General features: G+C 52.7%; 1 protein-coding gene across 5 annotated transcripts; it reads right to left on the bottom strand.

Annotated features, from left to right (window-relative positions):
- Positions 1-10,504: 10,504 nt before the first annotated feature.
- GPRC5C (G protein-coupled receptor class C group 5 member C) lies at positions 10,505-33,086 on the bottom strand. Of its 5 annotated transcripts, none has more exons than XM_081218807.1 (6): positions 26,002-26,739; positions 20,875-20,965; positions 18,710-19,795; positions 15,836-15,930; positions 13,691-13,840; positions 10,505-12,058 (listed from the first exon to the last, which is right to left on the bottom strand). In XM_081218807.1, exons 3-6 carry the CDS (start codon positions 19,761-19,763, stop codon positions 12,026-12,028), a joined length of 1,332 nt encoding a protein of 443 aa, XP_081074933.1. In that variant the 5' UTR covers positions 19,764-19,795; positions 20,875-20,965; positions 26,002-26,739; the 3' UTR covers positions 10,505-12,025. The 5 variants fall into 5 exon arrangements, with proteins under 5 accessions (XP_081074933.1, XP_081074934.1, XP_081074936.1 ...); XM_081218808.1 differs by lacking the exon at positions 26,002-26,739 and adding an exon at positions 25,615-25,953; XM_081218810.1 differs by lacking the exons at positions 20,875-20,965; positions 26,002-26,739 and adding an exon at positions 33,051-33,086.
- Positions 33,087-66,287: the final 33,201 nt, after the last annotated feature.

Raw genomic sequence — 66,287 nt, 5'->3', positions numbered from 1 at the left:
GTAACTTTGTTCCTGTCTCTGCAAGTCAGGAAGTAGAGAGGCTTCTTTCCCGGTATCCAGGTGTGTGGCACTGATCCTTCCAGATCCCCCAGCCAGTAGATCAGGAACAAGAGGAAGGCTCCAAGCCCTTAGAAAGAGGATGTAGGGCCTTCAGAGAGGCAGGCTGGTCCTCCGTGGTGGAGAAGGAGGGGATGAAAGCAGAAGGGGTGGAAGGGATGGAGAAGGAAACGGGGTGGTGCCCGGTTCGCAGACCAGGAGGGATGGCAGATGCCAGAGCTCAGGCTCTGGGGTCTCTCGGGCTCCTGGTTCGCAGCCAGTGAGACCAGGAGGGGCTCAGATGCCCAACTAGACCACCAGCTCTCAGGCCAGCCTGGGACGGTCCAGCTGCCCCATTAGTGTGGGCATGCTGTTGCTCCAATTCCTGCCTCCTTTGGACTGTTCTAGAAGAGGGGTGGAGCTGAGGCTTCAGGTGTTGGGGAGGAGCAGCCTCACCTCCGGTTGGGAAGCAGAGACAGGGAAGTAGGTTTCACACACCCCTGCGCTCCCCTGCTGGTAATGTCCTCCACTGTAAGGGTCTGGGTTCAAGGCTGCACCACCCCAAGGCTCCCTGCTGACAGGAAGCCCTTTCTGAGTATGTATTTTGGCCACAGGGACCCAAGGATGAAACCTTAAACGCTGCTGAGGTTTCCAGGTCTAGAGAACAGGAGGCTCAGCTCTTGTCATGGGCAGAGTGCATGTTTGTATGTACGTGGGGGAGAGGGTAAGAGAAACAGCACAGCACTGTGGGGGCCCCATGGGGTGAAGCAGAAGGAGGCATAATCCTGGTACGGCTTCCCAATCCCACTCACCACATTTGTTTACTCAGAAGCTGGCAGGGGTCTTAACCCTGGATGCATATTAGAATCTCTAGGGGAGCTTTATTTTTTATTTTTTTTATTTTTATTTTTTTTGAAGATGTTGGGGGTAGGAGTTTATTAATTAATTTATTTATTTTTGCTGTGTTGGGTCTTCGTTTCTGTGCGAGGGCTTTCTCTAGTTGGGGCAAGCGGGGGCCACTCTTCATCGCGGTGCGCGGGCCTCTCACTATCGCGACCTCTCCTATTGCGGAGCACAGGCTCCAGACGCGCAGGCTCAGCAGTTGTGGCTCACGGGCCCAGTTGCTCCGCGGCATGCGGAATCCTCCCAGAGCAGGGCTCGAACCTGTGTCCCCTGCATTAGCAGGCAGACTCCCAACCACTGCGCCACCAGGGAAGCCCTATTTTTTATTTTTAATAATGTTCTATGTCAATTATACCTCAAGCTTTTAAAAAAATTAACCAATTTATTTATTTTTGGCTGCGTTGGGTCTTCGTTGCTGTGCGCGGCGTGGGCTTTCTCTAGGTGTGGCGAGCGGGGGCTACTCTTCGTTGCAGTGTGTGGGTTTCTCATCGCGGTGGCTTCTCGTTGCGGAGCACGGGCTCTAGGTGCACGGGCTTCGGTAGTTGTGTCATGAGAGCTCAGTAGTTGTGACGCATGGGCTTACTTGCTCCACAGCATGTGGGATCTTCCCAGACCAGGGCTCAAACCCACGTCCCCTGCATTGGCAGGCGGATTGTTAACCACTGCGCCACCAGGGAAGTCCCTTGGGGAGCTTTCTTAAAACATCCTTGCCTAAGCACTTCCTCCATCTCCCTCCCCCTTTTCCCTACCCAACTGCACCTCGAGATTCACACTCAGCTGGTCTGGGTGGAGCCCTGGCGTGGCATCATGCTCTGAGGAAGAGGGAGGAGAGAGGATGCTGCAGGGGGAGAAAAGAGGTTTCAGACAGACCCTGGACACATCCAGGAGCAGGTGGAGGAAGCACAGAAGTCTGCCGGGGAACTCAATTCAGGGAGCCACTCTCTAACCCCTAGACCACCAAAACTCTCCCGAGAAGGAGAGGGCTCAAACAGGGGGACTTGACGTGACTGGGGGATTTGGTGTCCCATCCCCAGTCCTTCCACAGGGTTAGATCCATAAAGGTGGCTCTGAAAATGAATGGATGGATGGATGGATGGATGCTGAGAGTGATTAAGAGTGTAGACTCTGGGGCTTCCCTGGTGGCGCGGTGGTTGAGAGCCCGCCTGCCGATGCAGGGGATACGGGTTCGTGCCCCGGTCCGGGAAGATCCCACATGCCGTGGAGCGGCTGGACCCCTGAGCCATGGCCGCTGAGCCTGCGCGTCCAGAGCCTGTGCTCCGCAACGGGAGAGGCCACAACAGCGCGAGGCCCACATACCGCAAAAAAAAAAAGAGTGTAGACTCTGGGTCTCACTGTCTGGCCAGCCCTGCCTATCCTAGGAGAGCCACATCTTTCAAAGGCCCAGCCCACCCCTTCCCCTCAGCCTTTGTCCATGGACCCCTACCCCTACCCCAGCCCCACGTGACGTCACACTTGGACGGGCTGCCCTGAACCCGAGGGCCAGGACATGTTCCTCCAGGTTGACTGTCCCAGCCAAGATCCAAGATCCTGCCATACTCTCTGGCTCCACAAGGGGGCACTCTATGCCCAGGCACCATTTATTCATTTATTTGACAAATATTTAATGGAGATCTGGGTTGTACCAAGAACTGGGCCCAAAGATGGGAACGTGAAGATAAAAATACAACAATTCTCCTTTCCAGGAGTTTGTGGTTCAGGAGGAAACACGGAAACAAAGACAGGGAAACAAAAGATTACCCTTAAAAGGTAGAAGTGCTACTCAGGTCAAGGCAGAAATCCAAGTGGCCTGCGTGAGGAGGGGCCACAGAAGATCAGACACAGGGATCGGCACAGACAGGCGGCCCAGGGCCCTGCACCCTCCTTCTCAGTCCCACTTGATCTCTGCCCTCCTGGAGATATTCTGGGAGGTGGATGGACAGAGCCCTTGAAAATTCCAGAAGGATGTTTGTCCTGTTCCCAGATGGTTGTGAACAGAGATCCCAGGCCTGCCTCAGACCTCCCGCATCAGGATTCTCCAGGGCTGGGGACTGGGAATCTGTCTTTTTTATTTTGGGCGTGTTTTTTTGGCCTCACCACAGCTTGTGGTATCTTAGTTCCCCAACCAGGGATTGAACCCCGGCCACAGCAGTGAAAACGCCAAGTCCTAACCACTGCACCTCCAGGGAATTCCTGAATCTTTTTTTTTTTTTTTTTTTGTGGTACGCGGGCCTGTCACTGTTGTGGCCTCTCCCGTTGCGGAGCACAGGCTCCGGACGCGCAGGCTCAGCGGCCATGGCTCACGGGCCCAGCCGCTCTGCGGCATGTGGGATCTTCCTGGACCAGGGCACGAACCCGTGTCCCCTGCATCGGCAGGCGGACTCTCAACGACTGCGCCACCAGGGAAGCCCCCTCGGACCACCTTTTGGTCACTGGTGAGGTTGTGCCCAGCAGCATCCTCATTTACAGACTGTACTGCCGGGATGAGCTCGCCCAGGAGCGCTTGGAAGACTGGGTCCTGGTGGATTTGGAGGAAGGAGGGGGCTGGGAGATGGGAGACCCCAGTGAGGGGAAGTAAGTCCAAGGAAAGGGTGGGAGGGAAGGTGGAGGGTAAAGAGGTTATGGCAGTGGAAAGGATTTCAGAATTTGAAACTTGGAAGAGGAAAGAGTTTGTAAAGAACGATCCTTAGAAAGATAAAACCCGGAACTTCCAAGGTCAGCATCAAACTAAACAAGATTCCTCCAGGAGGTCCTGACTCTGTCCCTGGAGTCCCCCTTCCCTGCTGCCCCGTCTAAGGATGGCCAGAAAACTTTCCCCTGGTCACCACTAGGACAGCAGGGGCAGGATGGCCATCTGAAAAGACCCTTCCTCAGCGCCTTGCACCCCGGGAATGCCAGGGTAGGGGCTTTCCCTCCTACCGGGCAAGGCTGAACTTCCTTTGTAATCTCAGTGAGTCCGAAACTGGCCAAGAGGACTGTGGTCCTTTGTGCCCTCCAGTTGGACTACAACACTGTGTTCGGGTGTTACCTGCAGCTTCTGTTCCTTGGAAGATGGATTCTTTAACCACCTGCCCAGGTGGCCTTGGGGGTCAGAGCTGGTGGGCGGTGCTCACTCCTGGGGTGGCCAACACTGACGGTGGTGCTCTGGACCCAAGATGGGGAGACGCCCATGGCTTTTATGGCTTTCCTCCGGGGCAACTGTGGGCCCACTGTGATAGCCAATCACAGCTCTCTCACCTCACTTGGGATGCTGGGGCAGGGGGCAGCTCCTTCCCTATTCTTTTGTTGACACATGAAAGACAAGGAGGCACGCTTTCTAAACAGAGGGACTTTACATGTGGGGTTGCTCAGTGCCGGCCCTCCCTTGACCCAGATCTGCAGCCCTTATCTGGGGAGGGGCACAAGGAGCTCAACATTCTTGGCTTATGGACAAAGGAGATAATTGTCTCCGTTTATTTATTAATGCCACCTGCTTTCCTGGAGGAGAAAAAAAAAAATCTCAACCTGGTGGTGCCAGGAAGTCTGAGCCCCCATGCAGGGGTATCCCATCCCAGAGAGAATCAAACGAGGTCTGCACGGGGGCGCCTGAAACATAACAACAGCCATGCCTGCAAGACTGCACTTCTCAAGGCGGTCCTTTCCTGGGGTCCCTTTCCTCAAGCCACCCCAGGGTACTGCCCACTCACCTCAACCTTGCCCAAGACTAGCCCAGGGGTTATGGGAGAGTTTCATCCCCCCTACCCAGATTCATATGGTGAAGTCCTAGTACCTCAGAATGAGAATGATTTGGAGAGAGGGTCTTTATAGGAGTAATCAAGTTAAAATGAGGTCATGAGGGTGATCCCCAATCCAGTATGACAGGAGTTCTTATGAAAAGGGGAAATTTGGACTCATAGACATGCACAGAGGAAATGATGTGAAGGGACACAGGGAGAAGATGGCCATCCGCCCACTAAGGAGAGAGCCTGGAACAGACCCTTCCCTCACAGATTCAGAAGGAACCAACCCTGCCGACACCTTGAGTTTGGACTTCCAGCCTCCAGAAACGTGAGATGATGCACTTCTGTTGTTTAAGTTTCCCAGTCTGTGGTACCTTGGCAGATGGCAAAGTAGCAAACGAATATACCAGATTCTCTACTCATTGGTCCCCATGGAGAATGGACCTTCTGATGACTCACAAACTCCCCTGTTGGCCTTCGTGATTCTGACCAAGGGAGAGACTCCCTTCCCCCTGCCCAGGGGTCATGGGCTCCACTTTCTAATCTGACAACCTCTCCCAGGTCAGCCCTCACCCCCAACACAGGTACTCAGACACACGCACACTGATGGGTGACTCTGTCCTTGCAGCCCAAGAGTATGGCAGCACCTCCTCGATACGGTAAGGTAGCTGTAGAAATCACACAGACGGTGGGTGGTAACTCCCAGAGACATCTGACATGTGGCTGAAGTGACACGCACAGATGGAGGTCACAGATTTGAGGCGTAAGGAAAATTGTGTGCCCGACAGAGTTCAGTGTGGAAACTGATGTCAGTGAGCAGGATGGTGGGAACAGCCTTTAATAAATATTGATGAAGGGCTTCCCTGGTGGTGCAGTGGTTGAGAGTCCGCCTGCCGATGCAGGGGACGCGGGTTCGTGCCCCGGTCCGGGAAGATCCCACATGCCGCAGAGCGGCTGGGCCCGTGAGCCATGGCCGCTGAGCCTGCGCGTCCAGAGCCTGTGCTCCGCAACGGGAGAGGCCACGACAGTGAGAGGCCTGCGTACCGAAAAAAAAAAAAAATAAATAAAATAAATAAATATTGATGAAGAAGTAAAGAATGAATGAAATGAACGAGCCAAACGTTATTCCCAGGTCTGAACTGTCTGCCCTGCGGGAGACGGCATGCTTTATAAGGATGAGCTACATGCAGAAAAACTGAAAACTGCAGGGGCACACCAATCTGCGGCCTGAATATCTCATTCAGAGTCCTCAGAATTGCAGTTATTTAGCAAGGTAGGGGTGGGGTGGGTGTGGGATGCCCACGCCCCCACATGCAATGAACACACTCTGCTTTCTCCAGGCCCGCATCCCCAGCCTCCTCAAAAACCTCCCCAGGGGAGAAGGCACTGGACAAACTTGGCGGGGTGAGAGCTGCCTATCTTTCTCAGGGGATGAGGAGTGAGAGGTGTGGCCGAGGATCGCTGGGTCTGGCCTCTGCAAAGGGCAAGGCAGTGACCACACAGGCCCGTGGGAAGGGGGCTGCTACAGGGTGAGTTCACTTTGGGGGCACCTTTTCTTTCTTTCAGATCAGTTGTTTTTAAATACGTAATTTTTTTTTTTTAAGCTGAGCTGCAAGGCATGTGGGATCTTAATTCCCTGACCAGGGGTTGGACCCACGTCCCCTACACTGGAAGGGTGGAGCCTTAGCAACTGGACCGCCAGGGAGGTCCCAAAGATATGTAATTTGTTTTTATGGAGAAGGAAGGAATGAGAGGAAGGAAGCAAGGAGGGAAAGGTGGGGGTGGGAGACAGTGAAAAATCTTCTTGTCCCTTATCTGCCTGATCCTGGGGGCCGTCCCCTCCTCTTTAACCTATTACAATGTCTTTTGTCTCTTTATGCAGATACTGGAAAATATGAATATGGGGAAAGAAGGGACTAGTAAAACCTCCTCACTTCCAGCTGGGATTGGATCCTTTTGAAAATTCTGCTTTGCATGGGGGGGGCGGTACCCCACCCTCTCTCTACCCCCGACCTGCCTGTGAGGGCCAGCCCCAAGCGGGCCTGGTTAAGGGGCCGAACTGAATCTTCCCCAGCCGGGACCTATAGTTTTTTGTGCTCCGAAAACCCCATTCCCCTACCCTCTACCTCCAGGTGTGTACGTGTGTGTATGTGTGATGTGTATGCGTATGTGTGTGTGTGCACGCTCGTGTGTAAGAGGCTGCCCTATTTTTTGCCTCCCCTATGGAAAGAGAACAGAGGCTGAGCCCTGCCACGTCCGGTTGGCCCCAAGGACTGGGGTCCACAGCTAAGCCCCCGCTGATGGGGATGCTCCCTTGACCCTCCATCCTGACAGCCCCCGGGCTGAGGGGGTGGCCTCAGCCCACCAAGGCCCCTCCCCCGGCTCCTCTCTGTGAACCGGAGGCTGCCCTTCTGGTGCCCCAACTACACTGACTGTTAGTGACAGAGAAACATCTGAGTCTCCCTATCCCCGGCCCCAGGGCCCTGCTCAGTACCCACCTGGGGGAGGAGCTGAGAAGGGGTTTGCACAGTGAGGGGAGCTGGCTGGTCACATGCTGCCTGAATGTCGTCAGGCTGAGGGGTCAGAGTCCCCAGGCTGGCCTGAGGCTTCTGCAAACCAGCTCGGGGAGGGGAAGCCCATCAGAGTCAGAGTCCTGGACTTGGAGCGGAGTGGGGAGGTGGGGAGCTGGGGGTGTGCCTCCAGCTCCAGACCCAGCGCCCTGTGTGCCCTGCCGGCCGCCCGCCCCTGCAATACCTCCGAGGAGTGGTTCTCAACCCAGGAGTTTGCCCCCAGGGGACACCGGGCAATGTTCGGAGACATTTTTGGTTGCGCAGCTAGGGGGATGGTGGCGGCGCTACTGGCATCTAGAAGGTGGAGGCCAGAGACGCTGCTCAGTGCCCTACACTGCATAGGACGGCCCACACCACGGAGAATGATCTGGGTCCAAACGTCTGAGAAATCCCGCCCTAGAGGCAAGGCAGGCAGGAGGCAGTAGGGCTCCCCGGGCCCCATCACACCCACCCATCCAAAGCTTTATGAGCTCAGCGAGCCTCCCAGAGGGGATTTCTTCTCAAGGGAACAGGGACCCGCTTCCCTGGCTGGGCCCAGAGATACAAGGATGAACGCTGCAGGTATCGGCCCGGGTCCGGAGCTCGCAGCCTGGGACGGGGCGGAAAAAAGGTCCCCAGAGGGGAAGCTGAGTGTAAGGACCGGGTCTTGGACGGGCCGGGCCCTGAAGGCGGAGAAGGGCCACGACTCGGCGGTCCCCGGCAGGCCGCAGCCCAGACGGCTACACAAGCGGAGACAACTGGTCCGGGCCGGCTGCCCCGGAGGCGGGGATCAGGTTGCAGCGGTGTCGGGGGCGGGGCCGGGGGTGGGGAGCAGCAGGCGGACCCAGGTTGGCTGGGGGCTGGGGGCGGGTCCTCGCTGGAGAGTGACGTCCGGGCGCCCGGGGCTCGGTCCTCAGCCCCACCTCTTGCCACCCCAGGTGCGTGGGAGACAGTGGGGCGTCCGCGGCGTTCGGGGGCCCGCTGCCCCCCGCCCCCCTCCTCAGGGCAGGGCCGGAGAGGCGGGGCAAGGAGCAAAGAGCTGGCTGGGATTCGCCACTCCCCGCCCCCGCCCCTCGGCCCCCCGCCCCCAGTGCCTCTGCTCCAGGCACCGCCAGGGGGCGGTGGCCCCGCGTCCGCCCAGCTCTCCTCCAAACCCGGAGTCGAGGCCCCTGGGGTCACCCTCAGCACACCCCTATGGTTTCGGGGCCCCTCTCAATCAACTGCTGGGGGCCCCAGATCCAGGGCTTGGGCAGAGCTGGAGGCTGGGGTCTATTTTACAAATGAGGAAACCCGGGCAGGGTGAGGGAAGCTGCCCAAATTCCGGGAGTTAGTAAGAACCGGGTCGCACCCAAGGAGCCCTGCTGACAGCAGAGGTGCCACTCAGAGGGACAGGGGGCGGGAGGGGCCCGGTGGAAGTGTGATCCGCCTGCTTAATGCCAGCATGGATCCGGGATGGAACCCACCATCACCACGTCCACTTCAGCCCCTGGGTCTGACCTGGTGAAGGAGGAGTTAGGCTGTGAGCCCCCAGCGGGCAGGGATCAGCTCTTGCTAGGTCCCCAGAGTAGGGACTTAATAAGCATTTGCTTACGGACTGAAAGCAGTTCAATCTTAGCTCTTTAACCTGCCTTCTTGACTTCTTGTGCCCAGGTGACCCTCTTAACACCTTGGTTGCCGACCCCTGCCAGTCAGGGCTCTGCCAAGGGTCTGTCCCTCTCCTTGGTGTCTCCCTCCAATCCCAGCAACCTGCTGTCCCGCCCACTGGGCACCCGTGAGGGACAGCAGAGGAAACGGAAGATGTGGCACTTCCAGAGGGCAGAAGGTGGTGAAACCTGGCCTGGAGGGCAGCCTGCCTGGGCAGGAAACACGAGGCAGCTAGCTCCTGGATGCTTATCCATGGCCGTGTCTTCCACGAAGTGACCTTGAGAAGCTCAGCACTAAATATGAACTCAGAGTGTTAGCACTTCCATTTTACAGATGAGGAAACTGAGGGAGAGTCAAGAGGGCTGCCCAGAGTCACAAAGTTAGTAAGCCAGAGCCTGGATCCGAACCCGTGGCTATCTGATTCCTGGGGTACGTTCTCTCCTCTGCAGAGTTGCCTCCTGCTACAAGGGCAGTTGGACTCTGGCCCCCACCCACTTCTCTGAGGGTACTGATGTCCCCTCGGTCACCCACATCCCATAGGGACCCACGTCCGAGCCTCCGCCCTTCAGCAGCCTTTCCTCAAGGAGACCGAGGTCAGAGCCCCGCCCTGAGCCCTAGGAGGATGAGGTCAGAGCATTACCGGGCTGGTGCACATGCTAAATAATTCATGCGGCTGCTGCAAGCAGGGGCTGCAGCATCCAAGAGGGCCCAGAGTGCAGACGGCAGACAGGAAACAAAGTCTGGTCACTTGCACTTGTGCCTAAGCACCGCCGGTCCCCCTGGAGCTAGAAGTGCTAGACCTGGTGAGAATGGATTGGAGGGCTGACGGACCCTAACTAGCTGCGTGACCGTGGGCAAGTCACTTAACCTGTTTCTTGCTCTTACAGGAACTGTGAGGTACCCTGAAAGAGTTCAAGAACCACATGTGTAAACTGAATGCTGGGCGTGGCATTTGGCGGGTCCTCCTGATTCAAGGGAAGTATTGGTTATACCTGGCTCCCACCCGCCTTCCCATGAGCCCAGAAGTTTACCCAACGGTGCTCCCACCTCCCTCTCCACCAGCCTACCAGGCAGCAGCAAGATTATGATAAAGGTGGGTCCCCTCTCTTGCCCCATGCCTGCATCACCAGGCCTTGTGTTTGGGGGGAGAGGGGATGTGTGGGGAGACAGTGACCTTGGGCTTGGCCTGTTTGGGAAGCCTCTGTTTCCTCTTAGAACAAATCCCCAACCAAGAAAAAAATTTAGTGGGAATCAGACAGCCTTCGCTGGTCTAGAAGGCAAGGAGTTGGATTTAAAAATATATATTAATAAATCCCAGACAAATTCTTAATGAACACACAGGGATTCTGTGGTAGTAATTCCTCACAAACAGGGTCATGTAAGCCTGAGCAGTGATGAAGCCCAAACTACTCCGCCCCAGCTACTCGGTTTGACAGAAATGGGTGTGCCGTTTACGGAGGTGTGGGCCTGACGTCACCTGCAACAGGTTCTGGCCTATTCTGGTTTTTTCCATTCAAGACTTGTGATGCAGCTGGAACACTTCTGTCTTCTTCACTTGGCTATAGACTGGAGGAAGCAGGGCCACGGGGTATTCTTGAATCTGGGCAGGTTTGCATCTTTCAGGAGCCCATCCCTCCCCGGCCTCACCCACAGGCCTCCAGGGGACTCAGCCTCTGAACAGACCCACATTCACTGCAGGCTGCTCCCCGTGGCCCCTTGGCGCTGCCAGGACTCACTCGAGACTATCAGCTCGAAAAGCGAGATAGAGCCTTTATTCACCGTGAGGGACTTGGGGCTACTAGCCTAGATCGCAGGGAGTCGGGGGTGCTCAGAGCTCCCCACTCCCCTTCCATCAGAGTAACTAATACTCCATTCATGGAACTGGGCAGTCCAGGACAAGGGTCAGTGGATGGGGAGGCGGTCGTCACACTCGGGGGTACAGCCCTGCTCTCTGCAGGGCCTGTTCACCCAACTTAGCCCTGGAGAAATACGCTGGTGACAAAGGCACAGGTGCTGGGGGCAGGAGGGTGGCACTGGGGTGGGGGTGAGGGCTGTGGGACCGCCTACGGGGTCAGCCCCTGCGTTGTGCTCATCCTCCCTCGTCTCAGCAGGCAGAGGTGAGCTCTGGGGACACACCTGGCTTGAGCCCCTTGGATGAGCCAGCTCTGGTACCCAAGGGCAGGAGGCCAAGGAGACACTGCAGAGATCTCGTTCCCACGAGTCTGGAGCTGTGTGCACATCTTTGTTGGTGCCAGCATCATGCAGGTCGCCAGGATGCCCCCACTTCCCTTGGTGGCCATCAGGACCTGGTGGAGCCTGTCATGGATGATGACAGCAGCAGCAGCACTGTCGAGGTGCCCAAGGCGAGGTGCCCAAGGCGAGGTGCCCAAGGTGAGGTGCCCAAGGCGAGGCAGAAACCTAGCCATCTACCCGTCAGGAAATGGCACAATCTTCAGTCCTGGACACCTCGTATCTAAGGGGCTGCGCCCAGTCCCCCAAGTCTCAGTCCTGGGAGAGGCCTAGACCCCAGTCCATCTGGTCCAGGGCTCTCAATTGACCCCTGAGAATGCAGCCCTAGCCCCTACTGTGTGTCTTGATGGGACCTAGTTCAATGAAGGTATCAGGTGGTGATGCAGAGGGGCTCAGATCCGGGACCCACAGGCCAGGAAGAGAGGCACGATCTGTCCAGGTCTCGAGTGAGCTTTGCCCAGCTCAGCGGCCTTCCACGGTCCAGGTGGTGGCAGGAGGTGCTGGTGAGAAGGGCAAGGGCCAGCTTCGCCATGATTTGGCTTCGCTTTGGAGCAGGGCGGGACTGGCTGAGGCTGGAACCGAAAGGTGGCCAGGAAGAATGGCCATCTGGAGACCCACAGCAGGGGGGCATAGGGGCTGTGATGTCGGGGGAGGGCATCCAGAGGGAGGCTGGGTGTCTGCAGACCGTTCCTGTGGTCTCAGGTCACTTGGGGACCAGGAGAGGCTGGGCTGGGCAGGAATTGCGGGGGTGGGGGGGGTGGCCCCCAGCCCCAGCCATGTGCCCCAGGGTTTCACACGGCCCCTGACTCCACTGTTCCAGATCGGTAGCCTCCGGGCCTTTCCCGCTCCAGTGACAAGGGCCCTGCCCAGCCTGGTCACAGAGGAATGAGGACAGCAGAACGACGTGCGGTCCAGGGAAGAGGGCGTCTACCATCTTGTATTATTTTTCGGGGACTGAGCCTAAAGTAACCAGAAAGAACAAGTGTTTGAACAACTGAAAAAAGGGTTTGAGTCTCCAGGGGAGTCGGTGCAATCTGACATAGAAGGAGAAGTTTGATTTTTTTTTCTTCCAGCAACCTTTCTCCCCTCTTCCAGCAGAAACATCTTTTCCCTACAACCGGTGTTAGAAAATAGCTTCTGGCGAGTTGGGAAGAAACATTCCCAAACCTGGGAGGAGCCGACTTGGCAAGCCCCTTGCAAGGGGTCAGAGCACCGCTGCATGTCTGAACCCAGGCCACCGGGACCCGCTACAAGCCAGTCTTGAGAAAGCCTGGCCAGTCTCAGCATGGCCACTTCTAGAGGCTCTGTGGCCTCTCTGGGTCAGTCTGCTTACCTGTCAGAGGCAGTGAGAGAGCTACATTGATCACTTACCCCCAAGGCCCTGTCTAACCCTAAAATGGTCTGGTTCTGGGATTTTGACTCTGGAAAAGGGAGAGAAAGTACTTACTGTCCGACCCATCTTTCAGGGGCAGCCCTGAGGATTCAAATGAGCCACTGTGGAAAGGTTTTACCATAAAGGACTGAGCAAATGGGCATTTAAATTCCTGCCCAGGAGTGAAACCTACCAGAACCTGGCCCGCCCCTTCCCACCTTTGAAAACAGGTCCTGATCCTCAGTGAATCACTCCCAGCCACACACACACACACACACACACACACACACTTTGATCTGAGAGATGGAGCAGTGGTCCTCCATCCCATCCCCTGACGGATCTGCACCACCCTTCCCACTAAGGGGCTGAAGCCAGCCCATCTTCCCTTACAAATACCCTTCACAGAACTCCCTGCTCCGTTCCCCCGGCCCCGACCCCAGTGGAGGGGATCCCAGAGGAAAGCTGCCTCATTTCACACAAGCCCAGATGCTGCTCGAGACCCGAGACGGGAGCCAGGCCCAGAGATCCATGCTGATCGCACAGGACACGGACCCAGGCTTAGCTCAAGAACTCTTCCCTGGGGGGGAGGTGTCAGCTACTTTGTTGCACAGAAGGAAAACCCAGCAGCAGCTTTCCTGGGAGCTGGATTCAGAGGGGGTTGGAGAAAGAGGAAACATGCACAGGCCAGGGTGGAGGGGTGGATCATCGGACACGGAGAGCCCAGATCAGACACGACATTCCCAGAAGAAGGGCTAATAAAGCAGAAACATGTTTATTAGGCACCCTTGCCCCTCACAGAGGAGCAAGACCCAGGACAGAAGCGCCTGAGACATCTCTCAAGGTTGCAGGAATCTCTCCAAAGACTCCAGAGAATGTAGGTGCTGACTGGCCGCCACCCCAGGAAGAACTCTATTTGGCTGGAGCGTGGCCACCGCTGGTGACCTTGACACGAAGCCAGGTGACCCTGACACGAAGCCGGAGTTGGCTCCTGGACTCCACAGACACTGAGGAGTGGGTGAGGGGCATGGGGACGCCCAGCCGAACACTGGCAGATGGGGAGGGCCTCCCGGCTGAGGCCCATGACCTGTCCTGAGCCAGCGAGTGGGAGGGGGAGGGGAGAGCACGGGCTCCCAGGAAGACCCTCGCCCGGGCCGGGTCCCCAGATCTGCCCGCCTCCTCCTGGTGCAGCCTCAGTCCCACACATAGGGGTTTCTAAAGACCTGAGAGTTCTTGCCTTCCTTCGGCAGGGTGGCATCCTGGTGGCTCTGGGCTGCGTAGATGTCTTCGGCCCGCAGGGTGGAGTTGGCACTGCCCATCACCTGGCTGTTAGCAGTGGCCCGCGGGAGGATGACGTCGTAAGCTCCTTCAGACTGGAAGGAAGAACAGGCGGTCTCACAGCTGGGTTCTGCCCGGACGGATGCACACACACTCCCACGACGGATGCACACACATTCCCACTCCGCTTCCTGCAGGGCTGCGCCTGCCAGCTCCCCCTTCCCTCCCCGCCCTCCCCCTCTGCCCCCTTCCAGCCCGGCCTGGGATGGATGACTCCGAGTGTGGAAACGGAGGAGCTGACCTCTGACCTCCAGCCCCTTATCTCACCCTGCAGAGGGCCACCCTCTGGGCATGGAAATGAGGCTCCCAGTCACCTCCAGATGGTCCTGGGGCTTCACACAGTGGATGGCTCTTTCCAAAAGGATCTTCCTCTCAAGCCCTGTCCCAGTCCCTAAACCTTGGGGCCCAACAGAGAGTGAAACACACGGGGCTTCTGTGACCCGCCCGGCTATGCTCCCAGGCTCCCTTCCTCCAAGACTCTTACCTGAGTACCCCCGGTGGCATTACACGCCCCCAACAGCATCATGGCTGGCGTGCCCGGCCCAGAACACCCTTCTGTCAGGCCCCAGGCATGTCACACGTTTCTTATCTAGCAGTCTGATTTAGAGACTTAAACCCCGAATGGTTTGGGGTTTGAGAGTTTTAAGTTTTGGAGACTTAATATCCAAAGTCTCTGCCTGGATCCTGGTCGGAGCTGCGTTGGTTCTGTTCCTGTGTGGGTGAGGCTGAGGCATGGGTCCCAGGTCCCACCCTGGAGGGAAGGTGAGCTCTAGGCCTCACCTGCCTCATCCCTAGGCAAAGAGCTGCCACCAAACCCCCGCAGCTCCAGGGCCCCAAGCTGCCTTCTGAATCCACTCAGACCCGGGTGGTCCTCCCAACCCATTTACCATCTCCAACTCCCCCTCCCCATGTAGCTCCTGGAACATCTAGATCGAGGACGGGTTCTCCAACCTGGCTGTGCATCAGAATCACCTGACTGTTTATGAAGCCACAGCCATGCCTAGGGGGCCCCACCCCGTGGTGAGCTGGTGAATGTTTCACGACCCTGATCTGTAATATTGTCAGATCTCTGTGGGCGGTGGTTATTCCCATCATGGCTTGGATAACTCCAAGTTATCAAGGTGACGTCACTGAAGATGCTAACTGTTGGCTCCATCACACCCCTGGCCCTTGCGCCTTTTTAGCAAGTTCCCAGGGGAGGGTAACGCTGGGGGTCGAGGGACCGTGTTTTTGGAGCCATCATTAGATTAAATATCTATTAGTTCAGATCCTTCCTGAAGAAGCACGACTCCATACACACAGGTAGTGAGGGGTGGCCAGGTGGGGCACCCTGGGTGTCTGGGGGCTGGCAAACTCTGCTCATGCCCTTCAGAGATTCATTCCTTGGCCTATCCTGGCTCCTGGCCACAGCCTCCCTCTTCTGGAACTTAGCTGCAGGTTCAGGCTCCGGAGAGCGAGGGGTCTCCCCAAGAGCAACTGCCAGCCAGCCGGGGAGGAGGAACGTATATGGCGTGAGTAAGACGCTAACCCACCGACTTCCTGTTCCCACCCACCCTCCCTTGGCTAATGGAGCATCTGGTTTCCAGAACCCAGGGGAGGTGTAAGGTCGAGAGCTGCTGCCTGCTGGTGGGGGGAAGGGAGCAGGAGGGCCCTCTTGGGACAGCTGTGGTCGAGCAGCTAATACCTACCCAGACCTGCCCTGTGGTCCTCTGTCCACCACGAATGGCACCTACCTGGCTGAGGGCCCCCCCTTGTCCCTCCCTAAGCTGCTTAGGGGAAAGCTGGCAGCTCCCACCAGCTCAGAGAGAGACTGTTCTGAGCAGCTGTCCTCAGTGGGTGTTTGACGCTCCGATGACACAAGGCAGACAGGTCCCACCCACAGTGTCGTGAAAGGCAGTAGGAACATCAACCCCAGGAAGAAGGCATCAGGAGCTGGGGTCCCGGGCTCCCGAAGGCTGACCCATCGGATGCAGAGCCTGCCTTCTCCTTCCCGCTTCCACCCACCCTGCACACCCGGGGACCCCACTCACCGGGGCTTTGTGCATCAGGGTCATCTCAGTGGGCTGGTACACACTGGTCAGCAGCTGCCCGTTGTACCCACTGTACGGTGACACTGGTCTCTTAGCTGCAAGGAAACATAGCAGCTGTTCCAGGCTGGGCTTTAAGCTCCCTTTCCTGCTCTCAAGCAAGGCTCTCCAGGAGGCAGGGAGAGGGAAAAGGGGGCTCGGCCAGCCCTGGGGGTGAGGCTGTAGGTGTACCCCACCCCGTGGAGCCCAGCACCCCTTTGTTTGGATACACAGACAGCACAATGTTCGCCTTCCCCTTGGGCTTTCCCTGCAGCATGAGACCCCCTCCCACCGAAAAAACGGCCCGTCAGCAACCTTCACATCCCCTTCCGCCCTCTGGGGCCAGAGGCCAAGAGGGGCACATGGACCTTCGGCCGCCTTCCAAGATGGCCAGCCTCCAGCTCTGGCCTCTCCTGCTGCGGGCCAGCTGCCAGGCGCCAGGGTAAAAAAAGCAGAGACCCCACTGCCCAAGAGTCTGCATGGGGCAGGGCTGGGTGCTGTTTGCCCAGGACCCAGAGCTCCACCAGGGGGACTGAAGGCACATCCTGTCCTGTGGCCCCTTGGCAAGTTTCCAGAACTATTTTCAGCTCTGGGAACACTTCCCTGTGCCTTCCGGGGTGTTGATTTCCCGATCTGTCCTACACTGCTGGGCGCTGGGTCGGAGGAAAGCTGCTGGCCAATTCTGGGGGCCGGGGAGAGGCCTGAGCAGTGAGGCGCGGGGCAGCGGATGTCTGTCTCCTGCCGGCTGATGGCCCTGCGGCTCTAAAGGGACCACAACTCTATAGGGCTTCCTAAGTGCTGGGCTCACTCAATTGATTTTTCCATTTAGAAAAAATAAAATAAAAGGAAAAAAAAACCCTTACAGCCCCAGAAGTGTTTGCCTTGAGGACAAAGGCTGAGAACTCTCTGGCCTGACAAACAGCGGGTGACAGCAAAGGTGGGGGCCACTGAGGCTCCTCCCAACATTCTCACCAACTGCACCTTCCCCCCTCACTTGGCACCAGGCTGTGCGGATGCCAGGGGCCACCCCGCTGGGCAGGTCAAAGATCAGTGCCTGGCAGGGGGAGGATCACTCCTTTCCCCAAGGCAGAGATCACAGGGATCGCAGCTTGTAGAGAAAAGGCAGAGTTTTCTGATTCTGAAACCTCCCCTGCCTCTGCCTCTGACCCCTGGCAGAGGTCCCAGGGGTACTGCTCAACAATCAGGCAGGTCAAGTCTTAAGCCCCCAACACCTCGATCAGCAGAGTAGGGGGTCAGCGTCCAGGCTTTCCGGGTCACAGCAGATGAAGGGGCTGTAACCAGCCGGCTAAGAAAGCACGTGAGACGCATGCCACAGGGCACATCCGGAAAGGCTCAATGCCTGGCACTCAGTTTGTGCTCAATAAATGCTAGTGGCCCTTACAATGAACGAATGCCAGAAAAAGGTTCCTCCCTTAGGGAGCTGGGAGCACGTCTGGCCAAGTCTCCTGGAGAATGGCCACCCCCTCCTGCCTCCCAAGCTTTTTCCGACGGGGGCTTGGCCCAGGCTGCAGGGGCTTCTCTTGCCTTCTTGCCGCTTCCACCTCCGAGGCACCCTCAGCTCCAACCACCAAGGCTCTGGGCTGCCTGGCCCCTCAGGAGAGCCCCATCACATTAACAAAGAGCCGGGGCAGGAGCTTGGGGACAAGCTGGCTACCGGATAGCGGGTGCTGCTTAGATCAGCATGTGGCACACGCGATTTTATGAAAAAGAAAACATTTTGAACTGAAAAGACTTTAAAAGGAAACTAAGACTATGGATATGTACATAATGGAAAAACAAGCTCTGGAAGGATAATAATAATGACAGTAAAATAATAGTAATACACAGAGCTAATAGCTAATACTTCTAGAGTGTCTTCCAAGCGCCAGAAGATGCATTAATTGAATCCTCAAAAGAATCCTATGAAACAGGAACCATTATTATCCCCATTTTACAGATGAGGAAACTGAGGCACCTAGCAGGAAAACATCAGTCAACAGTGATCAGTTCTGGGGATAGAACAGGAGGGAATGGGGTAGAACTGACAGTGGAGGGAAATTTTACCTGTAATGTGTAAAATTTTACAATGAAAATATATTCATGAATTGCATGAGTATAGGAAAAAAATCCTTAAAAAAAAATGGAATTTAGGGGACTTCCCTGGTGGCGCAGTGGTTAAGAATCCACCTGCCAACGCAGGGGACATGGGTTCAATCCCTGGTCCGGGAAGATCCCACATGCCTTGGAGCAACTAAGCCTGTGCACCACAACTACTGAGCCTGCACTCTAGAGCCACAACTACTGAGCCTATGCGCCACAACTACTGAAGCCTGTGTGCCCTAGAGCCTGAGTGCTGCAACTACCAAGCCCGCGTACTGCAACTACTGAAGCCTGCATGCCTAGAGCCCGTGCTCTGCAACAAGAGAAGCCACCGCAATAAGAAGCCCGCGCACCGCAACGAAGAGTAGCCCCCTCTTGCCACAACCAGAGAAAGCCCACGCGCAGCAGCAGAGACCCAACGCAGCCAAAAAGAAATAATTTTTTAAAAAATATGGAATTTAGGGACTTTAAGGCAGAAAACTCTGGATAATCTCAGGAACCTCCCATTTTGCTCAGGAGACCAGCCCCCTGTCCTGCAGTAAACCACCTGGAATAAAAGGGGACCTGGGGGGAGTTCCCTGATGGGCCAGTGGTTAGGACTTGGCACTTTCACTGCTGCGGCCCAGGTTCAATCCCTGGCTGAGGAATGAAGGTCCCACAGGCTGCATGGTGTGGCCAAAAATTTTTAAAAACTAAAAAAAATAAAAGGGCACCTGGGGAGGGTGTCCCGTGACCCACCTGAGGCTGGCTCGTCCATGGAAAATGCCTTGTTTTCCACAAACATGCTCTGGCCCTTCTGCTCTTTCAGGATGGTCTCATAGCCCACGCCCCGGGTGGGGTACAGGTCCCCCTGGTAGCTCTGCTCTGGGCTGGCCTTGGTCACCTGGGAGACCTCAGGGATGACATAGAAGAGCACAAAGGCCCAGGCATTGGCGGCGAGGGTGATGGCCAGCGTGGGGTCATCCCACGTGGGACTGTTGCGCTGCTGGTTGCCGTAGGTGTACATGACAATCCACACCACCCAGATGGCGATGGAGGTGGCCGTGGTGAGCAGCACGAAGACCCCGTGCTTCCGCCAGCGCTTGAAGCGGCCGCACAGGGCGGGCCAGGCCCCTGTAAAGGCGCAGAGCAGCAGCAGCATGACGTAGATCAGCGCCATGACAAAGTCCACGTTGGCGATGGCACAGGGGGAGGCAGTGGCCCAGCTGGCACTGCCATTGGACGGAGGGCCACCCTCGCCGCCACCTGCTCGCACCAGCGTGATGATCAGCCACTCCGTGTTGATGATCACCTCCACGAGGCTTAGCAACAGGGCCACGATGAAGACCACCCAGCCCCGGGGCCCATGGTTCTTCCGGACCAGGAAGTTGAGGGCTAACACGTGGGCCACTAGGCAGGAGAAGCAGATGGCGAACAGGACCCCAAAGAGGAAGCGCCGAGAGGCACAGGTGGAGAAGTCAGGCTTCACCACGCAGGCAAAGACGAGGCAGAAGAGGCCCAGGGTCCCCAGCAGGAAGAACACCTGGGTCCCCAGCAGGCTCCGCTTCTTGGTGTCTTGCACGAAGGGGAGGCTGGCCACGAGGATGATGGTGAGGACAAAAGTGGTGACGATGCCCGCCCCCGCCACTGCCTCCAAGATGATGCCCCAAGCCCCAGAGCGGTCACACAGGTTGTAATAGAGGGGGTTGAGGTCCGGGCTGCAGCCAGCTGGGGCGTGGTTCTGGGCCTGGGCCCCTGGGAGTAGGAAGAGAGGCAGTCCCAGGCATATGAGCACCGCTTTCTGGATGGCCATCCTGGCTCCCGGGCCAGGCCCCAGCTGGGTCCCTAGAGACGGAGGGGAGAAAAGGCAAAATCAGTCCTCCAGGGCAGACTCTGACACACAAGGTGCTGTTCCCCACCTCCTGAACCACGGCACACTGATCTTGTCTGTGCCTCTGGGCTTCAGAATCATTCTTAACACAGAACTCCTGGGCCTTGTACCAAGTGACCAGAGTGGCAAATGAGATGAAACCCAAGTGTCATCCCTGTTCCCAGTCATGGAAAAGGAGGAAACTGTGCTGAATTTTCAGGCCCCTCCCCTTCCCCCAAGTCATAACCTGGGCCCAGATATGCCCTGAGCTCTTGCAGGTGGGCTGGGGGCTGAGGTTTGTGAGCAAGTTCACTCAGCACTCAGTTCCTCTCTGTCCCAGGACTTCCACAGTTCAAATGGCCAGACACCATGCCCCTCCACTCTGTCCCTGTGATGCCTAAGTCTACGGCAAATCAGCCACGCATTCATTCATTCAGTGAGTATTTAACAAGCACCTGTAACAGGTACAAACTGCAACCAGAGAAAGTGAAGAGATGATTGAAAAGCTGTATGTATCAAAACTTTTCCCCTGATGCCTCCCTTCCACTGCCTTTTTCTGCCCTTCATTTTCCCGCTTTTAGTGCCAACGCTTCTCCTCAGAATCCAAAGTTCTTTGGAAGCTCAGCTGCTAGAGTCTCAAGAATAAAATCAACGAATTTCGGGGACTTCCCTGGTGGCACAGTGGGTAAGACTCCATGCTCCCAATGCAGGGGGCCTGGGTTCAACCTCTGGTCAGGAAACTAGATCCCATATGCATGCCGCAACTCAGAGTTTGCGTGCCTCAACTAAGAAGCCCGCCTGCCACAACTAAGACCCAGAGCAACCAAGTAAATAAATATTTTTAAAAAATCAACGAATTTCCCAGCTAGGGAGTTAATGACTTAATGCAAAAATCCTCCTATGAGGCATTAACATTTTAAAAGCAAGAACCAGGGGCAAAGCAAAACCCAAAGAAATTAATCTATAATGGAGGACGTTGAGGCACTGTAGCTAGAAGGCAAGAAAGATGTCTTTTATCACACCAGGAAGGTAACTTACTACTGCAATGACTCACCGGACCGGTCCCGGACAGCAGCCTTACTAAATGCTGTAGACTGGCACCAAAGAAAACCAAACCCCTGCTCTCAATACCAGCTGGATTTTCCCTGTGTGAGGTGGAGGTAAAAAGTGTGGCAGGTTAGGAGAAATTAAAGACCAAATCAGTGAGTTTGCTACTCAAAGACTTTAAATTTACCTGGAGGACAGAAAACTTAAATGCTCTAAAAAGCAAGTCATAGGGCTTCCCTGGTGGCACAGTGGTTGAGAGTCCGCCTGCCGATGCAGGGGACACGGATTCGTGCCCCGGTCCGGGAGGATCCCACATGCCGCGGAGCGGCTGAGCCCGTGAGCCATGGCCACTGAGCCTGCGTGTCCGGAGCCTGTGCTCCGCAACAGGAGAGGCCACAGTGAGAAGCCCGTGTACCCGCCCCCAAAAAAAGCAAGTCATAAATTCCAAACTTCTATGAAATGCAGGGCATTTAAATCACCCCTTATTATGTTCAAGTAACTAGTTGTAACCCTGGCTCTTCCTCTCTCCCCTCTTGGACCCAAGAACTTTCCAGAAAGACAGCAACCAAGCTTTCCTGGGCTGATAGTGACCACTAGTGGCTGGGAGGGGAATGGCATGATCCGACTTCCCCACCACCTCTCTTTCTTCCTTTTAGGAGGTGGAGTGTAGATTTGCACACCCCTAAGCCCTTAATGTTTTCACCATTCTTGGTTAGTTAATGTATAACAGGCAAACAGAACTGTCTCTCCATGATTGAGAAAGGGAAGGACGCTGTTACTAAGTCAGAGGAAATAAAACTCAAAATTAAGTGAAGCTGACAGAATAAAGATCATCAACTTTCAAAGTCCTCGTTGAAAACATTTTAGGTCTCTCAGCTTTCCCAACTACAACCTCGTCTGTCAATTAAGCTTGCTTTTCCCCAAACAACACCTACCATTAACTTTTAATAAATTAACCCTCCTGTGTGAATTTATTATTGTTTTCCTAAATAAGTGGTACTGTACCGCAGCTAGTTTCTCTCATCTTCCAATGCAAAAGCATGTTTCCCCTACATCACGATTTAAATAAGCTCTTGTAGGGGACTTTGTGTAATAGTAAATCAATAAAGCACAAACTGTACTTTATTTACAAGGGCTGGGAAGAGAAAAGAGGAATCGGAGAGGGCTAATGGATAAGGAATATTGAACCACTCCAGGAAATAATTTATGGATATGTGCTATGGGATCCTAAGCACTCAACCCCATCATGAGTATTTCTGGCTCACAGCAAAACAGCCAGACCTTGGGGTGAAGTTGGAGACGTGGTATGAACCCTGAGAATGGTCACTCAGACTTAGCCTCTGGCAATCTGCACATCTTCAAGAGCTGCTCATCCCATCTCCCTCTGCCAGGTCCCAGTTTAGAACAGACAAATATTCCAAATCAGCAAATATTTACTGTGCGTCTAGGGGGACCAGGCCCAGTAGTTCCCCTAGACGCACAGTGGAAGATACAAAGATGAACACAGTCCAAAAGGTAGGTCTACAAGAAAACTACCCAAAGAAGAATAAGGTAAGTGTCACACAAAAGTATTTACCTCTGGGGAGAGAAAAGTGCTACAGGAACAGAGGAGGAAGCTCTTCCCAGCTGAGGGGGTCAGAAAAGACAGAGTGAAGAACACCTCTCAACAGCATTTTATTCAGTTTCTAATCAAATTCACCAAGTATGAACTGAGTCTGTAAAGGGAGGTTGCAGCTGGCTGGCTACAGATTAGAGACACTACAGGGAGGGAGTTTAGGGCTTGATTCTAAAGGCAGTGGGGAGCCACTGAAGGCTGTTTTTTGCATGATGAGGGCATAACCAGCATTGTGCTTTAAGATTTGAGTCTGGCAAAAAAGCATAGGCAATCGATTTGTTGAGGACACATTCATCCCTGGCTAAAGACCAAGGCCAAAGGTAAGGCCTAGTGGAGATCCTTTCCCAGATAAAGTCTAAGGCCTGGCTGGATGTGGGGGAAAGGATGCTAAGTCCACGCTCCAAACTCAAATCTTATAACGGCCATGTCATTACAAAGCACCAAGCCCGCTCTCATTTAGCCTGTGACCACTATGCCAGTCCCTCTTCTTGGTCTATCTTGCTCTTAGAGCCATACCTACCTGTACCTTGCTAGGATCCAACACCTCATAAGAACTTGGGCCAGGGCCAGAGAAGCTTCACAGCCCTCACCCCAATTTCCTTCTCACTTTGCCGTTGGCCCTGGACCTTAGCCTTCAAGCCTGTCGGTCCCACCAACATGGGAACTTCAAACTGGGGGAGTGGAGAGACAGGCAGACACCAACTCAAGTAGGGAAATTGGACCTGTTGGGCCTGGTTCTTGTCCACTGCCTGGGACAGCGACCCTTGGAGGCCAGCAGGAGACTTAAAGAAAGCTTCAGCCCAGTATCCTTCAACATCCAGGAATGCAGATTCAGCCAGCCAAGGGATGCTGTGTTTGAAGATGGTGGCCAAGGGGGAAAGGACTTGGATGAAACAGACCAGCTCTGCCTTGAGACTCTCCCTCCTGCGGGTCCCTAGAGCCTGCACTTCCAGGCTGTCTTCTGAGCCTTGATCGCGTGCGTAGGTGTCTCCCCTACCTGGCTGTAAGATCTGAGGGGAGTGAACAAGACTTGTTTATCTTAGCATCCCCTGCAACATCTAGTCTTGCACTGAACATAGTAGGCATTTGAAAAGCATTCAGTGAACAGATTTGGTGCCCATTTCTCCCCATCCCAGTCCGGCCTCTTCATTTTAGAGTCACGTCTCCTGCTTTAAGGTTCTCAGTAGGGGAGACTTCCCTGGTGGTCCAGTGGTTAAAACGACTCCGAGCTCCCAATGCAGGGGGCCCAGGTTCGATTCCTGGTCAGGGAACTAGTTCCCACATACCACAACTAAGGGTCTGCATGCCGCAACTAAAGATCCCACATACCTCAACTAAGACCTGGCACAGCCAAATAAATATATATTTTTTAAAGCTTCTCAGTAGGACCAAGGAGGGAGACCTCCTTCAGTCCCATGAGTTCCCCCCACACCGTGGCTGCAGCCCAGCCGAGCTGCAGATTATTTTCTGGACAAAGGGGCCCTTTTGCTTCACCTCCCTGGAATCAGTTATACAAGTATTTTTAATCACCTCTGAAATCGGCCTTTCCCTAGGCTCAGCCACTCAGCCCCCAGCTCAGGTCTGAGTCAGCCCAATCCAGTTCCAGAATCCCCTTCCTCCCTCTTTCCCTCTCCCAGGGGAGGCAGAGAGACCTCAGCAGAGTGGTGGCTCAGAGGCTCAGCCAGCCCTGACTGGGCTTCACCCAGCAAGGATGAGGCAGCCAGGCCTTCTCACCTTTCCTCACTCCCCGACCATCTACACAAAAGCCTGAGAACCATCCTGAAAAGGGCAACATGAGCTTCACACTTCGGTCTTGGTCTGTCTCCTGGGCTCAAAGGGACAGAGTAAGATATAGACCCACAGCCAGGTACCTTCAAGGGTGCCATGTCCATGTAGAGGCCCCTCTCCGAGGCGCCTAAGCAGAGCCACAGAGGAGCCCCCTTCCTCCCGGTCTGCCCCCACTCAGCAGCCCATGAAGAGAGACGGATGGACCCGCTGGCAGCCTTCCCACATCCTCCCCTTCTCCCATCCATCTCCTCCTTCCTCTCCGCCCCTGGTTAGGTCCTGCCATTTTACTCCTCTGTTCAGGGGGCTCTGGTGTTTAAACCAACCAATAAGAAGAGGGGTCGGAGATGCCTGTACCTGTACGGGGCTACTTCAGTGCCCAAGTTGGGGGGTGGGGTCGGCGGTGGGGTAGAGGGCTTCCAGGAACCCCAGGCTTAGACCTTCACACCGAGGGCGGATATTTGGCTCCCAATTCCCTGAGCATTCTGAAACACGTGAGTCCTCAACCCAAGGGTCCGCTCTAGAAAGCCACTCAGGAATGCGCCCCACCCCCCAGCGGCACGCCCTCCCCCAGCCACCGATAAAGGCCCAGGCAGGGAACCTCCAAGAGCACAAAACCCTATTTCAACATATTCTGGTCCCTGAGCTTTAGGATCAAGAGCGTGGAGTTTTTTCAATGACTGCGTTTTGCTGGGTTTAAAACTGTGGGTTTGGGGCTGGAGAGGCGCAACTCCACCTCCGCGGCTGGGAAGGGCGCAGGAAACCCCGTGGGGCGTGAGGGAGGAGCGGGGAAAGGGAAGGGATCTAGAAGCCACGCCGCCAAAGGTAGAGGGCCTACGACTGACCGAAATTCCGAACTTCCCGCAGGAAGATTGAGCCCTCCCCTCCCTACCTCTCGCCGGGACCGGGGTCCACACCCACGCTCCCCTGGATGGCGGAACAGAAAGAGCAGGGGGGCCAGCCTCTCTCTCATTTCCTCTGGTCCCAGAAACCTGCCCTCCCCATCCACGGTAGCGGGCCGCGGAGAGGACGCCGGCCCCCCAGTCACTATCGGCCGCGGAGTCACGCAGAGAGGCTGCGAGGGCGGAGGGGGTAGCCCTTGGAGACCCCGATCGTGGAGTTCTCCCTCGCCGCCAACTCCGAGCCGCAGCGCCGGTCTACCCACACCCCCAGTCCCCAGCCTGCTCCGCTTTGGAAAGTTTCTGCGAGCGAGCGAAGTAGGAGCGGTGTCCTCCGCCCCCCGGTTCCCCACCCCTGGGCATCAACCCTCGCCCACTCCCCACCAGCCCGACCCCACTCTTCCCGGCGGCCAAGGGGAGGGCGGAGCGAGCAGGCTGCAGCCCTTACCTGGGACGCGTCGCCGGCCCAGCTCCGGCGCGGCGTCTGGGGCCAAGTCCAGGCGGGGCGCGAGCGGGGGTGGGAGGGACTCGGCGCAGAGAGCGGGGCCAGGCCCAACCCTGGCCTGAGGTGGCGGGGCTCAGGCGGGGGATCGGGGCGCAGGGCCTGCCTCTCCCCGGGACTCGGAGCTGGCTGCGCTCCGTCTCTAGCCCTCGCGCTGGCCTCTGCCCGCGCTCGGCTCCTTTCTCGCAGCGAGGGTGGGCCGGCGCCTGCATCACCGTGACATCACCTCCATTCAGGAGCTTATCGGGCGCCCGCGGCGCTCCAGGTACGTGCAATCCGCTTACACAGTTAACAAAGCCCGGCCGGCCCTCCCCCCACCCATCCCCGACTCACCTCCAGGCTCCGACTAGACGCACTTTCCGGCAGGGGAGGGAGATCGGAGTTTCTGGCCAAGCCGGCTTGTGGGTTGCTGCTGTTTACTGCCACGCCCCCGCACGCGGGCGCGCGCACACTCACGCGCACTTACTTTCGGGACTCGGTTTTCTCTCTGGAAAGCGGTTTGGGGTGCAGCCCAACACAATTCGCGGGCGGGCTCTCCCTCTTCGCAAGTCCCAGCGCGCGCGCACACAAACACGCGCGGGGGCCACCTTGGTGCGTCTCTCCTGGGCGGACACCTAGTCTTTGTCACCTTCGTCCTGGCTCTCCCGTGAGACACACGCGGGGCACGGTTCGCCGCTCCGGACTAGAGCGAGGCGCACACTCAGATACAAAGTCTGTCTTTGTCGCGCCTTCTGCGCCCCCTGCCCTCCCCGAAGACACGTGGACACACCGAGCGTCCACCTCTTGCACGCGCGATCCTTCCCCGGCACCCGGGTCACCAAGTGTGCGTGGGAACGCCACCGCGCGCGCCCCTAACGCCGTGGGCCGGGCCCAGAACCACTCGGAGCCGTGGGCAGAAGTCGCCCTGGGTCCGACTACCCGGCGCCTGGGTTTCCTGCGATCTCCCGGGACACGGTCCACCTTAGCGCGCGCTCCCCTCCCCGTGTCCCCGTTCCCTGTTCGGACCTGTCCTAATTAGCCTTCACGGTTCAGTTCCCCGAGGTACAGTGTTTAACCCGGCCCCCGCGGTCTCTGCGCTCCGTGACACATCGGCCTGGCCGCCGAGTCCTGCCCCTGCCGCCGCCCGGGGACTTTTGCACGAGTTCGAGCTCCCCCTCCCCGTACCCCAACCTCACTCCCTATCCCGGGGTGCGTCAGCGGTTTGCCACCCTTTCCTCTCCGGCCCCAGGAATCAGCAGAAGGGGAACGGCAGAAATGGGGAAGCGAATCCAACCTAGGATCACCCCGGCCCAATAAACAAGAGATTTCCCGCTGCCTTCCCCCAGGGCTGCGGGCTCCGCGGGAGGTGGGCTACGCAGCGGGGCCTAGCTGGCAAGCGCCGGAGGCCCGGAGGGGCCGCGGCGCACCGAGAAGGGAGTGCTTGTTGCGCCTGGCCGGGGCCCAGGGGACGCGGAGGCAGGGCCGGGCGCCGGGTCCCAGGGGTGCTGGTTCTCGTGACGCCGAGTTGCCTGGGGGATCGCCAGCGGCGCGCGGTCGGAGTCAGCCGGTGGCCGGGCGGGCGGCTGGGCGTGTTGGTTCTGCCCGGAGCGCCCGGGAGGAGGGCGGGAATCGTGCGGGGGGGAGGCGGCTGGTCTCGGGCTGGGGGTAGCAAGGTGGGGGAGGGCGCAGGCAGAGGGGAGGGGTACCTCCCGGGCTGTTTGTTTGCGTGCTTCCATCTATGACAACCAGAAGTCAAACTCCCTGAATCACCCGGAGCTGCCGGAGCGATAAACCCCAGGCTGGCTCCTCCCCTCGCACACCAGTTTTCGGACTCCTGGAGGGATTGTTTGCTTAGCAGCCTGGGCTGGCGGTGAGGCCCTGCTTTTCTAGAATCCTATATCTCTTCCTGCGCCTGGCTCTCTCTGGCTGGCCTGGAAAATGTGAGGACTGAATTGTTTCAATTCTTTTCAATGTTGAGAGGAAGAGCGTATTGCTGTGCCTTTGGTCTCCTTCCCCTAACTCCACCTCCTGCATCTCAGGAACGACCCCGCGCACACACACACCGGACATGAGCACGTGCAGACGTGTGTAAGGGCCAGGCAGTGGGGGGCCCACCCTGAAAGGGGGAGCAGCAGGTCAGACCTACCCGAAACAGATCAGTCACTCTGATCTCTGACTAGTTTTCATTAACTAGGCAACCAACGCTGAAACAAGTTTGCTGGGGGGGGGGGTCCCTCGTTAGCATATGTTTAAGGCCAGATCTAGGAGCCTGGGAAAGGGGTGGGGAAAGTAGTGGGGAGACCAGGGTACAAGTGACCTCAGGGAGACACAGGTGAATTCGGGATCCGTCTCGATTGGTGGAGAACCCCTTCACCCTCCAGAGACTTCTCCCATGAGGCAAGTCTCCCCCCTCCCTCCGGGCCCAGGCAGGGGCCAGGTTGGGGTATCCGGTGCCTGGCCACCCACTTGCGGTGGTCTGGAAACAGGCCTGGACACCTCAGTGGATGAGCTCCGCCCCCAGCCAGCCCTGTGCCGTGATGGCAGTGGAAATGTAGGGCCTGTTTTCTGAGAACGGTTTGCTCTCCCCCTTTCCACCCCATCTCACTCTGGAACAGGATATGCCTTCAGGACAAAGCAAGGCCCTCGGGGCAGACGACCTGGGGCTTCTGAGGCTCCAGGATCCCTGGTGCCCTTGGCTTTAATCCCCCAGGGCCTGTCAAGAGCAGGAACACTGGAGGGTGGAAATCGTGAGAGCCCCACACCCAGCCCTGGGAGCTGAACGGCTGTGGGTCCTGATGGACACGGCCAGTGGCCGGGAGAGAAGTTAGGTGGGAGGCGCCATTGCGTCAAAGACTCCAACCGCAGACTCATCTGCGCCCCCAGGTACCCTTCGCCCAATGTAATAATACATAGGCATGTAAACCTTTATGAACTCCCATGTTCCCCAAAAGGTAACACTTTGAGAAGCGGTCCCATAGGGACACTGCCCTCCCACTGTTCAGATAGATCTTGGATTAATGGATTGTGTGGATGGCGTCTGTACCCCTCCCTCCCAGCATGGTGTGTGAGTTCCTGTTGGCCTCCAGCCGATCGAAACTACCTTTATTCATTGGAACAATTCCTTTTTTTTTTTTTTTGTGCGGTACGCGGGCCTCTCACTGCTGTGGCCTCTCCCTTGCGGAGCACAGGCTCCGGATGCGCAGGCCCAGCGGCCATGGCTCACGGGCCCAGCCACTCCGCGGCATGTGGAATCCTCCCGGACCGGGGCACGAACCCGAGTCCCCTGCATCGACAGGCAGATTCTCAACCACTGCGCCACCAGGGAAGCCCGGAACAATTCCTTTTTGAGCTGCATGAGTCTAAGCTAGTGACAAGGCCCAGGGTGGGGTTCAACTTTGCCACTTGCCTGTTGTATGACCTGGACAAGTCACTTCACTGCTCTGAGCCCCACTTTCCTCTACTATAAAGAGGTCAGGATAGCACCACCCCCAATCCTTGCTGTAACATTCAAATGAAGCCATGTCTACAATGGGCCTCGCACAAGCTTGGCACTCAGATGCTCAGTGATCAACCTCTCCTTTTCTAGTCCATCCCCTCTGAGCCTTAGCCCTGACAGTTAAAAAGGCCTAGCAGTGGAAATTCCCTGGTGGTCCAGAGGTTAGGACTCCACACTTCCACTGCCAGGGGCGCGGGTTCAATCCCTGGTCAGGGAACTAAGGTCCCATAAGCCATGCATCGCGGCCAAAAAAAAAAAAGTTCTAGCAGTGTTTAATGCAAACTCTTGTAGAAGCTGCTTCTCCAACATTCTTTCGGTCCTGTTTTACCATGATCAGAGTAGCCTCGCTGTGCCATGCTCTGGGCTTCTCCGTGCTATTCCTTTCCTCCCCCAACCCCCTTTCCCTGTCTGACCAAAGGTTTTTTTTTTTTTTTTTTTTTGCGGTACCCGGGTCTCTCACTGCTGTGGCCCCTCCCGTTGCGGAGCGCAGGCTCAGCGGCCGTGGCTCACGGGCCCAGCCGCTCCGCGGCATGTGGGATCTTCCCGGACCGGGGCACGAACCTGTGTCCCCTGCATCGGCAGGCAGACTCTCAACCACTGCGCCACCAGGGAAGCCCCTGTTAAGGTTTTTAAAACCTGCCCTGCCTCAAAGCTCAGCTCCAATGTCCCTTTCTCTGCCATGCTTTCCTCACCTTCCCCAGAATGAACCGTTGTGAGCTGCCCTGTTTACCCACAGCCTAGTATGCATTTGTTTATTTATCATTTATCTCAGTGTATCTTAGCCTTCTCAGTTCTTGTCTTCTCAAGAGCAGGGACACGTCTCACTCATTTTGTTGTTCCCGGTATCTGGCACCAAACCTGACACTTGGTAGATCCATTAATCTATGGTTTGAACCCTAGCAGCAAGAGTTGAGACATGGCCCCTGGAGGGCAGCCCCCTGCTGACCTTCCCCATCACCCTGGGGTGGAGAAGGGGGGGACCACTGCAAACACCATGCAAACAGGACCGTACCAGCCTTGCCCACTGGCCACAGGCCTTCCTGGGAAGCAGGCAAGCCCAGTACCTGCTGGAGAAACCACCTCCCCTGGGCCAGCAACGCCCCGCATCAGAGTGCAGGGTAGGGGCCTTGGCAACCCAACTTGGGGCACTGGAGGAGCAGGTGAGCTGGCCCCAGAGGTGCTCGAGGTCTGTTCTGCTCCCTAGAGGGGCTTCCCTATTGCCTGGGTAGCAGGAGTCCTGGATTGCCGGTTCAGTGTGCAGAATCTCAGGAGCCATTTCCTCTTCCGGGGACTGGGAGGCCTGCTTTCCCTCCCTAGAGGGTTGAGTGCCCCTGGTCTTGCTGCCTGGCCCCCTGGCTCCCATGGAGCAGACATAGTCCCTCGCTGAGTTGAGGGGTGGGGCTCTTGGCCCCCTGACAGGTAGGTGCCTGGAATCTTGCGCTAGGCAGCTGGGTGCCCCCAAACCAGCCGGTAAACAGATTTTGCACTTGACCTCTCCTTGCTCCCAGGCTCCGCATTAACTGGTTACTGCCCAGGCTGTGGTGTCTGGCTAAGTTTCCTCTTCTTTTCTGCTCCTAGGACTGCCTGCTTGGAGCAGCCTGGTACCACCTGGCATTTTGAGAGGAACCAGGTACCAAGGTGGCCCCTTAAGAAGCAGGAAGCCAGGGGCTAGGGAGCAGGCAAGATAAACACCCATTCACCACAACCCGCTGCCCATGGATGATCCCTCTGGGAGGGTACCCGGAAGCGGGCCTAGGGCAGAACCTGCTGGAATGTCACCTGACGCTGAGCCCATCCATGGTGGCCACAAAATCTGCCTCTCCCTCTCCCCCCTTCCCTGCCCATGGCTCAGTGGCCACTAACCAGCTCCCTGTGGAAGGAGAGAGTTGCATTTTCTGAGCTGCCCAGGTCTGGAGAACCTCCGTCAATAGACTGAGTGAATCTAGGAACCAGGGTCAAGGCCAAGGGTCCAGGGATTCAGGCCCCTCAAACCGCCCCTTCCAAAAACAGAAAACAAATGTGTACACAGCAGTGTTTAGCCCCCCTTCCCTTCCTTGAGGAAGAGTCTCCCCTCACACCTCCCTGCGCCCCCCTTGTGAGAACATTTCAGGGCAGGCGCACCCTCCCACTGGGGTTACACACACCCAGCCTAATCACCCTGCCTGCAGTCTTCCTTCCATTCCCTGACACCTCCAGTCACCTGAAAACCCCCTCTGCTGTGAGACGTTCACTGACTTCCCCCTGGCATTCTCGGCTCCTAAGATCTTCGCTGGTTCCCACTGCCTCTGAGTAAAAGATCTAACTCCCTTGCCCAGCATTTAAGGCCCCTGCAGCCTGCATTCAACGTGGACTGGCCATCTCCTCTCCCTCCTCTTCCCCACAGGAAACGGCCACTCCAGCCTGAGAGGTCAGCTCTGGGTCTGGCCACTGGACTGACCTTCCTGTGGTTTCACTCACAATGTCCCCCACTCTCAAGCCAGGGCGCCCTTTCCCGGCCTCTCTGAACTGTTCCCCCTTTAACGCCTCTGCTTCTCCCAGAAGCTTTTGCTGGTGACCCCGCCCCATACAACTCCGCCCTCTGCTCTCCCAAAGCTTCCCCTGTAGCATGAATTTGCCAATCTTGCGCTGCTTTGCACGGTTAATTATATTTTATACATAGATATCTGGCCTCCGTAATTCCATGACAGGCTCAGTGGGGAACAGATTTCATGCCTAGCCTTCCCTGCAGCCCCAAGGATAGTGCTTGTACATATAATAAAATGGGTGGAATGATGGGCCAAGACCTGAGGGATGCCGTCAGCCTTTTCTAGGGGGAAGGGGTGGGCTCCGGGTCTAGGCTTGGCCTTGCTGCTGTCCTGAGCTCCACACTCAGACCCCTGGCTCCCAGAATCCCAGGCCGAGAAGCTCAGAGAAAGAGAAACACTGGCTGATCTAATAATGCAGCAACACCCATAATAGTTTATACCTCTGTGTAGCACTGTACAATTTTCCGTGTCTTTTAGATATATTTGATCTTGACAACCCTAGGAGTTCAATTTAAAACTGAGGTTCATAAAGGCTAAGGGACTAGCCCTGGATTAGAACCCACTGGTTTTAACTCTGCTGGACTGGTTTTAACTTCGCTGTTCTATGTCCCAAAGCGCTTTCGTATCTCTTATGTAGCTCATTTTCTGCTCTACGAATGTGTGTTTATGTACATGTCTCATGTCTTCAACCAGGGTGTGAGCTCTTCGAGGGAAAGGTGTGTGCCTGATCCATCCTTGCCCGTGGCAGGGCCTCGATCCGTATTTGCCAGGGGGACTTCCCTGGCGGTCCTCACTTCCATGCAGGGGTCACAGTTTCGATCCCTGGTCAGGGAAGATCTCGCATGGCGTGCAGTGCAGCCAAAAAAAAAAAAAAAAAATTTGCGAGGGAATAAATAGATGAAGGATCTACACGGGCCAGTACAGGAGAAGGATGCTGGAAACAGAGCTGACCAGCTGTCTAGTCTGCAGCCTTCCTTCTCAGCCACTCTCCCTTTTCCCAACAATCCCATCACCTTCAGAAGCCAGCCTCACGACAGCACTGCACTGGGCAACTGCCTGGCCTGTGGCAGGGCTGTGTGTCTCCCTCTCTGCCCTTTCTCCCGTCTTCAACCCTGTTCTCCTGGTGGCCACCAGCCCTCTGTGGTCACGTCCTCTCTGTGCACACCGCAGCCTGCCCGCCTTCAGGACGGCTCTGCCCTTCATCAGCCTCGCCAGCCACCAGCCTAGATCACCCAAAGCCTCCAAAAGACCCAGTCTCTGCCCCCACCCCTTCACCTGGGATTTGAGGGCACCCTGAGGGTCCTCTCAAACTCAGCCAGGACCCCAAGGGGACGGGGGGAGAGTCAGGGTGCCACAGGAGAGCCAGACTTGCCTGCACTCACCAGAGATGGCACCTCCAGCAGGGCAGGGCCAGCCAGCTGGCATCTGGGTGGAGTTCGGTCCCAGCTGTTCCGGCCGCTGCTTGAGGCTTGACTCCAGCTCCGTTGCCGGAAGCCCAGCTGCGGTGCAGCCCGAGGCTGCTGGGAACCGAGCTGCGCTATTCTGGGACTGTGATGGAGCTCCAGGACGCCTGGCAGCAGCTGAAATTTCAGCCCCTTTGGTAGACGTGCTGTTTGCCTTCCCTCCGATGATAAGGCAGAGTTCAAATCATCATGCAAAGTTCAGAACCACTGATGGTGCATTTGAGTGTCTTAATAGCAGTTGTGGTTTTGCTAAAGTGGGGACTGGCCATAAACAATCTATACTTCAGCCCTTGGATACAACAGCCTTCATTCTTGTTGTCACTCACACCACACAACCTGTAGTCATTTTCCTTTAGTTTTATAGTTTGTCCGCATACCCACTCTGCCACATTAACCCATCCACTGGCATTCTGGTGCAGTCCCTCAAATTTAAATCCAATGATGGATTTCCTCTGAGAGCCTTCTCCCTCCCTCCCTCCCTCCCTCCCTTCTTTCCTTCTTAAATTGAGACGGGAAGATTTTTTTTTTTTTTTTTTTTTTTGCGGTACGCGGGCCTCTCACTGTTGTGGCCTCTCCCATTGTGGAGCACAGGCTCCGGACATGCAGGCTCAGCGGCCATGGCTCACGGGCCCAGCCGCTCCACGGCATGTGGGATCTTCCCGGACCGGGGCACGAACCCGTGTCCCCTGCATCGGCAGGCAGACTCTCAACCACTGCGCCACCAGGGAAGCCCGAGACGGGAAGATTTGATTCTGCAGTGCAAACAATTAAGTATGAAGACTGAGTTTGGGTGACAAAAGATTAGGGTCATAATCAAACCCAATTTAGGACAAAGTTAAGCCCCTGTGATTAACCTGTTTTTGGAGAGCCCTCAGAGAAGCCCCCTGAGATGATGCCTGGTTTTATTATCCTCATGTGGGAACTGGAGGCCAAGTTGGGAAGAGAGCCTCCCTAAGGTCACAAGTGATGGATGTAAAGCTTAAGCCTGGTGTTTTGATTTCCTGCCATGAAATCATAGAGTTTTAGAGCTGGAAAGGGCAACAGAGTTGTCCAAAGAGCACAGAACTTGCTCATCTGTAAAATGAGGTGATAATCCCTGCCCCTCTTCCCCTGCTGATTGCTGTAGAGATTACATGAAACCACAGATCTGAGAACCCTTGGCTGGAGTGACCAGTAATTTGGGACCTTCCGGTCCCAGGCTTGTCTTCCTCCACTGCCGGTCTGTGTAGGGAGAAAGCAACTCACAAAAATGGAAACAAGCTGGTCCTTAGGCTTTCCCAAACTTCAGCGCACAGCTTCAGGGTCAGTTGTTGTGTTTGTTTAAAAAGCAGATTTCTCGGTTCCATTCTGGACTACGGAATTTGAGTCTCTAGCCAAGAAGCCTAAGTGCCTGTTTTTAAAAATCCCCTCTCCCTACTGCCAAATATGATTAATGATGCACACTGCCCTTGAGAACCAAGGTTAAACCAAGAATTGTTCAAGTCACCTATGAGGAGAGGAAGGTGGAATAGAGGCGAAACACAACTGGCACGGATGGCCCATGAAGGATTCTGTGTCGTCACAGCCAGGCGGGCAGGTTCCCTGCTTTTTGGGGAATGAGGGCCATTGGAGGATGAGCGTGTTAGGGGAACCACTGGCGGAAGCCACCTGCCCTGACCAGGCAAGATGGTAATCACTTGCATGAGTTATCTTATAACAGGATGTCCTGGTAAGGAACGTGGAACTAACAAGCTACCCCCAATCGGAAGGATTTGGGAAAGGTCAAAAGGAGAGAGCAGACGTCAGTCCATATGTCCTACCAACCTCCCAGAATCATTCTTGCTGTAATTCATCTTGGCTGAGCCATGCGCCAGCCACCAGGAAGGACCCTGCGTCAGAGTGATTGGCCAGAGCCAACCCGGAAACTAACCCCATCACCATAAAACCCGAGGCTGCGAGCCACGTGGCAGAGCAGTTCTCCCGGGTTCTCTTACCCCGCTGGCTCTCCACCCGGGCGCCCCTTCGCATTAAAGTCTCTTGCTTTGGGCTTCCCTGGTGGTGCAGTGGTTAAGAATCTGCCTGCCAGATTAGGGGACATGGGTTCGATCCCTGGTCTGGGAAGATCCCACATGCCACGGAGCAACTAAGCCTGTGCACAACTACTGAGCCTGCGCTCTAGAGTCCGCGAGCCACAACTACTGAGCCCGCATGCCACAACTACTGAAGCCCACGCGCCTAGAGCCCATGCTCCGCAGCAAGAGAAGCCACCGTAATGAGAAGCCCACACACTGCAACAAAGAGTAGCCCCCACTCGCTGCAACTAAAGAAAGCCCGCTTGCAGCAATGAAGACCCAACACAGCCAAAAATAAATAAATTAAATAAATAAATTTATTAAAAAAAATAGGTTTGGGCTTCCCTGGTGGTGCAGTGGTTGAGAGTCCGCCTGCCGATGCAGGGGACACAGGTTCGTGCCCCGGTCTGGGAAGATCCCACATACCGCGGAGCGGTTGGGCCCGTGAGCCATGGCTGTTGAGCCTGTGCGTCCGGAGCCTGTGCTCCGCAACGGGAGAGGCCACAACAGTGAGAGGCCCACATACCGCAAAAAAATAAAATAAAATAAAAAAATAAAATAAAAAAATAAAAAAAATAGGTTTAAAAAAAAAAAGTCTCTTGCTTTGTCAGCATGTGTGTCTCCTCGGACAATTCATTTCCAAGTGTTAGACACGAGCCTGCTCTTGGGCCCTGGAAGGGGTCCCCCTTCCTGCAACATAAGGGTGGAGCCAGGGTGGGAAGCACAGAACAGACCCACAAGGGATGCGTTCCAGGAAATGAGAGCCTTGCAGTTTTCTGTTCCTTCGCACATCCACTCTTTGGCCCTCCTGTGTTGAAGGCATGACTAAGGATCGGGAAGTCACTATTAGGCTTCTCTTCCTTTGTGTTTATTTATTTGGCTGCTAAATATTTTCCAGTCTGGTCTGAAATCATCCCAGTTAGGGCATGGTTCCTCGGAGTTCAAGTATCATCATAACCTAGAGCTTATTATCAAGACTATAGATTTTCTATAGCACAGGGAACTCTGCTCAATATTCTGTAATAACCTAAATGGGAAAAGAATTTGGAAAAGAATAGATACATGTATATGTATAACTGAATCACTTTGCTGTACACCTGAAACTAACACAAGATTGTTAATCAACTATATTCCAATATAAAATAAAAATTAATGGACTTCCCTGGTGGTCCAGTGGTTAAGAATCTGCCTTCCAATGAAGGTGACACAAGTTCAATCCCTGGTCGGGGAACTAAGATCCCACATGCCGCGGGGCAACTAAACCTGCGCTGCAACTACTGAGCCCACACGTTCTGGAGCCCGTGTGCCGCAACTGAGACCCACCCAAGGCAGCCAAATAAATAAATAAATAAATAAAATAAAAATTTACAAAAGACTATAGATTTTCCGAATCCGCCCCAGATTCTGTATTTTAACAAGTTCTCCAAGCAATGCTTGTGTCTAATAGAATTTGAGCGTCACCGAAATACGAATCCATCTTGAAGACAAGCAGACACTTCCCAGGAACACAAAGTGATGAACGGAACTGGGTCTGAGGAGCAGCAGCCGACTGGAGGGTGAGTGGTTGGAGAGCATCATGATTACATGAACACACTCCCAGCAGTGGGGTTTCCATGGAGAGAGACGTAACGAGAGTGCATCAGAGTGTGGAGTCCTCAGGGGGGCAACGCTGCAGTGAGAGGCATTGGGCAGACCCATGATCTGAAGCCCCCAGACTCTTGTCTGTTGGAAGATGAGGGTCCCGGAGGTGGGAGGGGGACCAGAGCGCCAGAAGAAAGTGTGAGCCAGCCCCCAAAGACCAGCCCTCAGAAACATTTTTCAGGAGCTGACCCCTTGTAGGTTTCCTCTCCCTGGAGGTCAGAGGCAGTTATCTTGAATTATTTTCTGTTGATGTCTGGTCTTGCCCCTTCTCACCCAGACTCCTCTTTGTGGACAGGGTAGAGCTCCAGAGAAAATGCAGGTCAGGTGACGTGAGGGCCTTGGATGCTGTTATGGGCCATTTTAGGTCTTGGTGTTGTAGAGCAGGGAAGAGTCATTTTCCCTCTACTCTTCTAAGTTCTCTGCTGGGAACTCTGTAGCAAAAGACACATTAACAAGAGAAAAACAAACATGTTTATTAACATGTTTACCTCATGTATACATGGGGAATAACCAGGGGAAAAGTGAGTAACTCAAAGAGGTGGCTTAGAATTCAGACTTAGATACCATCTTCAGCTTAAGACAAAAGAGAGGTGTGGGGGGCTTCCCTGGTGGCGCAGTGGTTGAGAGTCGGCCTGCCGATGCAGGGGACATGGGTTTGTGCCCCGGTCTGGGAAGATCCCACATGTGCTGGGCCCGTGAGCCATGGCCGCTGAGCTTGCGCATCCGGAGCATGTGCTCCGCAATGCGAGAGGCCACAAGAGTGAGAGGCCCGCATACCGCAAAAAAAAAAAAAAAAAAAAAAACGAGAGGTGTGGGGACTTCCCTGGTGGTCCAGTGGTTAAGACTCCATGCTGCCAATGCAGGGGTCGTGGGTTCAGGGGTGCGGGTTCAGTCCCTGATCGGAGAACTAAGATCCCACTTGCCACGTGCCATGGCCAAAAGATTAAAAAAAAAAAAAAAAGGAGACAGGAAAAGCGTTGTGATAAACAAGAGTAAAGTTATGAAGATTTCTGTCAACACCTTCTCCATTGATAAGATTGTCAGGATTTAGAGCCACCCTTCTTTTCCTGGCACAGAGAGGGAGACACCACTACAAATGGAGATTTCCTCTATAAATGTAAATTTCTCTTACCAAAGGGTAATTGTGGCTCTGCTTCTAGAGTTTCTCCTCTGTGGGCTGTTTCTCAAAATAATCCTTGTGCCTAAGAGGCATATTTTGGGGTGGCATATTCTCCCACTCTTCAGTGACAGTTTTGGAAAAACCACACCCAGTAACCTCACTTGATGTTTTCCAAAAGGCTACACTTGCCACGAGGAGTCTTTGGAAAGCTACAAGCACACCTGGAAATTCTTTGCATCCCATTTTCATAAGTTACACTGCTCATTCAAAGGTAAATTTCAAATGCCACTGCTTTTTCTTATTTCTGATTTTTTCCCCCATTGCCTCATTTACTACAGGCATTCACTGTTTCCTATTATCAGATGGGGGGCAGGAACCACAGACTTCAGAGGAAAAAAGGGGAGTGGGTACTTCTAGGGGGAGCCTTTGGCTCTTTGGCCCCTGCTTGTCCAAGGTCATTTTGATCTTCTTCAACGAAAGCAGCCATGCAGAGAGATTTAACCCTGACAACACTTTCGCCCTAATACCGTATTGCTTTTCAAAACGGTTGTCCCATTCTCCTGGCCATTCCTAACCAAGGCTCATTCCTGTTCTTGGACCCACCCTGGCAACGAAATGTGATCCAGAACAGCCCCCTCAGATGGTGCCCAGGCTGCTGCTGCCTGCTCTTGCATGCCTTTCTTTTTTTAAAATTAATTAATTAATTTTTTTTTACCGCACGGCGCGTGGGATCTTAGTTTCCCGACCAGGGATTGAACCCGTGCCCCCTGCATTGGAAGCGTGGAGTCTTAACCACTGGACCGCCAGGGATCCCTCTTGCATGCCTTTTTAACACTCCTCCTGCAAAGGCTGAGGAGTTCTCCCCGGGGCTGGACCACAGTCTGACCCCTACTGGCTGTCTCCCCACGACCAGCACAATGAGTGCAGCCAGCTGTTGACAAGGCTTTGCAGCAAAAACGGCCAGGTGCAGGGGGAGAGAATGATAGAAATTATAGACTCACGGGGCATCTATCCCCAGGCATTCAATTAAACTATGAGCACTGGGCAGGAAGTCAGGAGACCTGGGTCCAGGACTCAGCCCAACCGCTGAGCAGCTCTTTTCTCACCCATATAATAACAATAGCTAATGTTTACTGTGTGCCAGGGACTGTTATAAGTTATGTAGTAACTCCTTTGTTCCTCCCCACAGTCTCTAAAAGTGGATACAATTGTTCTACATGCTTATAAAATGAGGAAACTCAAAGAAGCCAAAGTAACTTGTTCAGAGTCAATAACTAGTAAGTGATAGTTGACTCCAGAACTTGTACTCTTTTGTTTGTTTGTTTGTTTTTGTGGTACCCGGGCCTCTCACTGTTGCGGTCTCTCCCGTTGCGGAGCACAGGCTCCAGAAGCGCAGGCTCAGCGGCCATGGCTCACGGGCCCAGCCGGACCGGGGCACGAACCCGTGTCCCTGCATCGGCAGGCGGACTCTCAACCACTGTGCCACCAGGGAAGCCCCAGAACTTGTACTCTTAACCACCATGCACACTGCCTCGGTTGAGATAGGAAAACACATATTTGCTAACTAGTGCTACGTAACAAATTACCATGAAATGTATTGGCACAAAAGCAATAAGCATCTATTATGACACAGTTCCTGGGAGTCAGGAATCAGGGAGTGGATTATCTGGGACGTCCGGTTTGAAGTGTCTCATGAGGCTGCAGCCAAGATGTCTGCTGGGAGACTTCCCTGGCGGTCCAGTGGTTAAGAATCCGCCTTCCGATGCAGGGAACCCAGGTTTGATACCTGGTTGGGGTCAAACTAAGCCCATGCGCCACAGCTAGAGAAGCCCACGCGCCACAGCTAGAGAAGCCCATGCATTTCAACAAAAGATCCCGAGTGCTAAGAACCAAAGCAGCCAAATAAATAAATAACTGGACTGGGGCTGGGGGATTTGCTTCCAAGATGGTGCCCTCACATGGAGCTGGTTGTTGGCTGGAGGCCTCAGTTCCTCATCACAAGAACTCTCCACAGACTGAGTGGCCTCAGGCTCTGGGCTTTTCCCAGTGCAAGTGTTCCGAGAGAGGGCAAGGCAGAAACTGAGCATAGTGACTGAATCATGGAAGGCACACACTGCTATTTGTACGAGATCTTATTGGTTATGTTACCCAAAAACTGGGTTCGCCTCTTGGTGGATGTTCAAGCCGAAAGACACAACCAAGCCAAAGATCAGGAGAAGAAAGGATTTATTACCTGCAACAAGTAAAGAGAACACCAAGGATCTTTCCCAAAGCAGTGTCTCTCTGAACAGCAAAATGACGGAAGGTTTAAGCTAAGGGTACATGCATTTTCATGAAGGGCTTGGGCAGCGGACAGAGTCCAAGCTTTAGTGGATTGAAGTCACAAAATGTCATCGTCACCCCTTAGGTGCCATTGATTTGGTGGTTGAGCACCTCAGGCTAATCTTTACCATTGGAACAGAACTGGCAGTCTTTACAACTGATATATTATCTTGACTATTGTTAATTCTCTTGCCTGATAACAGTCCTTTGTCTCTGCATTCTTTTGTTCCCTTAAGACCATTATTTACTGTGACCTGTTCAAGGGCAAGCACTGTGGCCAGGCTTAGATCGCGAAATGGCTTTGACCAAAAATGGCTTCTCAGACTTCCCTGGTGGTGCAGTGGTTAGGAATCTGCCTACCAATGCAGGAGACACGGGTTCGAGCCCTGGTCTGGGAATATCCCACACGCTGCGGAGCAGCTAAGCCCGTGTGCCACAACTACTGAAGCCCGCATGCCTAGAGCCCGTGCTCCGCAACAAGAGAAGCCACCGCAATGAGAAGCCCGCACACTGCAACGAAGGGTAGCCCCTGCTCACCGCAACTAGAGAAAGCCCGTGCACAGCAACAAAGACCCAACACAGCCAAAAATAAAAATAAATTAATTAAAAAAATTTTTTTAAAAACGGTTTCTCTTCTGTCAAGAAAGCCATGCCTGGTTCTCTTTCTCCAGGGACCCCCTACCCTATCTGCTTATAGTGACACAGGTCAGCCCTATTCAGTGTGGAAAAGAACTACACAGAGAAGTGAATGCCAAGAGGTGGGACCGCTGGGGCCATCATGGAGGCTGACTATCACAGATCGTAACATGCAGTTGGGAGGATCAAATCAAAGAATAGATGTAAACATGCTGTATGAGTTTGCCAGGGCAGCCGTACCACAAAGTGGGCGGCTTCTAACAACAGAAATGTATCCTCTCACAGTTCTGGAGGCTAGAGGTCCAAAATCAAGTTGTCAGCCAGGCCATGTGCCCTCTGAAGACTCTAGGGAAGAAGCCTTCCTTGTCTCTTCCAGCATCTGGTGGCTGCTGGCAATCTTTGGCATTTTTGTTTTTTTGGTTTTTGGGGGCTTGCAGCTGCATCACTCCAATGTCTGCTTTGTATCACATGGTCTTCTTATAAGGACACCAGTTGTACTGGATTGAGGGCCCACCCTAATCCAGTATGACCTCATCTTAACTTGATAACATCTACAGAACCCTGTTTCCAAATAAAGCTACGTTCACAGGTACCGGGGCTTAGGACCTCAATATTTCTTTTTTGGGGAGTGGGGGGCTTAATTCAACCCACAGCACATGCTATGTAATGTGTAAAACCCTGTGTACATATGAGTTGGTATCGTCTTTGATTACAGTGGTATAGCAATAATGGGTGTCGATGGTTAGAATGGCCAGCCTAGTCGTTGGCATTGTCATTGTGATGGCAGCACAGGGAGACAGTTCTTTAGGTCACTTTATTAATTTTTATTTTTATTTTTTAATTTATTTTTTTGGCCTTGCCGCCCAGCATATGGGATCTTAGTTCCCTGACCAGGGATCAAAACTGCATCCCCTGCATTGGAAGTGCAGTCTTAACCACTGGACCGCCAGGGAAGTCCCAAGGTCACTTTAAAAGTCCTCGATGGCTCAGTCATTTTCCCAAGCCCTCACATTGGAACTTTCTCATGGGTTCCAGTGGGTTCTAGATTCTGGTCACAAAATTTGTCTATCAAATTCTTCCTTGGTTGTGCCAAGGGCATGGGGTACAAAAGAAACTGAGTCAGTCTCTGCCTCCAGACATGTGTAATCTAATCAGCAAGGTCAATATCAACCAGTCGCTGGGATACGGGGTGATATCAGTCACAGACGTACATTAAGTCCACGGGAATGAAGACGGGGGACTCCATGGATGCCAGGAATGAGAGTGGGAGAATCCAGGAGGGAATAAGAAAAGAGGTGAGATTTGAGCTGGGCCAGGAACTCTGAGAGGAATTCAAAGGCTGGAGGGAAAGGAATTCTAAGTAGAGAGAACGTCATGAAAGGAGACTTGGAAGCCATGGGGTCCTGGTGGGTTCAGAAAGCAACGAGTAACCCAACGTGGCTCATGAAAGGAACCGTGGGACTTCCTGGTGGTCTGATGGTTAGGACTTCCATGCTTCCACTGCAAGGGAGCTAAGAGCCTTGGTCGGGGAACTAAGATCCCACATGCCACGCAGTGCAGCCAAAAAGGAAAAGAAAAGGGACCATGGAGGGAGAGAGGAGGACTGGAGGCTGGTGATGAGGATGGGGCAAGACCACCGAGGCCTGACCTGGCCCCCAAAGGGGTGCCTCTTGGGATCCAGGGTTGGTGGTCCAGGTGGGAGAGGATGGGGAGCTGACGGCACTGGTGGTGGAGAGGAGATGTCAGAAGCACGTCCTGTTCCATGGTGGAGTCAGAACTTCCAGAACTGATGACTGAACCACTGTGAGGAGGGTGAGGAGACTTGCAAGGCATCTATGGTGCCAGACATCTATGGTCAAAAACAGCAGCTCTCAGGCCCAATCCAGTCTACAGACACGGTTCATTTCTTAGATTATTATTATTATTAATATTTATTTATTTAGGCCATGCTGCGGGGCTTGTGGGATCTTAGTTCCCTGAGCAGGAATTGAACGTGGACCCTTGGCAGTGAAAGCACGGAGTCCTAACCACTGGACTATCAGGAAATTGCCAGACACATTTCATTTTATCGACCCAATGTTTAAAATTTGCATTGATCACTAGAACTTAAAAATCATATTTTATATGGAAATCTAAATTTCCATCTTCTCTTAGAAAACTGGAAGATGTGGCGGCTCTGCGTCCACATTCCCTCACAAGAGGCATCAGCTGGAGCACCTCCGTTTGCTCCACTCTTCACCCCTCGCTATTGTCTCCCACACTCAGCCTTCTCTCATTTATGCTACCTGCCTGGCCCTGTCGGCACTGAAGTTTGCAGCCCCTTTTTCAAAACCCGTTGCCACTGCAGATGTCCGTGCTTCTGTGAAGCATTGTATTTTAGTTACACCAACTACAGCTGCATGACGATTTCATTCCAAATCCGCACAAGATTTTTTTGGGGAAGGATTTTTGGCCACCTTCTGCCAAAAAGTTGAATTATGAGGATTAGAGGGAGGTAACCTGAACTCTAGGGTCAATAGACTGAGACCCCCGCCACACACACACAGGTCGTTCATACTTTTGCTTATTTTTGTTTTAGGTGAACTTTTCTGTAAGGAACTACGACAGACAGCTCTCTGCCTCCTGCTCTGATCTTTGTCTGCTCTGGGTCTGGCTGTGACAAACAGGCATCACTCATCATCCAAGAGGTCCTGACCACACAGCTTCTGTCCTCTTGTTCCCACGAGGAGCACTTCTGTTTGTCAGTTCTGCGTCTGATTCAGGAGTCATAAAATACTGTTACTGTCATGATAACAGCAGGTCTTGAAACTGCCTCTCACCTACCTCTGTGTTAGTTTCCTAGGGCTGCCATGACAAACTACAACAAACTTCGTGGCTTAAAATAACAGAAGTTTACTTTCTCACAGTTCAGGAGGCTAGAAGTCCAAAATCAAGGTGTCAGCAAGGCCATGCTCCCTTTGAAAGCTCTAGGGAGAGGATCCTTCCTTGCCTTTTTTAAAATTTATTTTTCTTTCTTTCCTTGCCTTTTATAGCTCTGGTGACTCCAGGCGTTCCTTGGCTGGTGGCAGCCTCATTCCAATCTCTGCCTCTGGCTTCACAGCACCTGTGTCTCTGTGTCTTCTTTGCTGGCTCTTATAAGGACACTTGTCACTGGATGTAGGGCCCATCCCAATCCAGGGTGATCTCATTTCAAGATCTTTGTCTTTTTTCTTGGCTGTGCCATGGGGCTTGCGGGATCTCAGTTCCCCAACCAGCGACTGAACCCAGGCCACAGCAGTGAAAGCGTTGAATCCTAACCAGTAGACCACCAGAAACTCCCTCAAGATCTTTATCTTAATTATATCTGCAAAGACCCTTATTCCAAATAGGGTCACATTCTGAGGTTCGAGGGGAATGTATCTTTTCTTGTTTGTTTGTTTGTTTGTTTGGCTGGGGAGAAGGGAAGGTAGAGACGCCATTCAACCCACTCAACCGCCCCCCACCAACCCAGTCTCTTCCAGTTATCTATTGCTGTGCAGCAAATAACCCCCAAACTTAGTGACTTCAAGCAACAGCTGCCATCTTCTTATCTTTCATGGTTCCTTTGAGTTAAGAATTTAGGAAAGGCTTGGCTGGGCGGTTCTCCCCATGTGGGCTGATTTGGGCTTCCTCACAGCATGGCTGCCAGGGGAGGTCACACTACTCATGCAGAGCAAGGCAGAGAGCTTGCATTTGGTGACCTAGCTTCCAGAATTCCCGAGGGCCACTTCCACGTGCTCTGTCCTTGGAGACAGTCACAAAAGCCCGCCCTCCTCCTGGGTTCACAGCAGCTCTCTGCAGAAGTGCATCTCCCTTTATAGGGGGCAGAGACAGGCTCAGCAAGGTAAGTAACTGCCAAGTTATTACAACTAAGGGCAGAACCCAGGAAAGTAAATTTAGGGCCCATAATTATAACACACATGTTGCACCTGTGGTCACTTTCTCTTCCCCAGTTTTCTGTTCCTTTGACCTGGGAAAATGGGCCTGACCGAGCCCCAAACTGCTATCTGGATGGTTTGGGGACAATCAGGGTACAGCGCAAAGGAGGGCTGTGGATGGGTAGCCAGGTGACTTGGCTCTCAGCTCTGGCTCTGCTGCTTCTACTTGTGTGGTCTTGTGTACTTTCCTGTTCAGGAACAAAGGGAATGATGTCTGCCTTGCTCCTTCATGGTTGTCATGGGTAAAATGCTTGCTAAGCTATTTAATGCTCTTCAAACAAAAAGTGTTGTACATCTCTTTGAGCCCCTCAGAGCACCACAGACCTCCAAGTTGCTTTACAAATATTTGTTGATTTTAATCTAAAGATTTCCTACCAATCCTAGGAGGAGCAGCACCACCCAACAACTCAGCCTCGTAACCAGGGCCAGTTACCAGGGAGACCACTGGGCCAAATCATCAATGAGGGATCATGGACTTGGAGTATGGGGTGGGGGTGTTCAGTTGCCCCAAAGTAGCCAGTGAATAAGACTGGGGTAACTCTTTCAGAGTATCCCTACCACTGAGAACTGTGTAAACAAACTACCCCCAAATGTAGAGGCTTAAAACGATATTTTTATCTCTCATGGTTGTGTGGGTTGATGGGGTTCAGTTGGCCCATTCTTCCTCGGCCATGGAAGTGGGGCCTCTGTGCAGCTGTATCAGAGAGCACCTGGGGCTGTGGTCATCTGAAGGCCCAACTGGGCTGGATGTCTGAGGTGGAAACTCAGAGCTCCCCCACGTGGCCTCTCTGTCCAGCGGTATGTCCCTGGCTTCCTTTTTTATTTTTTTAAAATTAATTAATTTATTTATTTTTGGCTGTGTTGGGTTTTCGTTGCTGTGAGCGGGCTTTCTCTAGTTGAAGCGAGCGGGGGCTACACTTCAATGCGGTGTACAGGCTTCTCATTACGATGGCTTCTCTTGTTGTGGAATGCGGGCTCTAGGTGTGCGGGCTTCAGTAGTTGTGGCACACGGGCTTAGTTGCTCTGCGGCATGTGGCATCTTCCTGGACCAGGGCTCAAACCTGTGTCCCCTGAATTGGCAGGTGGATTCTTAACCACTGTGCCACCAGGGAAGTCCTCCCTCTTTTTCTTGATGAGTCTGGCTAATGGTTTATCAATTTTGTTTATCTTCTCAAAGAACCAGTTTTTAGTTTTATTGATCTTTCCTATTGTTTTCTTTGTTTCTCTTTCATTGATTTCTGCTCTGATCTTTATGATTTCTTTTCTTCTGCTAACTTTGGGTTTTGTTTGTTCTTCTTTCTCTAGTTCCTTTAGGTGTAAGGTTAGGTTGTTTATTTGAGATTTTTCTTGTTTCTTGAGGTAGGCTTGTATAGCTATAAACTTCCCTCTTAGAACTGTTTTTGCTGCATCCCATAGGTTTTGGATCATCGTGTTTTCATTATCATTTGTCTCTAGGTATTTTTTTTTAATTTTATTTATTTATTTATTAATTTTTGGTTGTGTTGGGTCTTCGTTTCTGTGCGAGGGCTTTCTCTAGTTGCGGTAAGTGGGGGCCACTCCTCATCCCGGTGCGCGGGCCTCTCACTATCGCGGCCTCTCTTGTTGCGGAGCACAGGCTCCAGACACGCAGGCTCAGTAATTATGGCTCACGGGGCTAGTTGCTCCGCGGCATGTGGGATCTTCCAAGACCAGGGCTCGAACCCGCGTCCCCTGCACTGGCAGGCGGACTCTCAACCACTGCGCCACCAGGGAAGCCCATGTCTCTAGGTATTTTTTTATTTCCTCTTTGATTTCTTCAGTGACCTCTTTGTTATTTAGTAAAGTATTGTTTAGCCTCCATGTGTTTGTGTTTTTTACATTTTTTTCCCTGTAATTGATTTCTAATCTCATAGTGTTGTGGTCAGAAAAGATGCTTGATATGATTTCAATTTTCTTAAATTTACTGAGGCTTGATTTGTGACCCAAGATGTGTTGTATCCTGGAGAATGTTCCATGCGCACTTGAGAAGAAAGTGTAATCTGCTGTTTTTGGATGGAATGTCCTATAAATATCAATTAAATCTATCTGGTCTCTTGTGTCATTTAAAGCTTGTGTTTCCTGATTAATTTTCTGTTTGGATGATCTGTCCATTGGTGTAAGTGAGGTGTTAAAGTTCCCCACTATTTTTTTAAATTTATTTATTTATTTATTTAGGGCTGCATTGGGTCTTTTTTTTAATCTTATTTTATTTTATTTTATTTTATTTTAAGTCCCCCACTATTATTGTGTTACTGTCGATTTCCTCTTTTATAGCTGTTAGCAGTTGCCTGATGTACTGAGGTGCTCCTATGTTGGATGCATATATATTTATAATTGTTATATCTTCTTCTTGGATTGATCCCTGATTGTTATGTAGTGTCTTTACTTGTCTCTTGTAACATTCTTTATTTTAAAGTCTATTTTATCTGATACGAGTATTGCTACTCCAGGTTTCTTTTGATTTCCATTTGCATGGAATATCTTTTTCCATCCCCTCACTTTCAGTCTGAATGTGTCCCTAGGTCTGAAGTGGGTCTCTTGTAGACAGCATATAGATGGGTCTTATTTTTGTATCCATTCAGCAAGCCTGCATCTTTTGGTTGGAGCATTTAATCACGTTTAAGGTAATTATCGATATGTATGTTCCTATTACCATTTTCTTAATTGTTATGGGTTTGTTTTTGTAGGTCCTTTTCTTCTCTTGTGTTTCCCACTTTGAGAAGTTCCTTTAGCATTTGTTGTAGAGGTTTTTGGTGGCGCTGAATTCTCTTAGCTTTTGCCTGTCTGTAAAGCTTTTGATTTCTCTGTTGTATCTGAATGAGATCCTTGCTGGGTAGAGTAATCTTGGTTGTAGGTTCTTCCCTGTCATCACTTTAAGTATATCATGCCACTCCCTTCTGGCTTGTAGAGTTTCTGCTGAGAAATCAGCTGTTAACTTTATGGGATTTCCTGTGTATGTTATTTGTCATTTTTCCCTTGCTGCTTTCAATAATTTTTCTTTGTCTTTAATTTTTGCCAGTTTGATTACTATGTGTCTCGGCGTGTTTCTCCTTAGGTTTATCCTCTATGGGACTCTCTGCACTTCCTGGATTGGGTGGCTATTTCCTTTCCCATGTTAGGGAAGTTTTTGACTATAATCTCTTCAAATATTTTCTCGGGTCGTTTCTCTCTCTCCTCCTTCTGGGACCCCTATAATGCGAATGTTGTTGCGTTTAATGTTGTCCCAGAGGTCTCTTAGGCTGTCTTCATTTCTTTTCATTCTTTTTTCTTTATTCTGTTCTGCAGCAGTGAATTCCACCATTCTGTCTTCTAGGTCACTTATCCGTTCTTCTGCCTCAGTTATTCTGCTATTGATTCCTTCTAGTGTAGTTTTCATTTCAATTATTGTATTGCTCATCTCTGTTTGTTTATTCTTTAATCCTTCTAGGTCTTTGTTAAACATTTATTGCATCTTCTTGATCTTTGCCTCCATTCTTTTTTTTTTTTTTTTTTTTTGCGGTACGCAGGCCTCCCACCATCGTGGTCTCTCCCATTGCGGAGCATAGGCTCCGGACGCACAGGCCCAGCAGCCATGGCTCATGGGCCCAGCCGCTCCGCGGCATGTGGGATCCTCCCAGACCGGGCACGAACCCGTGTCCCCTGCATCAGCAGGCGGACTCTCAACCACTGCGCCATCAGGGAAGCCCTTGCCTCCATTCTTTTTCCAAGGTCCTGGATCATCTTCACTATCATTATTCTGAATTCTTTTTCTGGAATGTTGCCTATCTCCGATTCATTTAGTTGTTTTTCTGGGGTTTTACCTTGTTCCTTCATCCGGTACAAAGTCCTCTGCCTTTTCATTTTGTCTATCTTTCTGTGAATACGGTTTTCCCTCCACAGGTTGCAGAATTGTAGTTCTTCTTGCTTCTGCTGTCTGCCCTCTGGTGGATGAGGCTATCTAAGAGGGCTGTGCAAGCTTCCTGATGGTGGGTAGAGCTGGGTGTTGCTCTGTTGGGCAGAGCTCAGTAAAACTTTAATCCACTTGTCTGCTGATGGGTGGGGCTGGGTTCCCTCCCTGTTGGTTGTTTTGCCTGAGGTGACCCAGCAATGGAGCCTACCTGGCTCTTTGGTGGGGCTAATGGCAGACTCTGGGAGGGCTCACACCAAGGAGTACTTCCCAGAACTTCTGCTGCCAGTGTCCTTGTCCTCATGGTGAGACACAGCCACCCCCCGCCTCTACAGGAGACCCTCCAACACTAGCAGGTCGGTCTGGTTCAGTCTCCTATGGGGTCACTGTTCCTTCCCCTGGGTCCCGATATACACACACTACTTTGTGTGTGCCCTCCAAGAGTGGAGTCTCTGTTCCCCCAGTCCTGTTGAAGTCCTGCAATCAAATCCTGCTAGCCTTCAAAGTCTGATTCTCTAGGAATTCCCCCTCCCGTTGCCGGACCCCCAGGTTGGGAAACCTGATGTGGGGCTCCTTCACTCCAGTGGTTGGATTTCTGTGGTATAAGTGTTCTCCAGTTTGTGAGTCACCCACCCAGCAGTTATGGGATTTGATTTTATTGTGATTGTGCCCCTCCTACCATCTCATTGTGGCTTCTCCTTTGTCTTTGGATGTGGGGTATCTTTTTTGGTGAGTTCCAGTGTCTTCCTGTCGATGATTGTTCAGCAGTTAGTTGTGATTCCGGTGTTCTCACAAGAGGGAGTGAGTGCACGTCCTTCTACTCCGCCGTCTTGAACCAATCTCCTGTCCCTGGCTTCTTAAGTGTCAGCTTACAACTCCAAGAGCAGGTAGAAATGGCCAGTCCTCTCAAGAGTTGGGTGTGGATATGGCTCAGCATCCCTTCTGCCATATTCTCTTGGTCAAAGCAATCACAAGGCAGTGTGGCTACAAGGGAGTGGAGAAATGGACTCTACCTCCCAATGGGGCAGTGGTATGAACATAGGAGGGCAGGAATTGATGGCCACCATCTTTTTTTTTTTAGTTAATTAATTAATTTATTTTTGGCTACATTGCGTCTTTGTTGCTGCACGCGGGCTTTCTCTAGTTGCATCTAGCCGGGGCTACTCTTTGTTGTGGTGCACAGGCTTCTCAATGCGGTAGCTTCTCTTGCTGTGGAGCATGGGCTTTAGGCTCGTGGGCTTCAATAGCTGTGGCATGTGGGCTCAGTAGTTGTGGCTTGAGGGCTCTAGAGTGCAGACTCAGTAGTTGTGGCGCATGGGCTCAGTTGCTCTGTGGCATGTGAGATCTTCCCGGACCAGGGCTCAAACCTGTGTCCCCTGCATTGGCAGGCGGATTCTTAAACACTCTGCCACCAGGGAAGTCCCTGGTCACCATCTTTGAGACCAGCTACCACTCAGATTAAGGGACAGTCCCACTCCTCAGGCTCCTGAGCTGTCCAGCTTAGAAGGGCTGTTGCCATGACAACAGCCCTTGGTGGAGTGTGGGGACAGGAAGAAACCTCTCAGTCGAAAAGCTACTAGGAAACCTTAGTCCCCTCCCTTGTTACCCAGGTGCTGCTGGCTTGCCCTGGACAATGGGAATCCTGCTAGAGCACAGGCCCTGTGGCACCAATATCAGAGCTACAACATAGAGGCCAATACAGGGCCACCATCTAACCTGGTTTTACTCCCATATCCTGACCACAGCTCTGACCTAGAAGTTGAATGGCTTCGTGGGAGTGGTTTCAGATTGTCTGCTGGACAGCTGTGCAGGCACAGGCCCTGATGTGGGGGTGGTGAGGGCAGCTTGAAGTGGAAGAGGGAAGCCGACCAAACAATGCATTCATTGAATGCGCCATCTTTCTTTAATAAAGAACGTGTCACCAGCCCCATTTATTTGCAGTTCTCAGGCAGAGAGGAGATGGATCCTTGCTCAGCCAGCCTCGCCTCCCATTTATTTCCTGACTTCACCCTTATTCCTGGCTCCTAGCAGTGGTTTCCCTTAAACTTGCATTACACTCCCTGGCTTTCCAAACCCACCCTGGCCCACTGGTGGATTTCTCCCTTCCTGCATCCTTTCCCTGTCCCTCCTCTTATCCTACTAACATCATTTTGGACCTCAGAGTGTGCCTGGCACCTGGACACCAGGAACTACCCTCAAAAGTTCACACATGGTGTGTTAATTTCCTGCAGCTGCTGTAACAAATTATCACAAACTGGGAGCCTTCAAAGAACAGAAATTTAATCTCTCACAGTTCTGGACGCCAGAAGTCTGAAATCCAGGTGTCGTCAGAGCCACACTCTTTCTGAAGGCTCTAGAGAAGGATCCTTCCAGCCTCTCCCAGCTTCTGGAGGCTGCCGGCAATCCTTGGCTTGTAGGCTCATCACTCCAGTTTCTGCCTCCATCTCCACATCACCATTGTCCTTAAGTTGCCTGCCATGTTTGCTTTTCTGGTTCTTACAAGGACACTCTCATTTGATTTAGGGCCCATCTTAATCCAGTCTGATCCCATGTCAATCCTGACTTTGATTTTGTCTGTAAAGACCCTATTTCCAAATAAAGTCATGACCTGGGTTTCCAAGTGAGTGGATGTGAATTTTTGAGAGACACCATCCAACCCAGTACACGGGGGCACTGGGATATACACCCAACAACCCCCAAAGAATCTGTCCTTTCCTGGGAAAGACTGGCAGGTGTACAAGAGACAGGCTCAGAGGCAACTCCCTCTTCCTCCCCAGAAAGTGAAAACACAGTTATTCCAATGGAGCTGCTTCCCTGCCCACTGCCTGCAGACGTTCCGCAGCTCCCTTGCCCACTCCCATCCTTTTCTTCTTGTACATGTCTTCTTGTATATCATGCTTCCCTTTAAAAAAAACCCTTTATTTGTTTTTATTGAACTATAGTTGATTTACAGTGTTGTGTTAGTTTCAGGTATACAGCAAAGTGATTCAGTTATACATACATATATAGCTTTTTTTTTTCAGATTCTTTTTTCACACTTCCCTTTTGACTATAACTAACTCTGTATGCCCTGGGGCAAATTATTACTTCTCTGAGACTCAGTTTCCTTACCTGTAACATGGAGATAATAAGAGCTACCTCATAGGGTTGCTATAAGCATTAAATAAGATTTAACTTAGCAGTTCCTAGTACAGGTCTGACACATGGAAGATGCCCATTGAGTAAGTTAACAGCCATAGCTGCAGGTACGGCCCTGCCCCCAAAATGTTAGGTGTTAAATGCTTTGCATGTATTATCTGATCTACACCTCAGGGCTCCAGGAACCAAGGGCTGTTTTTATCTCCATTTTATAAATCAAGGAAAGTATCAAGCTTAGAGAGATTAAGTAACTTGCCCAAGGTCACTTGGTTAGTCCCTGACAGCAGCTCTAAGACTTGAACCCACTTTTTCCCACAGCAGCCTGATCCTAAGCCCCATGGTCCCTCCTCAGGCTTCCAGCTTTTTCTCTAGACTCACATACCCGCTGCAGAAGGGTCACTCCTTGTTCATCTCTGTAAGTAAGGGGCCAACCCTGGTGATTTATGGAGCCACAAACACTTGTTCACTGGGGAGGTATCTGATCAGGTTTAATTAAATTGGGCAAAGGTGAAGAGATTTCTGGGGTCAGGGTGGAGGGCTCTGCTCAGCAAACATCTGCTTCCTCTCTCCCCGTACAAACTCTCCTCTCTGCAGTGATGGACATCCGGGCTCTTGGGGAATACTGCAGGTCCAGAGTTTAGGGAGGATGACCAGTCTTTTTTTTTTTTTTTTTTTTTTTTTGTGGTATGTGGGCCTCTCACTGTTGTGGCCTCTCCCGTTGCGGAGCACAGGCTCCGGACGCACAGGCCCAGCGGCCATGGCTCACGGGCCCAGCCGCTCCGCGGCATGTGGGATCTTCCCAGACCGGGGCACGAACCCGTCTCCCCTGCATCGGCAGGCGGACTCCCAACCACTGCGCCACCAGGGAAGCCCAGGATGACCAGTCTTAAAGGCTGCTCAGACCTGCCCGAGCAGCAAACTATACTCCACAGGCCAAATCCTGCCCTTAGCCTATTTTTATAAATAAAGTTTTATTGGAACACAGCCACAGCCATTTGCTGATGTATTGTCTGTCTGTGTTCATGCTGCAATGGCAGAGTTGAGTAGTTGTGACGGAGACCACGTGGCCACAAAGTCAAAAATCTTTGCTCTCTGGCCCTTTACAAAAACTGTTGGTGGGCTTCCCTGGTGGCACAGTGGTTAGGAATCCGCCTGCCAATGCGGGACACGGGTTCGAGCCCTGGTCAGGGAAGATCCCACATGCGGCGGAACAACTAAGCCCAAGTGCCACAACTATTGAGCCTGCACTCTAGAGCCCGCGAGCCACAACTACTGAGCCCGTGTGCCACAACTGCTGAAGCCCACGTGCCTAGGGCCCGTGCTCCACAACAAGAGAAGCCACTGCAATGAGAAGCCTGCACACCACGATGAAGAGTGGCCCCCGCTCTCTGCAACCAGAGAAAAGCCCACGTGCAGCAACGAAGACCCAATGAAGCCAAAAAAAAAAAATAAATAAAATAAATAAATTTATAAAAAATCATAAAAAAACAAACTGTTGGCTCCTGAATTAGGGAAGCCCTCAAGCTGCCCTCTGCATGATGATTTCTGTTTGAGCTGATAGAGGAGATTTGTGTTTTGAGTAAGTGACAGTCTGTTAGAGGGGATGTTTGGGTGTTTCTCCCAACCTGATGCGCTGGACTTGTTCAGAATGAGAGCAGGTTGAGGTCTTAAGTGGTGCTGACTCAGGATTTGGGTTGTTTTTTACTCCTGCCCTGAGCCATTGGTCACTGGGCAGCTGCAGTCCCCAGCAGAGAACCACTGGTTCCCTCTGTCCACCAGGTCCTGGGCAGTCCAGGAGGAATGGATAGAACTTGTTCCCAGCACATGAAGAATTTCTGGATCCCATGCCCCCAAATGACTGTGGAGCCTGAGGGGCAGGAGGTAAATTCCGGAGGGGTGAGAGCCACTGTTACTTGAGCTCACTGTGACCTGGTGTACTCAGCTCGCTGGAGGGGCCTGGGATCCCTGCCATCCCTGCCTCTCTCCCACTTCTTTGGAGTCATCCTGGGGACCTGCCGTCCTATCATGGGCAGAGTGACAGTGGGTGGGGACTGCCCCTGTTAGGAACAGCAGTAGTCTCCTTATCAGGTCCCTTTTCTTGCTCCTGTGGTCTCCCGGGTTCTCCATGGACCGTGCCCCCAGCCAGTTTCCCAGACCTGGGAGGGGCTGTGAGCAAGGTAGTGCTTGTCCTGGGCAGACTCCAGCCACATGGGGAAATTCACACCCACACCCTCGTGTGAGGAGCTTCAAACAGCAAATAAACAAGTACAAATGCACACGGCTCCATTCCTCCTCACTGCCTGGTGAAGGTGTGCCAGCCCCCGCCTGTGCCCTTGGGCACTGAATACAGTTGGCCAAGGCTGGCCCCAGTGTCTGCTGAGCCATCAGTATGCCCAGAACCCGCAGCTGCAAGCTGGCTTCTTGGGACGATGGCCTTGGCGCCCAACTCCCTTACTCTGGTGGGCTGGTGCCCCGGCGATTGATTTTTTGAAAATGTGTTCTGTGCTGACTCCATTCTGTTCTGTAGCATCCTTCTCTCTGGCACCACAGCTCCTGCCTGCAAGCTGGTCTGGCCAGACAGCCAAGGAGAAGCACATGTCCCATACCTGGGAGCTCAGAGGGAGGGAGGAGCAGCATCCTCACAGCCACGTGGAGCCGCAACTCTATCCCCCACTTCCCCTGGAACCCAGGTTCCGCCCCAGCTGATCTCACTGGCATCCGCGGCTGGGCCAACCGACCCCCACACAGGCATAGAAGAATAGCTGGCAGCTTAACAAGGCTGGAAACTTTTTGAAGACCACAAAATACATTATTACAGTAACATATTTAGTCACTGTAAACATTTCTAAACTTTTTTTAATCACAAAGGAATTCATAATTGTTAAAAAAAAAATTGAAACAAGATCAGAGTCGTTTGAAGATGAGGCGTGTCCCTGATCTCTCTTCCCCCTTCCATTCCCTACAGAAGCCAGTTTGGGCTGTAACTTTCCAGGTGTTTTCTGTGCTTGATCATTTGAACCTCACCACAATTCCACGAGACGGGCAGGTCCAATAGCAAAGTGGACAGTTTACAGGGGAGCAACATGGGCCCCAGGTCTAGCAGCAAGAGCAGAGGACTTGGGAGTGGAGGGTCTGAAGGACAGTGAGACCTCCAGTCCCAGGAAGGAGGCCATGGGGAGAGCGTGGTCCCGACTCCGGGCTCCAGAGGGACCAGTGGAGCAGGTGGGACCTACTCCCACTTCAACTCTGCTCTTAGCTTCCGTGTTGAGCTGCAGCCTTGTCTATTCTAGAAACCAGAGAATTGGAGGGCAGTATATTCAGACCTGACAATCACAGAAGAAGACCACACAGATTCCCACTCCACCTTAGCTATTTGACCTTGATGAAAAACATGTTTCCAATGGATAAGTAATACCTTGCAGGTTAAGTCGGAAGTGTTGTGATCATTTTGCTGTCAAAGAGTGAATAGACTTGGCCTTGCAGCCTAGAGGGGAGCATTCAGTAGTCTGTGAATCTTTTTTTTTTTTTGCGGTTCGCAGGCCTCTCACTGTTGTGGCCTCTTCCATTGCGGAGCACAGGCTCCGGACGTGCAGGCCCAGCGGCCATGGCTCACGGGCCCAGCCGCTCCGCGGCATGTGAGATCTTCCCCGCTCACGGCTTGAACCCGTGTCTTCTGCACTGGCAGGCGAATTCTTAACCACTGTGCCACCAGGGAAGTCCCTACACAAATTTAAGACATTATAAAACCACAGTTATGAAGAAAATGTGGTGTAAGCAAACAGGCAGACATCATCAGTCGATGAGACAGAACAGAGAACCCAGAAACAGACAAAAACCCAAGGGGCGAAAGTAATACCTTGGAAGAGGATGGTCTTTTCAACACTTGGTGCTTGAATAATTGGACATTTGTATGCAAAAAAAGGGGGGACCTAAAATTCACACCTTGCGCACAAAATGGATCATAGATCTAAATGGAAAACTATAAAATTTTAGAAGAAATCTTCATGACCTGGAGTTACGCAAAAGAATTCTCACACATGGCACCAACTGCACAATACAGAGAAAGAAAAACATCACAAATTAGACTTCATCAAAATTAGAATATAACACACCATGTGAATGTAAGACAGAATGACCTCCACCACCTCATGCTGTCCTGGAACTAGTAGCTGCCCCTCAAGTACTGGAGTTATTCCTTTCCATTATGGAGGTGGGGAGCACATACTTTAAACTGTATTTTCTTTTTCAATAGGTCATATATTCACACAGTTCAAAAGTTTAAAGTTACGAAAAGGTATATAATGAAAATGTTTGCTTCTAGAAAACCGATGAAACCAGTTTTTTGGGTATCCATGCAGAGAGATCCTTCGGTACATACAACCAGACAAGCATATATACTGTTTTCGTTACCCTTTTTTACCCAAATTGTAACATGCCATTTCATTCATTCATCGAGAATTGAAACCAGATAGCCTCATAACCTGTTCTTCTCCTGCTTTGCTTTTCTTGTGTTTTCCCACATTACAACGCATCTGGGTGTGTTTCCAAATCCATACATCCCTGGTTCTAATTCTTTGTTCTGGCTTGCTGTATTCCATCACCTGGGCATACCATGAGTGTGGACCTATGGAGGATACCTCCAATCTCTTGTCTTTCTTACAAACAATGCCACTTGTCATTTCACCAATGCACAGGCACAGCTAGACGCCACATTTCTAGAAATGGAATTGCTGGGTCAAAGAATTTGTGCATTTCATAAAGTTTGCCAAATTACCCTCCATGGAGGCTGTATGGTTTTCCAATCCCGCTAGCAAAGCATGAGAAATCCTTTCCCCACCCTTGCCAATTCAGTGCGTGATCAAACCTTTGATGTTTGCCAATCTGCTTTGTGGAAAATTGGACCTGGCTATAGTTTTCATTGGACTGCTCTTAATCTAAGTGAGATCGAGCATCTTTTCAGCATCCAGCTCTGCCGCTAGCCTCAGTACCTCTCCCTGCATAGCCTAAGGCCATGGCCTTGCCGGCTACCCCTTCTGCAAGATCCAGGACTAGATTTGTTTTCGTCTGCCAGCTTCTTGCTGAGTCACTCACAAGAAGGAAAGGGCAGCCGGCTCAGGTTATTCTGCCCCGGGAGCCATCTGAGCTGCCAGTCCTGGGAAGACTTTGGTCTCTGGCATTCCCTGTGGGCACCCAGCACCCATGCACTGGATCATGGCACCTGTCAAACCCCGGCCCCCTGGTACCTTTGAGAGAGATGGGGCTTGCAGGTTAGGATCAGGTCAGACATGTTTGCAAACTAGGCATGGAAAGGACCCAGCTAGATTCGGAGAGGGGACATTTGGAAGAAACTAATGAGAGCAGAGTCCAAAGTTATAAGTGACAGAATGAGGGGAACCAAGCTGGGTGTAGTGAGGCAGGATTTAAATTGTTGGAAAGGACTTTGGGCAGAAAGGGTGGTGAGCCACGATGAAGGAATCAGGGGAAATTGGGAAAAGATTCTCACTTGAAATCTCTAAATGGGGACTTCCCTGGTAGTCCAGAGGTTAAGACTGGACTATGGGGTCTTCCATGGCCAGGGGTGCGGGTTCGATCCCTGGACAGGGAACTAAGACCCTGCATGCCGCGCAGTGCAGCAAAAAAAAAAAAAAATCTCTAACTGTATCTCACATGAGGTGCGCCCAGCCCTGGTTCCTTAGTTCATCACCACTTCAGGGTTAGTGCCAAGAGCTGCCTGGGATGGGAAGCAGGGGCGCCCCTTTGGCTGCACATGGAGGATTCAGGGCTCTTGTGTGACCACCTAGAGGTATGGGGAGGCCAAGGGACCCTCGCTGACCCTCTCTGAGTGGGTTCTGGGCATCTGTGGGGCAGCCCAGGTCGGGTTGTTGTCATTTAACCGCTGTGCCAGGCTATGCATCTGGTTGCATCTTGCTCACAGACTGGAAAAGCCAGGAGGGGCCAGTGGCTAGATTCCTGGGCCCTGGGGAGTCTGCCACTGTTACTTCCAGACTCAAATCAAAAGCAAATCTGCCCTGGATATTGCTGAGGCAGAGTCATCCTGAAGCCCTTTGAAGCATGGGCTGCTGTAAGCTTATGACCTCCAGGACATCTAGATCCCATACGGGAGCTGGGCTGTGGCATCCATGAGCTACCATAGAGCCCCAGTCCTGTTGGACCTGTTGTAGGCTGCGTGGCTGTTCACAGTCAAGCCTGTCCTCTCTACTGGGGCTGGGGATCCAGAACTGTACCCAAGGTATGGACAGTGGGTGGCGCCCTCTTGCATCTCGGTCCCCACTGCAGTCCCTTCCAGGGCTTCCCCGTGCTGCTGCTTCAGGCAGAGGATGGGCTCTTTTTTTTTTTGCGGTATGCGGGCCTCTCACTGTTGTGGCCTCTCCCGTTGCGGAGCACAGGCTCCAGACACGCAGGCTCAGCGGCCATGGCTCACAGACCCAGCCGCTCTGCGGCAATGTGGGATCTTCCCGGACCGGGGCATGAACCCGTGTCCCCTGCATTGGCAGGCGGACTCTCAACCACTGCGCCACCAGGGAAGCCCAGAGGATGGGCTCTTTATACCCGAGACCGCAGCTGGTGCGGGAGCGGGCATCCCCAGGCAGAGGGCAGGGTGGGGCTGCCTTTCTGCGGAGAGCTTCTCGGAGTCTTCTCAATGCCACATCACGAAGCAGAGTTTTCAAGAGCTGCAGCTACAGAGGCTCTCCTCCCCCACGCCTCTGCCTCCCTGGGGGAAAAGTACAAAAAGTTGAGGTTGTCCCTGAGGCTACCAAGAAATGCTTAATTGCTTTCTGAGAGAGTAGTCACCTCATTCTGGTTTCCTCCCTCCCTCCATTACCCTGGTCCACCTCTTCTCCAAGCGCTGGCACCTTTCGTTTAGAGAGCTGGGTCTGAAGATGTCTGCGCCCTGGCTGTGTCCCAAAGTACCAGGGGCCCAGGTGCTGAATAAGTAGCTCGCTTCTCCAAATATATTGCTACACCACCTTTGCTGAAAAAGGAACCCTATGTTTTGGGGGAATAAATGTGCATTTTTCTGTGAGCCAGGCACTCACTGACAGCAGATGGATGGTGGCCCAGGCCAGGTGAGTCAGCCAGATTTTGGAGCAGACAGTGTGAACCAGGACAGGGATGGGAGCCAGCCAAAGGCAGTGAAATACAGGGATATTTGGAGGTTTTCATCCCAGGAGTTTAGTCAGCACCTTGTGCACTTTGATTCAGGTCGCGGGCCTAGTAGAGTGGTGTGTATCGTAAGAGGTAGGCTAAAAAGCAGTAATAAATAGACCCCTAAATGTATAATGGTCTAAATATCTTAGAAATTTATTTCTTACTCATATATCTCTTATAACACACTGAGGCAGGCATTCTTTTTTTAAAATTATTTATTTATTTTTGGCTGTGTTGGGTCTTTGTTGCTGCACGCGGGTTTTCTCTAGTTGTGGAGAGCAGGGGCTACTCTTTGTTGTGGCGCGCAGGCTTCAGTAGTTGTGGCACATGGGCTTAGTTGCTCCGTGGCATGTGGGATCTTCCCGGACCAGGGCTGGAGCCCGTGTCCCCTGCATTGGCAGGTGGATTCTTAACCACTGCACCACCAGGGAAGTCCGAGGCAGGCATTATTTATTGGCCAGTGGCTTTCCTCCATATGGTGATCCAGGGACTCAGGCTCTCTCCATCTCGGGGCTCTGCCGTTCTCCAGGGTCTCACTGTCATCTACATCCAGCTGGCAGAAGAGGAAGGGGTGTACGGAGGAGGCACACCTGCTTCTTCCCCTGCTTCTTATGGGGTTGGCATACATTTCTTCTGCTCACATTCTATTGGTGGGAACCAGTCACATGACCACACCTAGTTGCAAGGGCAGCTGGGAAATGTAGTCTCAGCTCCTCAGTGAAAACTCTATACTGCGGAAGGGGAGCAGAGATTTGGATGGACAGCTAACCATCTTTGCCACAGGATGAATCAAGTCATTTAGGTCATGGGACCAAGAGAGAGACAACAATTCATTCTGAGTTTTAAGGGACTCTCTGGAAGAATAGTCTGGGTCCTGACAGCGAGTCCTAGATAACTTGCTGGAAGGGATTTTGCTTTTGTCAAGGACTGAGAGATCCAACAGTTTCAGAAATGGGCAGAAATTTAGGAAAAGTTAGCAGAGAAGCAAACGTATAAGAAACATGGATAATTAGGCCTAAGAAGCTGTGCCCTTCACCTGTAATTTGTCTATTGATAAATAGTTTGTTCCCAAACTTCCTAGCCCAGTGATTGGAGCTTGGGCCTCTGGCAGAGGCTACATGGACAAAGATTTCGATGCCTCTGTGTGGAGGAGGGGCACAGCCGGAGTGCAGGAGGAGGCTGGAACCCCAAGGTTGTGGGTGAAATCAGAATCATGCCTTTCCCTTCTCACTTGGGTCAACATGCATGACCTGGAACCTTCACCGTGTAGACACTTATATTGTCAAGTAACAAGTCACCACAAGCTTAGAGGCTTAACAAGCCCCATTTATTAGCTCCCAGTTTTGTAGGTCAGAGGTCAGGGGTGGGCTTGACTGGGTCTCTGCTTAAGACTGAAGGCCAAAATCAAGGAGTTGGCCAGGCTGAGCTCTTACTGGAGGTTCTGGGAAAGAATTCGCTCCCAAGTTTATTTAGGTTACTGGCAGGACCAGTTCCCTGTGGTTGTAGGACTGAGGTCCCTGTGCTTTTGCTGGCTGAGACAGAGTCTCAGTTCCTAGAGTCGGCTCTCAAGTCCTTTCCTTGCAGCCCCCCATCTTCAAAGCCACTGACTGTGCATCAAATCCTTCTTTTGCTTAGAATCTCTGACTCTCCCTTTGCCATCAGACGAACTCTACTTTTTTTTTTTTTTTGGACACACTTCGCGGCATGAGGAACTTCCCTGACTAGGGATTGAACCTGTGCCCCCTGCAGTGGAAGAGTAGAGTCTTAACCACTGGACCACCAGGGAATTCCCAAAACTCTCTTTTAAAGGGCTCTTTCCCTGGTGGCGCAGTGGTTAAGAATCCACCTGCCAATGCAGGGGACACAGGTTTGATCCCTGGTCCGGAAAGATCCCACATGCCACAGAGCAACTAAGCCCGTGCGCCACAACTACTGAGCCTGTGCTCTAGAGCCCCCAAGCCACAACTACTGAAGCCCACTCACCTAGAGCCCATGCTCCGGAACAAGAGAAGCCAATGCAATGAGAAGCCTGCGCACTGAAGAGTAGCCCCCACTCCCCGCAACTAGAGAAAGCCCGCGCGCAGCAACGAAGACCCAACACAGGCAAAAAAAAAAAAAAAGAAATATATATATATATATATATATATATGTATATATATATATATATATATATGTATATGTATGTATAAAGGGCTCTTTCAATTTAGGTCAGACCCACCCCGGTAACTACTCTATTTGAAGGTCAACTGATTAGTAATTTTAATTCCACTGAAAATCCCTTTTGCCATTTAATGACAAATAATCTCAAGGGCAACAACCAGGGGACATCTTAGAATTCTGCCTTCCACAGTGCCTGTTGCTTTGGGTCTGGGATCCAGAGTGGTGTCCTTTAGAGCTAAAGAGACTCTCGACTTCTGGCCAAAGAGCTGCCCCACTTGGTTCCACCCAGCCATGGTCGGGCGACCAACGTGCCTGGCCCCAGCTCTTTCCAGATACACTCTGGAATCTAGGAATAGAGAGGAAAGGCACTCCTCTCCCTGTGCTGCAAATTCCTTTCTCTGAAAGCCTCATGGAGACGGGACCATCCCCCACCCCCCAAGCAGAAGCTCAACATTGCACATAGCTCTCCGCCCCCCAAGAGAAAGCTGGGCCTTGTCTGTCGGCTCCAGGCTTCCTTGAAGGTCTGCCCTTAACTTGCTCCCATTTCTAGCTCCTTTCAATGCCTGTTCCTTGTAGCAAGGCCAGGTGAGGTGCCTCTCCCTGCCCCCAACATCTGGGGCCTGCTCCCCTTTAGCTATTCAGGAATGTAGGTGCCTGCAGCAAAAACCACTAAAAATGTTTTCTTAGCTGCAGGGCTCCCCGCTGGGGCCCCTCGTTGCAGAAGGACGCTTTGTGCAGATTTCTCCTCCTTCCTGCCCAGGAGCTGGCATCTCAGACTCACCTCAGATTCGACCTTGCTCTCTACTCCTGTTGGTGAGTTTCAGGGCTTGGAGGACTCAAAGGGGCCCCTGTCCAGGTAGTCAAACAATGTAATCCAGAGCTCCCATCAAAAGCCATCAGTTGGGCCTGCAGCCCTTCCTTTCCTCTGGGACCCCATGGAGGGCAGCCAGCGACAGACAGGCAGCAAGGGATGGGGGTGGTTGAGGCCCAGGCGGCCGCCCAGTTCCCTGGGGCCCAGACACTCCCTGCAGCGTCACTGGACAGAGTAACACAGCAAAGGCGCTCAGGCTGGTGTGCATGCAGGTGCCGCCTGCCCTGCCCGGAATTCCAAAATGAAAAGGAAACTCTCCAATTGGCCAGATTTCCTGTTATCATTTGTGCACTTGGTACGAATTTAATGGATAGTAACATCCATTTGTCAGGCACTGAGGAGGTGTTGGGGATCCGACAGCTTGGCTGGAGTGTGGTTGGGAGGGAGTATGTGGGGAGAGATGGGCTGAGAGGCTGGGTGCCAGGCCCCGGAAAGGGCAGGACTTCACCCGAGGCAATGGGAAGCCAGCAGAGGGCTTTGTGCGGTGACTATATGCAGGGTCAGGACTGCATCGAGAATGATGACTTGGGCTTCCCTGGTGGCGCCGTGGTTGAGAGTCCGCCTGCCGATGCAGGGGACGCGGGTTCGTGCCCCGGTCCGGGAAGATCCCACATGCCGCGGAGCGGCTGGGCCCGTGAGCCATGGCCGCTGAGCCTGCGCGTCCGGAGCCTGTGCTCCGCAACGGGAGAGGCCACAACAGTGAGAGGCCCGCGTACCGCAAAAAAAAAAAAAAAAAAAAAAAAAAAAAAAAAAAGAAAGATGACTCTGGTGGGACTTCCCTGGCGGTCCAATGGTTAGGACTCCACACTTCCACTGCAGAAGGCACGGGTTCGATCCCTGGTCGGGGAACTAAGATCCCACAAGCTGTGCAGCGTGGCCAAAAAATTTTTTTAAAAAATAAAATAAATAGGTGACTCTGGCTGCAGAGAGAGGAGGGGACACACCTGGAGGAGAGAGGCGAGGGGACCCACTGATGGAAACCTGGAGAGGTGACAGAGGCCTGTGGACCACGGCTCCCTTCTCTCCATCAGCACCAATAATCCACAACTGAGTCTGTAATGAAAACTGCGTGCCCTTTGCCAAATCTGATTTGGCACCAAGCAGCTCCTCTGCCGAAGGAGAGGTTTGTCTCCTCTGCCGAAGGAGAGGTTTGTCTCCCGAGTCCAGTTTCTTTTTGCATCTTCTCACCCTGTCTCCTCTTCGCCTCTCTGGCTGCTAAACGGGTTACAACTTCCTTTTCTCCCAGAACTCCACCCTCAGCATCCTCAGCTTGTTTTCTGTGTCTCTCCTCCGTCTGCCCAGCCTACATGATGCTTTTTCTTTTCCTTTTCCAAGAAGAAAAATTTCTTTTATTGAAGTATAGTTGATTTGCAATGTTGTGTTAATTTCTGCTCTACAGCAAAGTGACTCAGTTATACGTATACATACATTCTTTTTATATTCTTTTCCGTTATGGTTTATCCCAGGATGTTGAATATACTTCCCTGCGCTCTACAGTAGGACCTTGTTGTTTATCCGTTCTATATGTAATAGTTTGCATCTACTAACCCCAAACTCCCAGTCCTTCCCTCCCTCCCCCTTCCCCCCCTTGGCAACCACAAGTCTGTTCTCTATGTCTGTGTCATAGATACTTTCATTTGTGTCATGTTTTAGATTCCACATACAAGCGATATCATATGGTATTGGTTTTTCTCTTTCTGACTTACTTCACCTAGTATGATAATCTCTAGTTGCATGCTTTTCTCTTTCCTTAGCTTTTCAGGGACCAAGCCCTCTGTGGGATGCCTTTCTGGAGACAAGAAAGAAGAGAGAAAGCTGAAGGCGGCAGAGCCACTGAGATGTCTAAAGGCGGCTGCTTGGAGGGCCCCGTCCATTCCCTTTCTCCTGCAGTGAGTTGTGTCCACCCGGAAGTCAGAAGGGCCGTGAGTGAGGGTCGCCGAGGGATCAGTCACCTCCCCGGCCTGTGCTCAGGCTCCCGACGCACGCACAACCTTGTGTGCGGTGAGCCAGGTGCCTGGATGCTCCCCAGGCTGTGGGATTCAGAAGTCTTTATCAGGGGACCTCCCTGACGGTCCAGTGGTTAAGACTCCGCGCTTCCGACGCAGGGTAAACGGGCTCTATCCCTGGTCAGGGAACTAAGATTCCCCATGCCGAAAGGCGTGGCCAAAAAAAAAAAGTCTTTATCACACCCCTCCTCCTGCAGAGCCCGGGAAGAAAGCAGAACCAAGCCCTGGGAAAGATCAACGGCCACACATTTTTTTTGCTTCATACGTGCGGCACTTCTACCCTGAGGTTGTAGAGTAACTGAGGCTGCAGAGGGCGGGGTGGGGGGCTGGGGCGAGGGGATGAGGGGCCCTGAGGGAATCACCCGGGCCTGCGGATGCCACACCCACATCCGGAAATGATTTCTTCTGCTTGTCTCTTTCCCCGGGGCCAAGGAGCCACCTACACACACCTGACCCGAGTAACCCAGGGGAGCTGGCCTTAATCCTGGCCTCAAAGGAATCCGGATCATAATTGGTAAGGTTAGATTACTCAGGCCAACGCCTCCCTTCACAGATACAGAAACTAGGGCTCGTGGAGTCTCAGGGCAAGTACAGAACCCGCTGGCAGCCAGGTCACCTGACACCCCCCCATGTGTCCGAGCACCCCCATCACCTGACCCATCAGGCCACCTGCCCTCAGGCCACTGCCCTTGCCCTGCGGTATGGTTCTCTCCACACTAGGAATCTCTCTGACTGTGTAACATGATATAATTATGGAATAACTCTTGAGGACAGAGACGGAGATCACGAGGCCACTTTAGAATTTTGCCTCCAGCAGGGCCCCAGGCTCCCGTCCCCACCACCTGGCCATGCCCCCAGGCCAGCTCCTGGGAGGAAGTGTCCTTCTCATCTCTTGGCTGTCCCTTTCACTCAGTGAGGTTGGACCAGACCCCCCAGTACGCTGATTATAACGGGGGTGGACAGGCCCGTGGGCAGACAGCTCTTGTCTCCCAGAGGCCGGTTCCCTCCCGGTCCAACTGGCCCAGACTCACAAGTCTCAGCCTGTGGTGTCAGCTTCCAAGCAGGGAGTGCAGAGATGCTTGCGGGATACCAGAGGGGAAGATGGCCAAGAGCTCGGCAGTTCTAACTGCAGGTGCCTCTTCAGCCAGGATCCCCTACTCTTTACTATTTTATTCTATTATTTTATTTGTTTTTTTGGCCATGCCACATGGCTTGTGGAATCTCAGTTCCCCAACCAGGGACTGAACCCGGGCCATGAGAGTTAAAGCCTGGAATCCTAACCACTGGACCGCCAGGGAACTCCCCGCCCCCCGACTCTCTCTTTGCATTTATACTTGGTTGCCTCAAACATTAGTATGAGTTCCTTTAATAAATATTTATTGAGAGCGTGCTCAAAGTACTGGCATAGGAGCTGGAGGCTAGGGGGCAGGACCCTTGCCTTCAGAAGACTGAAGGGGAAAAAACATCAGCACAAAACCAGTGGGCTCCTGTCCAAGTTCTGAAACTTACTGGCTCTGGGACTTCGGCAGGTCAGTTAGCCTTTTCGACTCCTAGTTTGTTTGCCTGAAAAACCAGAGTGATATTCACGGGTTGTTGTTGAGAGACTGACTATACAGATGGATAATGGCCAGAGCATCTATAAAAATAGAACTCTGACCCACAATCAGCAGCAACCAAGCCAGGAAGCTGGCCTGCTAGCTGTAAGTCAGACTTGCAGGAAATCAGACCGCCATCTCGAACAACCGGTCCAGGAAGCCAAACAATAACCCCTGTAGCAATCGCCCCAAATGGCCAGAACTGATTAATGATTGACAGCTTCCCTAACTCTCATACCTGCTTCCAACTTAGGACCAACCAGAGAAAACCAGGTATGCACCTCTGACCAGTCACATAGGACATCCCATTTCTATTATTATTATTATTATTCTTTTCGCCCGGCCGTGCAGCTTGTATGATCTTATTTCCCCGACCAGGGATTGAACCTGAGTCCCAGCAGTGAAAGCACCAAGTCCTAACCACTGGACCTCCAGGGAGGTCCCAAGGACACCCCACTTCTAGTGAGCCCCCCTAAGCTTCCCTGTGCCCATAGCCTCCAATCAGGTCACACCTGACACCTTCCCTTTGCCCCACTAGGACACCTTTCCCCTCCCTGCCCCGCGATGGTGACCAACTTCTTGTGTA

Source organism: Mesoplodon bidens, assembly GCF_964165515.1.
Source record: "Mesoplodon bidens genome assembly, chromosome: 19".
In the NCBI taxonomy this organism is placed as follows: Eukaryota; Metazoa; Chordata; class Mammalia; order Artiodactyla; family Ziphiidae; genus Mesoplodon; species Mesoplodon bidens.
Note: the sequence above shows the minus strand (reverse complement) of the source record. Positions and strands in the feature narration are given on the sequence as shown.

Coding starts and splice junctions, on each gene's coding strand:
- GPRC5C (XM_081218810.1), bottom strand. CDS start 19,763: ATGGCCATCCAGAAAGCGGTGCTCATATGCCTGGGACTGCCTCTCTTC. Junction 15,931..18,709: donor CATGGACGAGCCAGCCTCAG/GTGGGTCACGGG, acceptor GTTTCCTTGCAG/CTAAGAGACCAGTGTCACCG. Junction 13,841..15,835: donor CCCTGATGCACAAAGCCCCG/GTGAGTGGGGTC, acceptor TCTTCCTTCCAG/TCTGAAGGAGCTTACGACGT.